The sequence below is a fragment of the Pelophylax lessonae genome (genome assembly GCF_965119305.1).
Source record: "Pelophylax lessonae genome assembly, chromosome: 4".
In the NCBI taxonomy this organism is placed as follows: domain Eukaryota; kingdom Metazoa; phylum Chordata; class Amphibia; order Anura; family Ranidae; genus Pelophylax; species Pelophylax lessonae.
Window position 1 is genome coordinate 586,768,574 of NC_138771.1, and position 72,089 is coordinate 586,840,662.

The 72,089-nt window shown below is 45.5% G+C and overlaps 1 protein-coding gene across 1 annotated transcript; it reads right to left on the reverse strand.

The window, feature by feature from the left end:
• Window positions 1-26,060: 26,060 nt before the first annotated feature.
• FBXL12 (F-box and leucine rich repeat protein 12) lies at window positions 26,061-59,226 on the reverse strand. The gene is made up of 3 exons (XM_082255508.1): window positions 58,998-59,226; window positions 50,167-50,239; window positions 26,061-26,974 (listed from the first exon to the last, which is right to left on the reverse strand). The coding sequence occupies exons 1-3, from the start codon at window positions 59,165-59,167 to the stop codon at window positions 26,168-26,170; spliced, it is 1,050 nt and encodes a 349-aa protein (XP_082111634.1). The 5' UTR covers window positions 59,168-59,226; the 3' UTR covers window positions 26,061-26,167.
• Between the last annotated feature and the right edge of the window lie 12,863 nt (window positions 59,227-72,089).

Here is a 72,089-nt window from a genome sequence, read left to right on the forward strand (position 1 = left end):
AACATAGCCAAGCTTGCCTCTCTCCGTACTGACCTACGTAGACTCCTAACGGAACAACACGACAGGATGCTTGCACGCCTTCGCCTATGCTATTACTCGTCCCACAATAAGGCAGGTAAATTCTTAGCCTCCAGATTGAAAGCAAGAAGGCTTAGATCAAAAATTGATTACATCTCTCATCCACAAACGGGAGTGAAATTGACCCATCCCCCAAAAATTGCAGATGCGTTTGCGGATTATTACAGCTCTCTGTACAACCAACTGACTCAGCTATTCACGACTTCCTTAGATGTCTCCGACTTCCAGCACTGCCCGCAGACTCTCTAGCACGACTTAACGAAAGGCTCACTGTCTCCGAACAAACCAAAACATTAAAAGCTTTACCCTTGCGCAAAAGTCCGGGTCCCGACGGTCTGTCGAACGAATACTACTGCTCCTTGCAAGATATCCTGACCCCACATATGCTACATCTATTCTTCACCCCTATCTCAACCGGCACCCTTCCCCCTGAAATGCTCCAGGCTAATGTTATTACCCTTCCTAAACCCGGTAAGACCCCGACGACGCCGGCAAATTTTAGGCCTATTTCTTTACTGAATAATGACGTCAAAATATTCGCCAAACTCATTGCCAACAGAATAGCGCTAGTTCTACCAACACTGATAGCCGAAGACCAGATGGGCTTCGTAAAAGGCAGACAGGCCCCGGACGCCACGAGGAGGGTGATAAATCTGATCCACCATGCAGAATGTACCAAAATGCCTTCTCTGCTTTTCTCCATAGACGCGGAGAAGGCGTTTGACCGCGTCCACTGGGGCTACATGAAAGCGGTACTGCTTCGATTTGGATTCTCTGGTCCGATCCTGTCTGCCATACTGACCCTCTACTCCTCCCCCTCGGTCAAAGTACTATCAGCGGGCGTACTCTCTAAACCCTTCCCTATTACAAATGGCACGCGCCAAGGGTGCCCATTGTCACCCCTCATATTCAACCTACTAATTGAACCCTTAGCAGCCTCTCTCAGACAGAATCCCATTATTTCTGGCTTTAAGTTCCCTCGGTCTCACCATGTTATCACGTTGTTCGCGGACGACGTGATTCTTAGCCTCACCAAACCAGTCTCCTTCAAACCTTCAGTGCTATATCGTACTACAAAGTGAATTTTAGCAAGTCCGTCATCCTGAACACGGTCTCATCTGCAGTCAGCCCTACCATACACATGGTCCAATTCTCCCCTACGGTACTTAGGTATCAACCTCACCTTTCCCACCAAAGGTTTAGTGACTTCCAATATCTCTCCTCTCATTTCTGACATATCCGGGGACATTGCCAAATTCTACCGAGTTATCTTGGACTGGTAGAATTGCCGCTTTCAAAATGGTTTGTCTCCCCAAGATATTGTATTTGTTTCGAACCCTTCCAGTACCCATACCCCGCAAATGCATCACGTCCCTAGAGAAACTTTTGCGTACGTGTGTTTGGCAAAAGAGGAGAGCGAGATGCGCTTATACCCATATGGTGAGACAAAAATCAGTGGGTGGCCATGGTTTCCCTGATCTCAACGACTACTACCTTGCTTCTCGATTAACACCACTACAACACTGGTTCTCCGAACCACTTGGTATCCCATGGATTCCCATAGAAACTTCACTATCTAAAGTGGAGGCATTAGGCACACTATTATTCGCGGACAATTGGAGGCAGCTCCCGCTACACTCTCTCCCCCTACTTACTCAGGCTTCACTGATATCGTGGAGGTACCTCCTCACCAAGCTCCCCAGATCGCAGCTCTCCATCACAGCGAAACTACCGTTTACTGTCCTTCATGTGCTTCTTCCCTGCATCAACCTTTCCAAATTCACATTAGCAGGCATAAAAGACGTGGCTCAGCTTTACCAGGGGGACATGATCAAACCATTTTCAGTCCTACAACAGGAATTCCAACTGCCTATACAGGCTACCCTACCGTACAATAGCATCTCCAGTTTCCTACGTAAATATCCCCCTCCCAAGCTACAACTGCCTCCAATGATTTGGCAGTTCCTCTCTAGCCCTTTCACTCATGTGAAAGGTATAACTCCCTTGCCCAGAAAACTACCTTCTGTAAAACACCACATATGATCAAGTGGGAAACCGACCTCAAAATAACTCCCACGGAAAACACAGTGGAAATTGGCTCTTCGTGCATCCTATAAGTCGACCCAGTGTGTTTCCCATTGGGAACAGGTGCAAAAACTCCTTACGCGCTGGTACCTGACACCCTACTGTTTATCTAGAATATACGAATCTCAAAGCCCCTTATGTTGGAGAAATTGTGACCAAGTTGGGACGATTTTTCATGTTTTTTGGTTATGCAAGGGCTTGACCAGTTTTTGGGGTAAGGTGTTTGAAATTATTTCTACTGTTACTGGTATTTTGACACAACCTGATCCCGCTTTGGCTCTTCTCAACCTGGGACTCAACCTAATTCCGCCCCATATGAGAACGGTCGTGGTCCATATACTGATAGCGGCTAGAACCGTTGTTGCTTGTTATTGGAAACAATCTATTACTCCCTCCCATCTGGAGGTCATTAAACAAGTTAATTCTCAATACTCCCTGGAAAAGGCTTACGCATTTTCACTTCTTCGTGGTCCAAAATTCCACAAAGACTGGTCAACGTGGTCACAAAGTCATTACTATGTTCCATCCTGTTAAAAACTCTAATATTGTTTTATGCTCTTGGTTCCGTTTACGTTATGGCATTTGTTGTTGTGTTATACCCTACTACTTTGTAACATGGCATTTTCGACAATACTGTCTTTGTATGTTTGTTCCTTGTTGTATGCAAAATTATTCAATAAAAACTATTGAAAGAAAAAAAAAAAGTAATAATCTATACATTTGGCTACTATCAAGGCTACGGTAACCGCTTCGTCTCCTTCTAAATTTTCTAAAGCAAGAGAGAAAAGATATAGAGCTAAGAAAGAAATAAAAAAAAAAAAAAAAAAGGAAAGGGGAGAAGAGGCTTCATTGGACACATGTAGTAAAACTATTTATGCTGAGGGTCCGGTTCCCTGACATCGGGAATCAGTAGGGGCTACTGACCTCGCAGGACACAATAATTTCCGCCCTCGTTCTGATAGTACAAAAAGGTTCCATGAACCCCACGTTTTATTATAAAGATCCTTTTTAAATTGTGCAGAGAGACGTAGGTCTTCCATTTTATTAATGTCTTCGATTTTACGAATACAGTCGCTAATCATTGGAGAGGAGTGTGTCTTCCAGAATAAAGGTATACATGACTTAGCTGCATTCAAGATATGAAACAGGATCGATTTCTTGTAACTCTTAAAGGGCAAAGTGGAGATGTGTAATAAGAAAAACGCGGGGTTATTCGGGAATTCCCCATCAGTAAATTCTTGAGCTAGAGCGTACACCTCTCCCCAGAAGTGGGATAACCAGCAATGGTCTGAAATATTTGAAGAAAACGTATGCAGCAAAGAGGGGACCCGATACCATCTCGTAAGAAGTTTGTAATTCATTTCCTGCGTCTTGGTGCAGACAGGAGTTTTCAGAGCTAATGTGATTATATTGCGTTCCTGCATCATTGTAAATCTACAATTCAAGTCCCTCTCCCATTTTTCCAGGCAGGGCAAGCGTTTGCCCTCTGATGGTAGAGACAATAAGTGGTAGACCTTGGATAATAGGTTCGGCATTGCGCCGTTGCCTACGCAATACTGTTCAAATAACGTTAGATCTCTACTTAATAATCCTGGAGCTGGTAAAGAACGTAGAAAATGGTGCAGCTGAATAGCATTCCAAAAAGGTAGTCGGTAGGGACCCAGTATATCAGTTAACCGTGCGATGGTGGGCCAATGCCCGTCGCACACAAAATTTGAGGCCTGTAGATATCCCATTTTTTTCAAGTCTCGTAGGGAACGGTCTGATATCCCAGGAGGGAAAGCTGGGTTGCCCAAAACCGGGATCAGGGGCGAGTCAACTGATGTTAACGATGAACGTTTTATTAATGAGGACAGAACCCTCAGTGTTGGACCGATTGTGGGGTGTCGCACAAGGTCTTGGGGTAAATAGTTGTAGCAGCACGGTGCACCTCCCAGATCTACCTCTGACTGTGATTGTTCAATGTATGCCCATAACTTGAAACTAGAGTGAAGTCTCCAATCAATAATTCTGCCCAAGTGAGTTGCCTGGTAGTATTTAAGAACGTCCAGGAGGGCTAAGCCTCCTTTTGATTTGGGCCAGGACAACTGAGCACGGGAGATACGGGATTTTTATTGGCCCAGATAAATCGCATAAATAAGGAGTGTACTCTTTTAAAGAAAGAGGAAGGGATGGCAATGGGTAATGTCTGGAATAGGTAAAGCAACTTCGGGAGTATGCACATCTTTAACAGATTGCATCTCCCAAACCATGAGTATATCCCCTGTTGCCACCCTTTCAACAGCAGACTGATGCGAGCCAGTAAGGGAGGGAAATTAACCATATAGGTTGCAGATAAATCCGGGGGTATATGAATGCCCAGGTATTGGAGGGCTATGTCGGTCCATCGAAACGGTAAGGTGGACTTAAGGTGGGAAAGCAAGCTTGATGTTATGCCGATCCCCATAGCTTCAGATTTGTTGTAATTTCTTTTCAGATTAGATAGTCTACCATAAATATCGAATTCACGTAGAAGATTTGGGGTGGAGATCGTTGGTTTGGTCAGCGAGAATAATAGGTCATCAGCATATGCTGAGACCTTATACTCAGCATTCTCCACAAGTATCCCCAAAATGTCTGGGTTGAGACGTACTTTACGTAGGAAGGGCTCCAGGGATAGCACGAAAAGCAAAGGAGACAACGGGCAACTCTGACGCGTTCCATTAGAAATCTGGAAAGAGTCAGAAAGGAGCCTGTTGGCCTTCACTTGTGCAGAGGGGTCAGAGTAAACCTGGGAGATCCACGAGATCATGTTTGCCCCTAATCCGATATGGCGTAGGACCGAGAACATGAACCGCCAGTCGACCCGGTCGAATGCCTTTTCAGCATCGGTGCTAAGGCAGATGCTAGGCGTGGCGGTTTTCGACGCAATGTGAACCAGGTTTAGCACTTTGATGGTGTTATCTCTTGCCTCCCTCTTTGGGATAAATCCCACTTGGTCTAGATGGATCAGTGATTCCAGATGGGGTGAGAGTCGTGATGCCAACAGTTTAGTGAAAATTTTCAAGTCGGTGTTTAAAAGTGATATGGGACGGTAGCTGCCGCAAGCTGCCAAGTCCTTACCGTCTTTTGGAATGAGGGAAATGTGCGCCTTCAGGGTGTCACGGTGTAGAGAAGTACTAGATCCCAGGCCATTACGAAGACTGACCCTATGAGGGCCTAATACAGGAAAAAATTTCCGGTAATAATGTGCCGTAAAGCCATCAGGGCCAGGAGCTGTGTCTACCTTGAGAGTATTTAATGCAGCACTAAGTTCCTCTAGAGATATTTGTGTCTCGAGCTCTTGCTGAACTTCAACCGGAAGTACCGGTAGCTCAGCTGTCATAATGTATTCATCCATTTGTGATGTTGGTGCATTACTGTCTGGCAGGTCGTATAAAGATGCAAAAAAATCACGGAAAGTCCGTGTGATATGTTGTGGAAGAGACATCTTCTGTCCTGATGGCGAGAGTATATGGGGGATATAGGCTGCCCTCCTCTGCTACCGCACTGCCCGTGCTAGTAGCTTTCCGCATTTATTTCCCGAGATATACGAGTGCTGGCGGCACCTCTGCAGGTTTGCCCACGCTTTAGAATATAAAAGATTGGTAACTTGTTTACGTAACAAGAATAGCTCCTGTTCTGTGCCCGTGCTTTGACGTCTTTTATGAGCTAGTTCTAAGTCATGGATTTTAGTTAGAAGGGAGTTCAGGGTCTCACATCTCATTTTCTTAATCCGGGCTCCATTTTTAATTAGAATCCCCCTGATTACCGCCTTATGCGCTTCCCACACGACGCCCCTATCGCATTCCGGCATCTCATTAATGGCGAAATAGGCAGTCAATTCTTTGAGGACCTCCTCTGTGACCGTCGGAGACTGTAGCAGATTCTCATTGAGTCGCCACAGGGCCGGCCTTAGGGGTGTGCGAGCCGTGCGGCCGCACAGGGCGCCATGGGCAACAAGGGCGCCGTGCGGCCATCACAGCTCGCAGAAGATCAGGCACAGCGGCGGCCGCGCCCGCCGCTTACCTCCCACTGTGCCTCAGTCACCTCACCTACTGCTGCTGACAGTCTGAGGCGAGCTGTGGGGGTCTCTGATGTGAGGGGGGATTTGTGTGGGGGGGTCTCTGATGGGAGGGGGCTCTGTGTGGGGAGGTCTCTGATGTAAGGGGGGCTTTGTGTGGGGGGGTCTCTGATGAAAGGGGGCTCTGTGTGTGGGGTCTCTGATGTGAGGGGGGTTTTGTGTGGGGGGTCTCTGATGTGAGGGGGGCTTTGTGTGGGGGTCTCTGATGTGAGGGGGGATTTGTGTGGGAGGTCTCTGATGTGAGGGGGGCTTTGTGTGGGGGTCTCTGATGTAAGGGGGCTCTGTGTGTGGGGTCACAGATGTGAGGGGGGCTTTGTGTGGGGGGTCTCTGATGTGAGGGGGGCTCTGTGTGGGGGGTCTCTGATGTGAGGGGGGCTTTGTGTGGGGGTCTCTGATGTGAGGTGGGTCTCTGATGTGAGGGGGTCTCTGATGTGAGCGGGGCTCTGTGTGGGGGTCTCTGATGTGAGGGGGGCTCTGTGTGGGGGCTCTCTGATGTAGGGGGGCTTTAAATTAAGGGGGACTTTGTGTGGGGGGTCTCTGATGTGTGGGGGGTCTCTGATGTAAGGGGGGCTAAGTTATTAGTGATCATAAAAAAGAAAAGTCAAATAAAGTGCAAAAAAGGTGCAAGAAAATGCGTGCGGGGGGGCGCCACAGGATTAGCTCGCACAGGGCGCCTGAACACCTAAGGCCGGCCCTGAGTCACCAGAACCTGGTGCCCAAAGAGGTGGCCTCAGAGAGGGCATAGCTTAGGGTAGTAGCTGCGTGATCCGAATACATGATGGAGTCTATACCAGTCATCTTAACTGCGTGCAGGTGGCGGTGTGGGATCAGGAAAAAATCAATTCTTGAATAGGATCTATGAGGGTGAGAATAAAACGTGTAGTCCCTTTCTCCCAAATGCTGCAGGCGCCATATGTCCACCAATTGGGAGTTATGTATAGCCTGTATACATACAGGGGGGGGGCCGAGGAACGCCCTGCCGACGTATCTGCTGCAGGAATCAAGGATATGTTGAAGTCACCTCCAGCAATCAATATCCCTTCTGAAAAAGCTGATAGTGCGTGTGATAAAATGGTCCTGTTTATCATTGGGTGCATACAGTGTAGCGAGGGTAACCACGACATCTCCCACCTTGCCCTTGAGGAACAGAAAGCGACCCTGTTTATCCCTGCAAGTCTGGATTAATATCCACGGCACCCCTGCAGAGACCAATATAGACACACCCCTGGATCTTGCTGTCCTACTAGTAGAGTGATATGTCAATGGAAAGTAACGGTTTCTCAGAACCGGTAGTCGGTCATCCCTAAAGTGAGTCTCCTGAATAAAGGCTATGTCCACCCTGCGATGTCTAAGATCGTTAAGCAATAGCCTACGTTTTTCAGGGGCATTGAGCCCCTTTGTATTTAGGGACAGAATCTTCAGTGTGTCCATGAAGCCGCTGCGAGAAAAAGAGAAAAAAAAAAAAAAAAAGCAAACCCAGAAACCAACACAAAAAAAAAAGAAAAAAAAAAAAAGAAGAAAAAACTACCCCTGTCAATGGGGAAAAAACTATATACACAGGAACCCTGCGAAATGCGCACTGAGGTTAATCCTCCAAAAAAAGTGCGCTGGTCTAAGGGGGGAGGTGGATGGATTGGGAACGGTCCCCACCCACCCAGTCCAGCTGATTGCTTAAATACGCCCATGTACAGTAAATGGTATATACATGACAACATAAATCCATATTTATATATAGCGCTTTTAAGAAATGCACCAGAGTGAAAAGAGGAAAAATATCAAAAATGAAAGTGCAAATGTGGTAGAACCCCACATAACTTCTTAACAATTATACCCTTAATGCTGGCCTAATTAACCCTAACCATAAAGTGGGAGCTAAAGGGAGTGGGCCCAGTTGCCTCGCTACTATTGCCCCCAATATCGTCAGGGGCACATAAGAGAGCTTAATCAAGGAGGGACCTCAAGTAGCCTGAGTACGCGTGGTCTCCCTCGCTGCTATGTAGGTCATGCGGCTGCTCCATTCCCATCCCGAATAGCCCAAGTAACCCTACCCTCTCGCCCTCTGACCCCCAAGGGATCCCACTGATGTGGCGGGTCGGCCATATCCCTGCTCAAATGAGCAAGAGTCCGCGCCCCGAGCCGCCCTTAACTTAAGTGGGGGTTACCAATGTGCTGAATACGGGCTGCGGCTCGTTAAAGCCATAGCCCGTTTGAGCCATTTTCCCCTCTAGAAAGGCTGCCTAGCTAGGCACCAGGGGCTGCTTGTTCTCTCCCCCTAGGTTTACATATGGGAATTACCTGTACTATAAGAAATAATTTAATAGGCATAGACATGGAAAAATAAAAAAACCCCTATGGAAACCTATGGTATAGCTGCCCCTTCCCGCTTGTCGCCCCCTCTACCCACCCTCATCCATCCACCCCCTGCTGTCTTAGGGTTCCTTAATAGCAAGTAGTAGAAACATGAGATAATTCAACTGTAAGGTATGTGGTAATACATGCCAACATTTACGGAGCAGACACACTATCCCATAAATATGAGAATCTCAAAATGACCCTCTTCTCCAGCATGGAAGCAACATAACTTTGTGTCAGCAAAATGGTGGGGGGGGGGGGGGGTAGAGAGGAGGGGGATGGAAGCAGAGATACGATCAAAGCAGCAAAGTTAGTGACCTCCTATCCTTCACATACACTTCTCTGTGTTTATTACTCCAGAGGGCATACCATAGCAAGGGTGGGGGGCAGTCAACTTGCACCCCCAGAGGGTACAAAGAGCCAGACGGGAGATACTTCCTCATTGGAAAAGTCACAGCGATAGCAAGGGGGCAGAAACAAAAAGATAGCCTTATCCCATACTTGCAGGTGTACACCTATTATACTCGTCTCGGGCCGCAGGATCGCAGAGTCACGGCAAGGGAGGACCACAACAGGAGGGAGTTAAGTGAGGTGTGTAGCAAGACTGCATTAGTTACTCACTTGCGGTGGCCGTTCTGTTCTCCTGTGGGTCATTAATGGGATGTACTCTGGGTTGCATGTTGTGCAGCTTGGGTCTCCCTGTCGTTGGCAGCTGTCGGCGGGCTGCTAGGTGTGGGAGAAGTTGGAGCCAGTCTGGGACGTCAATCGGGGAGGCATCCAGGAAAGTAAAGCAAGCCTTCAAGTCGTCCCTGGAGCGAAGGGTAAAGGAGGCAGCCGCCTTGCGGAATGAGACATAAAGCGGGAAACCCCACCGGTAGGTGAACCCCAGTTGCTTCGCTAGGTCCAGCAGGGGTCGCAGTAGGGCTTGATGGAAAAGAGTGGCTCTAGAGATGTCCGGGAGTATTTTAATTTGGGCTCCATCAATGTCCATCGGGCCCATGTCCCATGCTTTCCGGATGACCATCTCTCTATGCTGAAATCTAAGAAGCCAAATGAGCACATCCCTGGGTCTGCTTGGGTCCTCCGATCTGCGGCCCAGGACACGGTTGATCCTGTCGAATTCCAAGTTAGGTGGTAGTGTGTTTCCCAGAAGTTTAGTCAAGATGTTAGTCACTGTAGCAATTAAATCCTCTGTGGTCGTTGCTTCTGGGAGACCTCGCAGGCGGACGTTGTTTCGCCTCCCTCTGTCCTCCATATCTTCCACCCGCAATTGAAGGGCAATGGAGTTTGCCTGTTGGGATGCCTGTTGCAATTCCAGGGCACTTAGTCTCTGTTCCATTGCCTGTGTGGCCGATTCTTCAGCAGAGACCCTCTCATTTATGGCCCCGATCTCTGCTCTAACCGACAGTATGTCCTTCCTATACGGTGCACCATCTCCTCAAGGTCTGCCTCTGCATCTGCTCTGAGGGTCAGTGGGCTGCTGTGTTGTTCCATCTGTTGTGTGGAAAGTGGAGGGATGTGAGGGGGTACGGCTGTGGTAGCCTCGGACACCATAGACTCTTTAGGTGGAGTGGAGTTGGACCGCACCTCAGGTAAATCTGTGTTTTGAAGTGTATCTGTCTTGTCAGCTGTGTCGATCCTACGTGATTCCTCTGCTGCAGGATTCTGCATTGGAGCCAGGGACTGGGTAAAAAAGTGCTTGATTTCTACTCTGGTTACCGGTCTGCTGGCGGCTCCTGCGGTCTTGTGAGCGCTCTTGTTTCCCCGCTTCTTGGCCGCTCGCATCCCTCTGTATTGGCGCTAATTTCGTAGCTGGGCCGGGTGAGTTAGGAGACGGAGCTCAGGGAGCGTGTAGCTTCACCCGTCCATTTTCGGGCCACGCCCCCTTTCAATGCAGAGAGACCAGCGTGCCACCTTTCAATGCAGAGAGACCAGCGTGCCCCCTTTCAAATCAGAGAGACCAGCGTGCCCCCTTTCAATGCAGAGAGACCAGCGTGCCCCCTTTCAATGCAGAGAGACCAGCGTGCCCCCTTTCAATGCAGAGAGACCAGCGTGCCCCCTTTCAATGCACAGTGACCAGCGTGCCCCCTTTCAATGCAGTGACCAGCGTACATGCCCCCTTCAATGCAGTGACCAGCGTACATACCCCCTTGAATGCAGTGACCAGCGTACATGCCCCCTTCAATGCAGTGACCAGCGTACATGCCCCCTTCAATGCAGAGATCAGAGTGCGTCAGAGAGGAGGCGTTACCGTCACGAACGACCGCTCAGGACCCACGCTGCAGCCGGACCTGAGCCTACCTTTAGAAATTCTGGAACAACACTATATGCTCGATTGAACTACTTAACTGTAAGTGTATTACTGCGTAAATAAATTGGTTTTAGAAGTTATCACACTATTGCGGCTTATTTCCTACACCCCACGCCTGGAGGCTGTTGGCCCATTGGTCATACACCTGCCTAGCTATAGGTTCAGAGCGGAGGAGCAAGCAGTGGGTACTTTTGGAACTACAACGCTTTCCATCAGCTGATTGTAAAGGCACTCCCGTGTAGAGATACATACGGAGGAAGTGGAAGGGGATTCTGAGTATATCTACAGGCGTATTCTGTTCATTTATCCGGTAAGGGACCATTTTGGGTGGTTCACGTGGATTTTGGCAGCATGCACGGTTGCAGTGATCTACACATATGCTAAGTTGTGCACATCTTACTTTTCTGTCTGGTAAGGAGAAATTTCACCTGGTGGTGGGTGTTCACTACACTGAAGTTGAAGATTTTTTCTTTATTCCAATTTGTTTGAGCACTTGATTGATTCATCATTTATGGACACTTTAAAGAATTATGCTTTGGACATATTGCTTTGTTGTTGAGCACCATTCAAATGCTTTTAATTTTGTTACAATTAAGTTGTTTAAATACTGAACACCTTCCACATATATCCAAGTGCAATTGTATCATTTTTGGATATTGTTTTAGCGCACCTACCCATCACACCACTATTATATTTATTTTATTCAGGCACTGAATACAGGTTGTGGCTTTAACTCACCACTATCAGCGCACCCTCACTCACACATTTAATCAGGAATCAGGTATTAGACCCACTCCCTGATTGGCCAGGAGGAGGATCCGTGTGACAATAGAAAATTTTCATTCGCTATTGTCACACAATGGGTGGGCTCGGGGCGCACTGCTCTGCGCCCCGGGTCCACCCTTTGCTGCAGCCTATTAGAGCCTCTGGCTCTAATCAGGTGATGCCAAAAAAAAAAAAAGCCCATTGAACTCCATGCGTCCGGCGCCCCTGCATGCAGATTAGGGGGCCAGACGCATGGATAAGGGGGGCAGCGCCCCTGCGCCCCAACACACCGGCCGCCACTGGTGTTGAATTGTCTTGTATGTATTCTTTCGTTTCTGAGCATGCGCAGTCTTGTTCTTACGATTTTTTGCAAATCTCAGCAAATACAAACAACATGCTTTTCTGCAGCTTCTCCATTGAAGTCTATTGAACCAAAAACACACTTTTTTTTTTCTTTTCTTTGTTTAAAGCAGGCATGTCCAACCTGCGCTGTAAATACAAAACAAAGAAAGGGCGCACCAGCCTAGCGCATTATCCTCAGCGAGTTTATTGAATAAAAAATTATTAAAATCAGCTACTCACAAACATTCGTGAAATTCAGGCACATCAATTCCATAAAGCCGCCTCATAGCAGAGGTCCAACATCTTTACTGGAAGCAGAGGGCTGACGCGTTTCGAGGGGGCCGCATGTGGCCCAGAACCGCAGGCAATGCGGCCCACTGCCCCCTGACAATTTTTTATTTTTATTTTTTGCTGGGGAGGAAGGAAGTCGAGTCGGGGGCAGAGGCAGCCTCGGAGGGGATCATCCACTAGTTGTGTTTAAATTAGTGCTGGGGGGGCAGCAGCACGAGAAAGGCTCGGCGGTGTTTTATTACTTGAATACCTTAACTAATAGTATATATTTTATATGCGGCCCGAGAGAATTTCTGTACACTCAATGTGGCCCAGAGAAGCCAGAAGGTTGGACACCCATGGTTTAAAGCAAAAGTCCCTGGCCCTTTCCAAAAACGAAGCAACAGAAAGAAGTATAGATGTGAATTTGTTCCATAGGAAACCATGGTAAATGGACTTTAGTGCGTTTCAACAAAACACATAGGTGTTAACCTGAGCCTAAACGCCCCTCGACATTAGCCTATTAGTCTTTGCACACATACGTGTTTACAGGCATTTAGAGGCAGGGGGGAAAAAACAAAACAAAATATTGCTTGTGGATTTAGGGGCAGAATGTTTTTTTGATGAAAAAACACTGGATGCTCCAAAACGGGCCCAATTGAAATGCACGTTTAGCACTATTATTTCAATATTATTAATAGAATATTATTATTGTTTAGTATTATTTCAATGGCCAGAATAAATTAATATTCTGGCCAATGGAATGAACGCTTGACTAAATACATTGGCAAAACACGACTTTAGGCACTTTTTTCCTCCCCTGGAGCACAGGCATCTAGGGGAGGAAAAAAAAAAAAAGGTGTGTGTGCATGAGGCCTCACAGCCTCTCTCAGACTTTCTATAGCAATGTGGGTAAAGAAGAATAGTCAAAATAAATATTGGTGAACAGTGAATGCAGCAGCAGCATTTCTAGCCGTGACCATCTTGAGTAAGAGCAGATGATGATTCATGTAGCATTTACTTACTGGAATCCACCTGCCCTTAGCTCAGGTATGCAAACAGGAGAGGGTGTGCTTTGCTGAGAAAGCCATTCCTCCTCTCTCGAAGACTCCTGGGGAGTATGACATCATTTGCCTAGTCTTGGAAACTAGGAAGTGCCAACCCAAAAATAAAAAATTATTTCCCCAAAGCCAGGGATGGCGCTAGGCTATCAGTACTCAACCACTCATGGGAAATATAAATGATGAAGATAAAAGATGACCCAATGAATAAGCAAAGACAATAATACAGACCAAAAATAATACAGACCGATGCAGCTAGCTGGATGAATGGATGATAAGCTGCTGCAGGCAAAAAGTCTAGATCTCTGTGCCGCTAACTGTTGGTAGGGAAATTGCTCTGTCTGCCCAGCAAAGAAAAACGACCCACTGAATAAGCAAAGACAATGAAAATAATAGAGACCAATGCAGCTGGATGGATGGCTGAAAGGCTGCTGCAGGCACAAAGTTCGGATATACTGTATGTGTTGCAGACTGTTGGTAGGGAAATGGCTTGGACAGCCCAGCAAGCATATGTAATGCCACGGTTTCCTCGTTCCCAGTGCCAATGGATGGTAATGTCCACCTGGAGACCATAGTCATAGACCATGTTTCAAGAAACCTTCCTCTTCTGCCACTGAGGAAGGTCCCTCGAAATGTGTCCTGTGACCCTGGACTCCAGGTGGAGATTACCATCCATTGGTACTGGGAACGAGAAAGCAACGGCATTACACATGCATGCTGGGCTGTCAGAGCCATTACCCTACCAACAGTCTGCGACACAGATATCCAGACTTAGTGCCTGCAGCAGCCTTTCATCCATCCATCCAGCTGCATTGGTCTCTATTATTGTCTTTGCTTATTCAATGGATTATTTTTCATTGCTGGTATTGGTAAAAAAAAAAAATCCCAATAGGTGTATATTGATTGGTTTGCGCAAAAAAGTTATCAAATCTACAAACTAGGGGATAGATTTATGGCATTTTTTTTTTTTTACTAGTAATGGCTGCGATCAGCAATTTTTAGCGGAACTGCGACATTGCGGCGGAGCGATCAGACACCTGACACTTTTGAGGGAACCAGTGACATTACTACAGTAATCAGTGCTAAAAAATATGCAGTCACTGTTCTAATGACACTGTCAGGTAAGGGGTAACACCAGGGGTGATCCAAGGGTTTAGTGTGTCCCTAGGGGGTGCTTACTGTGTGGGGGATTGACTCATGCAGAGATCCATGTTCCTAAATAGCAGGAACACAAGATCCCTGTGTCCATCTCTAACAGAACGGCGGTCTGCCTTGTTTACATTGGCAGACCACCATTCTGTCTCTCTGGGGAGCGATCGAACAGGGTCGGCGGACATGACGTACGCCGAACTCACTGATTGGCTCCCCCTGTAGCCAATCGGCACGCGTGCCTCTGCTGGCTATTGCGCTAAATGACGTACAGGTATGTTGTTTTGCGCTATAGAGCTGACCTGCCGCAGTATATGTACTACAGCCGGTGGGCAAGTGGTTAAACCTTGTTGGAACTTACTACACCAGAGAGGTCTCGCTGCCTCCCTCCCTTCCCCTCTCTTATGGAAACAAGGAAGTAACTAAAGAAAGGTTAAAAATAAGTTTAAAACAAGTAAACATGATATATTTTCCTATCCATTTACAAATGCTAGCAGCATAAGGATTAAAAATAGTCAAAGCTGATTGAGAGAGTGAAGTTCCTCTTGAACTTGCCACATCTGAGTTTCCAACAGCATAATCTTCCAGTATAGTGTTATCAAATGTCATATTGGCGCTTTTCCACTGCATGGAATCGAACGGTTCTGCTCTCTTTTGCGCTTTTCCACTGCATGGTACCGCATGGTACGGTGTTGGAACGGTTCGGTACGGCGCTTTTCCACTACATGGAACCGAACGGTATGGCTCGCTTAAACAGTACCACCTCGGTTGTGGTTCCCAGAGGGCCTTACCGGTACCATATCCCACAATCCTTTGCATGCAGCCTTGACTGTTTGTCACTACTAGCCACCGATTGGTCAGAGAATCGTTGTTATCCCACCCACTTATTAGTGGAAAAGCAAACCGTACCAAACCGCACCGAACCGTTCCACCACCGTACCATGCAGTGGAAAACCAAACCGAGCCAAGCAGGGCCGAGTGGAGCCGAGCCGGTACTTGCAGTAAAAAAGTGCCTATATATCACCCTAGACTGGTATGCCCACATTTCTTGCCCTCCTACATAGTACTACTGTATAATATATGTGTAGAATAAAACAGAAGAACTTTGATCGACCACAAGACAAAAAAAAAAGACCAAAAGTAATACAAAACCCACATTTATTATAACAAACTGCATTATTCTGCTTCGGGGGGAAAAAAAAGCAAAAACAAACATTTACATAGATAGTAACAACTTAAATGATTTTGCAAATACAAGATCATACTACTTCGACCGTACCCATCACTTGCACGCTATGGTTCGTCTGAGGGCCACGAGTAGATCATAAAAACCTGAGACAACGAATGGCTACACTCAGGTGTGCGCGTGATTTGTACAGTTTCATAGAAAGGTGCGTAATGGATATTACAAACTCGGCAGTTATGCGGTTTACAAGATGAACTTGGGTAATAACAGAATAATATGTAGACTATACACTTGACATTTATGAAGAAAATAAACTTCTGCTTTATTGGGATTAAAAAAAAAAAAAGCATTTAAAATAAAATACAATAAAAAGGACACTGTGCAGTATTCATGTAGGAAGGAAATGGCAAAATATTAACACAAAATATATCCAAATATAAAAATATATTCATACTACTGATGGAATCATAAGCAAATTCTATGTACACAGTTATGTATATCTTACATAGGAAATGTTAGCTTCTAAAACAGTGGAGTCTAATATGGCTCTATTACCTTACGGGTGGTTTGGCCCGCACAGATTTTTTTTGTGTGGCAATTTTGGGTGCCCAGGAGGCACAGTATACAACCCACTGCAAGCAGTCTGTCAAACTCAATGACAGATTGAAGTATGCAGCAGCTGTACATTGCTGGACGCTGTTCCAAGTGGTACTCATATTTAGGCTTTATGAATTTGGGGACGTATGCTCTTTATACAGCAATTCTGTGAATACTGGTCAGAACCAGGGGGGAGAGGGAAAAAAAAAAATTATATATATATCTCAGATTTTGTTATTTAAATCAAATTTATTTTAATCAAATGCTTTTGGAGTAAAAATCTATCTAAAGATAGTTTTCTATTTAAGATACATGAATAATTTAGTTTATTCAGCATGAAATGGAGCTTAGTTATGTAGCATGAGGCTGTATATTCTGCCATATTTACATTTTTGGTAAACTCATTCAAAGAATCCAATCTCTGCAAGCTGAGATAACATGCACTGCATTGATGCATTCTAACGATTTCACACTAACTACCAGCAAGAATGAGTCCTCACATTTAAAGAGCACCTGTCATTTTAGATCCATCATGGCAGCGCCTGTTAGTGGGCATCCCCTCACGTGCTGCTGCCACGTCCCTCACCATGTTGTGTCACTGCCGCATCACCGGCCGTCACAATAAAGTGAATGGGACTGTCGGTGCGTCAACAGCGGGTCAAAGGAGAAGCCGCTGTGGGACAGAGATGAAAGTTGCTCTTTAAAAATTAGGATTTAAAAGTAAACGCAAAGCCTTTTCACTAGTGATTAAATCAAATCCACCCTGCTCGGAACATTGTTCAGGCACCGCATATTTCAGCCTGTCATCGATTTGTTATTGATGCATCATACACTTGTGCCTCCCTTAAACCAATGCCCAGTTTTTATGCAATATGAGCCAAACCACCCATGTGCATGGACCCTAAAGCAAATCCTGGCCGTCATTAAAAGAAAAAATTCCAGCAAAGATCTCCTCAGAAGAAAATGGATTATACTCACTTTCCTGGCAGCCTGGTCTCGTACGCTCCCTCCAATGGTGCTCTAGCTTTTGTCGGGAGTGTCAGGTGCCTGTGTCCCCACCACATGTTGTGGCTCCAGTCTCTGACCCCCTATGTCACTCCTATGTTCTGTAGTCATGTAGGGGTCAGAGGATGAAACCACAGCACACAGCAAAGGAAGCAGGCGTCTAACATTCCCAGAAGTGTCAAAAGCTAAAGATCCTGACGAAGGCTACAGAGCTAGAATGGAGGGGAGGTTCAGACTAGGGCTGAAAAGGTTTGTATGATACCTCTTCTGATACAGTGAAACTTAATCTGGAATCATTTTTCGACTGACATGGTCCCTCATGATTTCTATGCTAGTTTCTCCACAATTTGTAAGTACATGCCTGGTTAATCCAGGTGTAGGCAATCTTGGCCCTCCAGATGTTGTGGAACTACATGTCCCATGAGGCACTGAAAGACTGACAGCCTCAGACATGACTCCTAGAGGCATAATGGGATATGTAGCTGGAGTGGTGAAGTTAAAGCTCTACCCCTGACCTAATCAATTATGCAGCCATAAGCCTAAAGCGAAGCAGAGGTTGTGACATTTTTACCAATTTAATAAAATAATTATAATTAAAATAATAATTAAAAAAAAAAAGTGGAACTAGTAAACAAATAAATAAAGTCTTGTAATACATTAATATGTACATATTTTATCTGCCAATATATTATTTATTCTGTTCCAAGATTGGTGTTTTTCTTCTGTAATTTGTCTAAAATGTGCATTGCATTTATGATAATCTCCAAATCTGTTCAACAAGTACAATCAAATAATTATGCTAGAAATCTACTCATTTTCTAACTTTCTGGGCTGCATTCCAGTCAGTCTGGAGACTAGAGAACCACATCCCTCTATATTATAGGTAAGAGGAAATGAGGAGGTTTCTGTTGTCCTGATAAAGCGGGTAAGCATTGTCACTCTTGGACAGGATGTAAGTTACAGGAAGAATCGCCAACTAAAAATACAAAAAAAAGCCTTAGAAAAAATGCAGCTAGTACATATAAGTACTGGTGAGCTGTAAAATATTACTTTTTCGTTTTTGAGTTTAGATATACGTTATTCTGTTGTGCATGATTAGTGGAAAGATAATATAAATACAGTTTTCAGGCAGTTATACTAGCAATAGACTCAAATTAACTAAAACTAAAGAATGCTGTCTGACAGTCTAAACGAGTACCAAATCCAGATACTATACAATGCACAAGCCTCGAATAAACAAAAAACTCCCTTTCCTTGACTGAGCTGAATCCGCCTTCATTTGTGTCCCACTTACTCCCTATCCCAGGCACTGCAGGTCACAGTGGGAGGGTTTCAGCAATAAAGGCAGCGCTGCCAATCCAGAAAGCAGTGGGAAGGACTGGGTATGGTTAGGTGCTGATTGACAAGCTGGAGACTTGTGAAATCAGCAGTGACAAAGTTTATAATTTTTTCATCCCACTGTAGTACAAGCAGGCACAGCCTACATGAGAGTGACAACTCTGATCTGAATTCAGGAGCACTGCAGCATTGTTGCCACTCCATCACAGGAAGCTGCATTAGGTGGACTTCACTAGCAGGATCAACAGGTATTTGTGGGACTTTGCGAAGGGACTAAGAGAAAACAAAGTGCAGGTGCGCCTATAATTAAGAGCTGCAGCCCAGATTTCAATGGGAGACCATAATTCTACCTTTATTACACGATTGAAGAAAAGTTTAAATATATATCTGCATGGACCTCAGCTTTAATGGGTCCAGCCAAAACGTAGTTTTGCACAAAGTAAGGAGGTATGGGACCCCTATTGGTTTTTTACTGGTATCTAAAGCTCCATTAGCGAGATTTCCTCTTAAGCCGCGTACACACTATGAGTTTTTTCCCATTCACACCAAGCAGGTTGAACAAATAAAAAAAAAAAACCTCAGTTCCGTTTAGAGCGATCTCCCCTGCTGAGCTGTTGTGTTCTGACAGGGGATGCCCCCCCCCCCCGCCAAAACACTCCGATCAGTGCTCTCAGTCATTGGCTGAGAGTGCCGATTGGAAAATGGTCGGCTGCTGGTTTTCCAGCGTGCTCATCCAAACCTGCCGCTGTCGCCTGGCATTTGGCTCACGTGTTCGGGGCTTTACTATCCAAGTGACAGAAGTTTCACCAGACAGAAAGTGAGATAACTCTCCAACATCTAAAAGTAATGATGTTTTTGGTAGCGTCTAGGAAGATCCTGCAGGAAGAACATTTGGTGCGCTTTCAAAAAACGCACCAAAACTGCCCGATGCAATAGAAGCCTATAGCAAATCACAGGTAACCCACACAAAACCAGTGGGTACACTGCAGGAAAACTGCAGCACATCAATGCAGAAATAAGTTTTGGCTGAACATACACTTTAATACAGTGGGGAAAATATTTATTTGATCCCTTACAGATTTTGTAAGTTTACCCACTTAAGAAATGAAGGGTCTATAATTTTTTATCATAGGTGTATTTTAACTTATGGCGACAGAATATCAACCAAAAATCCAGAAAAAGCACATGATTCAAATGTTATAAATTGAGTTGCAGTTCAGTGAGTAAAAGTAGTATTTGATCCCCAAGCAAAACATCACTTAGTACTTGGTGGAGAAACCCTTGTGGGCAAGCACAGAGGTAAGACGTTTCTTGTAGTTTGTTACCAGGATTACACACATCTCAGGAGAGATTTTGGTCCTCTCTTCTTTACAGATCTTCTATAAATCCTTAAGGTTTCTTGGCTGGCGCTTGGCAACTCGAAGTTTCAGCTCCCTCCATAAATTTTCTATAGGATTAAGGTCTGGAGACTGGCTAGGCCACTCCATGACCTTTATGCGCTTCCACTTGAGCCACTCCTTTGCTGCCTTAGCGGTACCGTTTTGGGTCATTGTCATGCTGGAAGACCTATCCACGACCCATTTTCAAGATTTTACAATACATGGCCGCTCAATGCCTCAAAGTCAGCCTGTACCTTTAGCATAGAAACAGCCCCAAAGCATGTTTCCATCGCCTTGTTTGACTGTAAGGATGGTGTTCTTAGGGTCATAGTCAGCATTTTTCTATCTCCAAACATGGCAAGTCCTCCTTCTCAAGAAGGCACATATACAGGCCCATCTGAAACTTGCCAATGAACATCTAAATGATTCAGAGTAGCATTAGGAGAAATTAGTGTGATCAGATGAGACCAAAATTTAGCTCTTTGACATTAACTTGGAGCACCGTGTTTGTAAAAAGAAAAATGCAGACTATGACCCTAAGAACACCATTCCTACAGTCAAGCACGGAGGTGGAAACATAATGCTTTGGGGCTGTTTCTCTGCTAAAGATACAAGCTGACTTTGCCGCAATGAGGGGCCCCGTATTGTAATATCCTGGATGAGAACCTTCTTCCTTCAGCCAGAATACTGAAGATAGGTCATGGATGAGTCTTCTAGCATGACAATGACCTAAAACATACTGGAAAGGCAACAAATGTGTGGCTCGAGAAGAATCACATTAAGATCGTGGAGTGGACTAGCCTCCAGACCATAATCTTATAGAGAAGATGTGGAGGGGGCTTAAACTTCGAGTTGCCAAGTGACAGTCAAGAGACCTTAAAGATTTAGAGAAGATCTGTAAAAGAGTGGACCAACCTCCTGAGAGGTGTGCAAACCTGGTTACTAACTACAAGAAACGTCTTACCTCTGTGCTCGCTAACAAGGGTTTCTCCACCGAGTACTAAGTCATGTTTGCTTGGGGACCAAATACTTCTTTTACTCACTGAACTGCAACTCAATTTATAACATTTATATCGTGTATTTTTTCAGTTTTTTTGGTGGACATTCTGTCTCTATCATATAAAATATACCTATGATAAAAATTAGACACCCTTCATTTCTTTGTAAGTGGGCAAACTTACAAAATCTGCAGGGGATCAAATTATTATTTTCTCCACTGTATCATGACCACATGTTTTATGCATCTTTTCTATAAAATTGTTTACTCAAAACCACCTAAGAAGTGAGCATGGCTCAGAGAGGACAATTTTAATGATCTTCTGAAATCAAATGTGCTGTAGAAAACGCTAATAAGAGTTCAGAAAAAAGGGGGCGGAGAGCTGAAGTTACGATCTGCAGGGCTCAGTGAAGAGAGCTCTGAGAACTGATTGGAAGGAAGGGACACAACCCCAGTCACACAGCACACAGGGACAGAGCTGAGGCTGCCAATCAGCTGGAGATCCCTCCCCTGCCACCAGTTTTTCTCATGGTGACAGGAAAACTTGTCACAAGTGATTGATGCTGATGGTAGAGGAACAAAGCAGCAGAGAGAAACAACACTTAGTGCTATTGAGACAAGTACACACTATAGAGGGATATGCCTTGTTCATATTTCATGTGTGAGATTTGAAACCACTTTAACTGTCTGATAAGAACCAGTAACACCTACATTTAAACATTTCTTTAAAAAAAAGCAGTTTTCTCAACCAAAACTGGGTCACCTACGTGTCTACATGTGTGTCTTTTACAGCATTAGCTCAGTAACTGGTGCTACCAAAGTGATGATGTGTGGTTTATAAGCCTTGCTATTACTTTTCTGTAGAGCATGTTTGCATAAATGAAGAGTGGACTTCAGCCACAAAGGATCGCATAGTGCACACTCAACACAGATTTCCTGCCCAGCACCACTAAACAGTGTGTGTGCAGAGACCTTGCTATTTCCTCTCAAGGAGAGCACTGTAATGTAAATGAAGTGGGTTTTAGCCACAAAGCATCTCTTTGTGCACACTCTACACCAGCCATTCTCAACCAGGGTTACCTGGAACTTTAGGGGTTTTCAGTTTTAGATTTTGCTAAGGTTTTCTTGAACTGTGGCTGATTGAACGTCCATGCCTGCAAAGCTACAAGGCCAATACCACCTGGCAGAGCCATCAATCTTATTAGCTGTCTGTAATGGTGACATTTTGACGACCATTGTAAGGGGAATTCCTTCCACTTACCACCAATGATTTGGTTTTAGCAAAGGTTACCCGAGACCTTAAGATTATCTTAAGGGTTATTCTTGGCAAAAAAGATTAAGAAAGGCTGTTATACCTAAACCTCCTATCCAGTGCAGTGATGCTGTGTCTTCTGAGACCTTGTTATTACCCAGGAGACCATTGTATTGTAAAATGGAAAAGGAGCTTCAGCCGCAAAAAAATCTCATCATGCACATGTTATACCACCAGACAAAAGCTAAAAGGCATTATAATGAATTGCACTCACAAAAAGGAGGAGAAACTGGAGCATACCAGATCATGAAGTTCAGTCTCGGCAGACATGGCTGGAGGAAGGAATCCCATCGCTGAGACCAAGGAGACGCTGCCTGTGCTGGGCATCTGAGCAGCGCCCGTCACTGAATCACTGTTCTCTTCTTGTGCCAAAGCAAAGGATCATGGAATATGCGTTTCAGGATACTACCAGGTCACCTTCATCCGGAGACTAATGGGGGGGTGATCCCATGGTCCTTTGCATCAGCACAAGTGGAGAATCACAGAGCGGTGATCCAGCGACAGCCACTGCTCAGGAGCTGGCATGGACAGCGTCTCCTTGGTCTCAGTGGTGGGAATCCTTTCTACTGAGGTTCTGCTCCATCCACCTCTGCTGAGACCGATCTTCGTGATCTGATATGCTCCATTTTCTCCTCCTTTTGTGAGTGCAATAAATCATGCCTTTTTATCCCTAATAAAAAGTTATTTACACTATGATCCTGTGGCGCCATTCTCCTTTTTATTTTTTAATCTCTCCAGATGGTTCCTCAAGCACACAAGAAAGGTTGTCTAAGGATCTATCATTTTTAGAAACTGCTATACCACTGGATATTTGTTTTTGCCTCTATCTGTATCCATTTGTGGTTGGTTCCTTTACCTGCGTGAACATATTGTATCTCTCATTTCCTTTGTTTACCCCGGGCAGGATTTATTTTGTGAACAATAACATTTGTTACTTTCCATCTTCTCACTGTTGGCTGTAATAGCTATCTGGTCACTGCCCAGGCTTCTAAAGCCTGTAGTTTAGAAAGTGCACCCAGGGCTATTTCTTTTTACTGCATATCACAGTGTGTATATGTATTATACATATTTATTAAACAGGTTGGTTAGCATAGGTGTTAGGAGGTGGGAGGAGACAATTTTAAGTTTAGTTAGATGTAAACTGGAATTCAAGTAGCTTGTAATGAGCCTTTGAACTAGCTGGAATATTTTACTTCTTCTGCAGGTACAGTCAGTTCTCCAGCACAGCCTACTCTTTCCTTGCACATCATAGTCCTTTTCTCTTCTGGGAGTATCCAATTACTGTCTGTGCTGGCACAGCTCCAACCACCTATCTCTTTTCTACATAACCATTAATGTAGCTGCCAGGGAAGGAGCAATAGGCAGTACTTAGACACCAATGAGTCAGGCACTATTCTTCCAACCGACACCAACAATGGGGCAATATTTCTCCCACTGAGAGGTAACTATTCATCCCACCAACACCAACAATGTGGAACTATTCCTCATCCTACTGACCAAAGCATTATTTAACTGTTTTTACCCCTACTACTGACTACCAAGCCTGACAAATTGTATACTCCCACTGACACTGGGGCACTTTCTTCTCCCACTGGCCGCAGTCCAGCCCCTCTAAAAGTTTAAAGGACGGTATACTGGCCCTTTGTTTAGAAAGTTTGGAGATAACTGCTTTAGGCCTCTTCCACATGGGGTGTGCTCTTTTGGAGTCCACCTGCTTAGCAGGGAACCTGTCAGCTGATTCCCACTGAGCAGGCAGATGACAGGTTTGTGTCCGCTATGTTTATGCAGAGTGGACACAGACTGCTCTCCTCTGTAGGGTGGTCGGACGTAAATGGACCGCCTGTTTACACTAAACTGCCATACGAACCGCCAGACGGATGGGGAACGGATCCCCAACCATCTCTTTTTAGTGGATAGGATTGGATCTCGGTGGATGTAAACGGACACATCTGTTTACATCCGCAGTTTCATAGAGGAGACTGGAGAGTATGATCAGGTCTGCCTGATAAACTGACAAGCGGGCAAGATCGGTCTGCTTGTATGAAAGGGGCCTTAGAATGTCAAAGTGCTACTAAACCCACAACAGTAAAATCAGTCTGTATATGCTGTAAAGCATGCTTGTTATACTCACGGTGGAACCTAAGGGGTTAATCCTCCGCATTGTGTAAAAAGGCTGTTTTATCCTGTCTTCTCTGATCCTCTCCTCCTTCCACTGTCCCCTAATCATTTCCTGATAACATGGAGTCTATGGAGTCAGGCAGCACATGCTCAGTTTGGTGTGTATTGCTAGAGAGTTTTTATTTTTTTCTTGGGAGAATGCATGTGATCAGCACAGGGCCAATCAGCACTGTCCAGACAGAGTCAGGGGGGTCTTGGAGTCTCATAGGACAGTCAGAAAACTCCTCCTACAAGCTTTAACCAGTGCTTGGTTTGACACTGATACAGTCACAAGACTGGTCAAACTGCTGATGAGAAAAGGTATTTAGCAGTTTAGATTTACTAAAATAATTACATTTCCATGTGCTGTGTACTGTGGGAGACCAGATATAGTGAATGCAGAGTCCTGGGTTTAGCAACACTAAGTCCGCTGGGGCTCCTGCCATCACATCCACCCAGCAGCAATCTCAGGGCTTTTATATGTCTATACAAGGAAAGATTTTATAGGTAACATACCTAATATACATTAAATGATCATATAATCTTATTGGAATATTGTCATCGAAATTAATAATCTGGAGACAGACTCTAAAGAAAACATCAGTTTTAGCGAGCGGATAGTTAAACCTAGATCATAATGGGAATGTCGACTATCGCTTTAAGCAAACAACCATCATGCTTCAGCATACTTTCAACAAGCTACATGTAGTTATGATATCTGTTAGAAGTTTGTTTAAAGTGATGAAAGTCAGCACTCCCCTTTAACCTCCGCAAAGTACAACTGAACCATACTTAAATAGGAAGTTTGACCTTGTTTTAAAGAACTAAAATTTCCTGTTGAAAATAAAGCTGCTCTCATGTACACATCTAAATACACCATTTACATGCCAACAAGGTAACTGACTGGTAAGTAAGGCAATTCTATGGCATGGAGGTATGTGAATTACAAGAGTGGATGAACAAAACTCCAAAATGTTTGGGAACAAAGTCATTCACATATGTATCAATCCTGCATATTTCTAGAATTTGTCTGAAGTTCCACTTTAACACATGCCTCCAGGTTTGAAATATGTCCAAAAAGATATCAAAGTTGTAAACTGTAAACTGATAAAGCTGTTACAAATGTAGACAGAAAGGCGGTAGGCAGGTGTGCAAAAAGGTCTAGTTTTTAAAGTTCTGAATTGTTAAATTTGAATTCATTTTTAATTTACTTTGTTATTAAATCAATTAAATTGATTTTTCTTCAACTTTTAAGTCATTTTTAATTTTCATTTTTGAAACAGGTTTGCAAATCTCCAATCACATAAGGGTGCAACCTGCCTTAGCGTGCATGATTTTTAATGTGCCTAAATTTTCCCCGCAAACATTAAGGAACTTTAAAGCGATAAGACACATTTACACTATAAAATGCAACTAGAAATAATCAATATTCTACACTGCACAGCTCAAATTCTTACCATGATGTGCAAGTGGCATCAAGCACAACATATGCATGTATATAATTATATATACACACACACACACACATTATAATTAAGCAATAATAGTTAGAAAAAAAAAAAAAGAAAGTGCCTATAAGCATCGACCCGACACAATTCCAGGTACAAGCTTTTAATAAAAGGGTGTACTGGACTTAAAAGCAGTACAGATAGTGCCATCTCCTATTACCGAGCCTCCTTCTCTAATCCTTTGGGACAGAGCCCAGAGATGGAATGGAGTTAGTGACTGTGCAATGTGGGAGGCTTTTCCGAATCTCATCAATACCTTGGCCCTCAAAAAAGATCCCATTGAGGTTAAGGTAGTTTAAGGCTGGTAAGTTTACACACACCGCTACGATGCATTTCGAGGTGAACCGGAGGCAATACTCCAACCACAGCTTCTCCAGAGTCTTAATACTGGTCAGGCAAGCCAAACCAGCATCTGATAGAGAGCAGAAATGTGTGAGCGCCAAAGTCCGTAAGTGCTTCAAATGACACCCGATCAAGTGCAACGTAATATCGGTTACTTTGCAAGCATTCAGTTTTAAGTGCTCCAGTCCTTTAAGATAGGGAACTGCTTTCTGAATACCAATGTCAGTGACTCTGTAGGTGCCAGCAAGGTAAAGGGTCTTTAGGACTGACTGACTGCATATGGCTTCCAAATGATGGCTTGAAAAAGAAGACACATTGTTCAGAATAAGGGTCTCCAGTTTTGGCAGAGTTTTGCTTTTGTTGGGGGACGATTTGAACCAGGTCATTGGGATCTCGCAATGGGATAGCTCCAACGTTTTCAAGGTGGAAGGCAGACAGTCATAGCTCAGAGAACGAAGGTTTGTCTCCTCCAAGTGGAGGCTTTCCAGGCTGGGGTAACGCTTATCCAACACTTGGAGGATGGCTGGAGTTAGGAACTCTTGTTTCTTAATGGATAACAGAAGCCCCTTGATTTTCAGAGTCTGCAGGCTGGTGCCAAGCCAATGCCTCACTAGGTGCCAGAGGATTTTTGAATCCAGCTGTTGGAACACAAAATAATCATTGAAGTCAGAATACAATATAGCGTACATGCTGGTTTGGGGAAACAAATCATTTTTGACAAGAGGACACAGATGATTAAAAAATAAATAAATCACCTCCCAAAGACAGCTTTTACAAGGAACTAAAGTTAAAAAATTAAAAAATAGCGATTAGGCAGGGTCTTTGTTGCAGAAGAGACCTGCAATGTCTCTTCTGCAATAAAATACACTTATAAATAAGCAGGGGAAGGGAAATGGCGCTGCCCAATTGGGGTGGATATAATAAAGATGCACTCTAGGCTATTGATGAGTTCCATGTATGATTTATGATGTACATTTTCTAATTTATTGATGTGATATACATATATCAATTTTCTTACCTGTAACACCCACTAGAGTGCATCTTTATTATATCCACCCCAATTGGGCAGCGCCATTTCCCTACCCCTGTTTATTTATATCCTTGATAAAGCCTTGGCTATATTTTAGGAAGGCTGCAGCCCCATTTTTTCCCTTTTATTTCCATACGCGGGACTTTATATATAATAAAATACACTTGCCTGCTTGTTCGCAATCCTCTGTAGAATGTGAACAGAGCCACACATGCGCAGCTCAATTTACATTCACAACGACTATCTGGGAGGATACCTCTGTAACCATTTGGCCTAGCACTGAGTATACAGGACCAAACCCCTGTGGAAGCTGCAAATCATTGTAGTAGTCACCGCTACTACAGAGATAGCTGCAGTCTTCTGGGTCCGATTGCTCAGCAACTGCCCTGGGCACAGTAACCACAGAGGGTGCGCTCTCTACGCTGCTGCCTTTTGGAGAATGTCTTGTATTTTTTTTTCCAGTGAATACAAGGCATTCTCTGATTTGACATGGTGGAGAGGCGGGGTAAGAATCTAAAAACCTGGTCCAATCAGAGAACACCTTGTATTCATTAAAAAAAACATTTAAGGCGTTCTCTGAATGGCGGCAATGCCAACAAAAATCAATGACCTTACCACTGGCCCCCTCTGACATTTCTCACATACATGTGAAAATCAGCATTTTGAAAAGGACTTAATTCCCAAACATTATTTTATATTTTTTTGGAAGCAGAAGAATAAAATGGTGGGTGTTGCAATTTTCTTTTGTCACATAATATTTGCACAGGGAAAAAAAATACACTTTAAGGAATTTTAGTGAACACAAACACATTATAACAACCAACTTTTTTGTAAAATATAAAAGATGATGTGACTCAGAGTAAATAGATACCAAACAGGCCTTACTTTAAAATTGCACATGCCCGTTTACCAGCGACAAATTATGATGCCTAAAAATCTCCATAGGCGATACTTTAAAAGCGTTTACAGGTTACCAGTTTAGAGTTACACAGGAGGTCTGGCCCTAGACCTATTGCTCTTGCTCCAATGTTTGCGGCGATACCTCACATTTGTGGTGCGGTCTTACTTGATACAAGTATTTTGCTAGCTTTAGAAACCGCAGCTTGGCATTGAATGCGATTATCAAGTTTATGATCTCAGAACACCCAGATGCTTCTCCACCATGGACTACCCCAGTGATTTGCAGCTTCCACTGAGATTGGTCTGTATGAGATATGCATACTTCTCTTGGTCCAAGCTGGATCAATGGAACTATGCAAAAAAAAAAAAAATTATACACACTAAATCTTCAGCTTTAAAAATGTATTGTCCAAACAGCAGGCAGGAAGGTGACGTAGAAAGCTGCATTGCAGACCCAGTGAATACATGTGTCACCTGGTATAGCAGAGACGTTTAAAGTCACTATACTGGCTGAACAGAATACCAAATGATTTGGCAGGTACAATACTTCATGTTTTTTTAAAGCCCTGTGCACATGCACAGATTGTTGGCCAACTGATCGGCCAACTTTTGTCCAGTGTTTGTTGGTTGAAATGTGCTCTAGACTTGCACTGGACTTTTGTTGGCCAACAAAAACCAACTTCAGAAGTGATGTCATGTTCTGGTTGACTTTCAGTGTGTTTTTTCTTCTCTGAGCATGCCCAGTCTTGCTCATCTGTTCGTCAGTCAGTACAGATTTCGGCAGACAAAAATCAATCGGCCGTTCTTTGTTGGCCAACAAAAATTTTATAGCATGCACACCAGATTTATTTCGGCCGAAAATTCACAGTTGGTTGTTGGAAGCATCATACTAACAAGCCTACAATCGGCAGATCGGACGTTGGCCAACAATTTACGGCCAACAATCTGTGCGTGTGTACGAGGCTTAACTGTGCATTTAGATCTCTGTATAGAGTTTTACTTTAATTTCCACAATAACTAGAAGAAAGCAGAGCCTGTATAAGAGAAAATATGTCTCTCCCATGCACATGAATATTTACAACTTATACAAAAATAAATTTCAAATCTGAACTCCAGGCAATCAACTAAATACAGATATGAGCTGCTTTACCTGTATTTATGCCCATCCAGTACTGAAATTTACACAGAACAACCTTGTATCACAGCCCTGTTTAATCTTTCACTGCTGTAGTTACACTTTTCACTTCCAGGTCCCCCCACTATCCCCAGCCTGTGCATGGATCCAGGTCTCCTCCCTATCCCCAACCTGTGCATGGATCCAGGTCTCCTCCCTATCCCCAGCCTGTGCATGGATCCAGGTCTCCTCCCTATCCCCAGCCTGTGCATGGATCCAGGTCTCCTCCCTATCCCCAGCCTGTGCATGGATCCAGGTCTCCTCCCTATCCCCAGCCTGTGCATGGATCCAGGTCTCCTCCCTATCCCCAGCCTGTGCATGGATCCAGGTCTCCTCCCTATCCCCAGCCTGTGCATGGATCCAGGTCTCCTCCCTATCCCCAGCCTGTGCATGGATCCAGGTCTCCTCCCTATCCCCAGCCTGTGCATGGATCCAGGTCTCCTCCCTATCCCCAGCCTGTGTATGGATCCAGGTCTCCTCCCTATCCCCAGCCTGTGTATGGATCCAGGTCTCCTCCCTATCCCCAGCCTGTGCATGGATCCAGGACTCCTCCCCAGTGGCGTAGCGTGGGGGGTGCAGGGGGGGCGGGCCGCACCGGGCGCAACATCTGGGGGGGGGGGCGCATCAACAGTGTCACTCTGTCTGTCTGACTATGACATACACAGTTCACACTAGGGCTGTGCATCTTCAATTACCTCACGATTCGATGCGATGCGATTACGATTATTAGGGTCGCGATTTGATACGATTCGATTCCGCGATGCATCACGATGCATCACGATTACTGCCCAATGCCCATGCCCAGCCCATAGTGCACTGAAAACATATAGGAGGTCTCCTAAGGGATGTGATAAATACATGGTGGTGTATAGAGGTGTCCTCGGGGTTGTGATAAATACATGGCGGTGTATGGAGGTCTCCTCAGAGATATCCAGGATGTGATATATACATGGCGGTGTATGGGGGTCTCCTCAGGGATATTCAGGATGTGATATATACATGGCGGTGTATGGGGGTCTCCTCAGGGATGTGATATATACATGGTGGTGTTACACCACCATGTATATATCGCATCCCTGAGGAGACCTTCATACACCACCATGTATATATCACATCCCTGTTGAGACCCCCATACACCACCATGTATATATCACATCCCTGATATCCCTGAGGAGACCTCCATACACTGCCATGTATATATCACATCCCTGAGGAGACCCCCATACGCCACTATGTATATATCACATCCCTGATATCCCTGAGGAGACCTCCATACACTGCCATGTATATATCACATCCCTGAGGAGACCCCCATACACTGCCATGTATATATCACATCCCTGAGGAGACCCCCATACACTGCCATGTATATATCACATCCCTGAGGAGACCCCTATACACTGCCATGTATATATCACATCCCTGATATCCCTGAGGAGACTCCAATACATACATGGCATTGGATAGGGGTCTCCTCAGGGATATCCGGGTTGGAGAATCTGCGGTGCTGTGACCTAAACGGATAGTCCGGCTCCCCCTCTCCCTCAGTGTGCTCCCCTCACCTGGCTCTGCCACTCCCCCTGGCAGTGTCCTGTTAACAACATTTGTAATAGTATGAAGACTTAGATTAGTACCTGATCACTGATGATGAGAGACACTGCAGACGCCTGAGCCAAGGAGGACCGGGAGTTGGGGTCCAGGACGCTGACTCGGGGTCTCCCTCTGCCCACAGAGGCCTGTGTGAGGAGGATGGACACATGGACACTTGCTGGAGGACGGTCAGGAGTCAGGACAGACACTCGCTGGAGGAGGAGGACGACCAGCACGCATGTGGGAGCGGGGGATGTTTGCTCTGACAGACACTCAAGTCTCCCGCAGCAGACTGAGTGTCTGAGAGTAGAGATGACAGTCCTCACGTGCCCGATCCCGCCAGGAAGCCGGCACTGCACTCCGGTAATCACAGGCAGTGAGACATTTCCCAATCTGTGCAGCTGCTGATCGGGAAGTGTCTCACTGCATGTGATAAGCGAAGTGCAGTGTCAGCTTACTGGAGGGATCAGGCATGTGTAAAGTGTAAACGTGAACACTGCACACCGTAGTCCATCTCATTCTCTCCTCTCCAACAGTCAGGGACACTCGCTCCTCGTGTCTCCTCTTGCAGCGACGCCGGGCGACTGGGGATGACGTCAGCGGGAGGCGGGAAAAGAGGGTGCGGCTACGAATTTTAAAGAGCCATCGCTGTGCGGAGAGGGAGGGGGCGGCGCTTCATGACGTCATTAGAACATAGATTACAGCCGGTCGCAGCATGGATGCAGAATCGTGAAGGGTCGAATCGCGATGCATCGATCTTTCGATTAAATGTAGCAGCCCTAGTTCACACACTGTCTGTGGCTACCTCCATCTTTAGGCTGGGAGATGTCCAGCGCGGCCGCCCTACGGCTGAAAATGGTGGGTCGGGGCGGGGAGGGGCTGGACTGTGCCTCACCTGTCCATTGGTGTAGGGTATGGTGGCTTTGCAAACCAAGCCCTGCCTATGCCGCCTCTCCTCACTGCTCAGTCAGTTTAGCAGCGAGTGAGTCAGCAGCCTGGCGTTGTCACAAAGTGGGTTTTTTTTTTTAAATCACCTGATTAGAGCCAGAGGCTCTAATAGGCTTCAAAAAAGGGTGGACCCAGGGCGCAGAGCAGTGAAAATTTGCTATTGTCACACAGATTCTCCTCCTGGCCAAAAGGAGGAGGCGGGAGGACTCGAGGAAACGCGGGGAACTGAGGAGAAGCCGCCACTGCAGGTAAGTCTCTTTGCATTGAAGGGGGCACCCTGGTCTGTCTGCATTGAAAGTGGGCACGCTGTGGTCCGTCTGCATTGAAATGGGGCACGCTGGTCATTCTGCATTGAAAGGGGGCACGCTGGTCACTCTGCATTGAAAGGGGGCACGCTGGTCTCTCTGCATTGAAAGGGGGCACGCTGGTCTCTCTGCATTGAAAGGGGGCACGCTGGTCTCTCTGCATTGAATGGGGGCACACTGGTCATTCTGCATTGAAAGGGGGCACGCTGGTCTCTCTGCATTGAAAGGGGGCACGCTGGTCTCTCTGCATTGAAAGGGGGCACGCTGGTCACTCTGCATTGAAAGGGGGCACGCTGGTCACTCTGCATTGAAAGGGGGCACGCTGGTCACTCTGCATTGAAAGGGGACACGCTGGTCATTCTGCATTGAAAGGGGGCACACTGGTCTCTCTGCATTGAATGGGGGCACGCTGGTCATTCTGCATTGAAAGGGGGCACGCTGTTCTCTCTGCATTGAATGGGGGCTCGCTGTTCTCTCTGCATTGAATGGGGGCACGCTGGTCTCTCTGCATTGAATGGGGGCACGCTGGTCATTCTGCATTGAAAGGGGGCACGCTGGTCTCTCTGCATTGAAAGGGGGCACGCTGGTCATTCTGCATTGAAAGGGGGCACGCTGGTCATTCTGCATTGAAAGGGGGCACGCTGGTCATTCTGCATTGAAAGGGGGCACGCTGGTCATTCTGCATTGAAAGGGGGCACGCTGTTCTCTCTGCATTGAATGGGGGCAAGCTGGTCTCTCTGCATCGAAAGGGGGTACACGCTGGTCATTCTGCATTGAAAGGGGGCACGCTGGTCATTCTGCATTGAAAGGGGGCATGCTGGTCTCTCTGCATTGAAAGGGGGCACGCTGGTCATTCTGCATTGAAAGGGGACACGCTGGTCTCTCTGCATTGAAAGGGGGCACGCTGGTCATTCAAACTTGTATTTAGATGCATTTTACTTTGAAAGGGGGCACGCTGGTCATTCAAACTTGTATTTAGATGCATTTTACTTTAATTACATCATTCAATTACATGTGCTTAGGGGGTAAGGGTTTCTTTAACTTATCTAGTGGAAGAGACTCGAGTGCTAAAATCCCGCGGGTTAGGGGGCGCAAATTACTTGCCTTGCCCCGGGTGCTGACAACCCACGCTACGCCACTGCTCCTCCCTATCCCCAGCCTGTGCATGGATCCAGGTCTCCTCCCTATCCCCAGCCTGTGTATGGATCCAGGTCTCCTCCCTATCCCCAACCTGTGTATGGATCCAGGTCTCCTCCCTATCCCCAGCCTGTGCATGGATCCAGGTCTCCTCCCTATCCCCAGCCTGTGCATGGATCCAGGACTCCTCCCTATCCCCAGCCTGTGTATGGATCCAGGTCTCCTCCCTATCCCCAGCCTGTGTATGGATCCAGGTCTCCTCCCTATCCCCAACCTGTGTATGGATCCAGGACTCCTCCCTATCCCCAGCCTGTGCATGGATCCAGGACTCCTCCCTATCCCCAGCCTGTGCATGGATCCAGGTCTCCTCCCTATCCCCAGCCTGTGCATGGATCCAGGTCTCCTCCCTATCCCCAGCCTGTGCATGGATCCAGGTCTCCTCCCTATCCCCAGCCTGTGCATGGATCCAGGTCTCCTCCCTATCCCCAGCCTGTGCATGGATCCAGGTCTCCTCCCTATCCCCAGCCTGTGCATGGATCCAGGTCTCCTCCCTATCCCCAGCCTGTGCATGGATAGTGCGAGAAGCAACATGTCCATGGGCTGTCACTCTGCTCTCGCCTCCCATCAGCATTTTCCTTGCAATGAAGCATACCAGACTGCTGCCTCTCCCCCAACCTCTAAAGCTGTGCTGTACAAGGATTGCAAGAGGCAGATACAGTACCAAGTCAAATTGAGGTACTTACTCTGCTTGCTTAAAATACATTTAAAGTGTTACTTAACCCACAACCGTAAAATCAGTCTTAATAGGCAGTAAAGTATGCTTGTTATTCTCCTGAGGAACCTAAGTGGTTAATCGTCTGCATTGTGTAAAAAGGCTGATTGGTCCTGTCTGCTCTAATCCTCCACTTTTACCATTGTCCCCTAACCATCTCCTTGTAAGACAGAGTCTTTGGAGTCACTCTGCACATGCTCAGTTCGGTGTGTATTGCTAGAGTTTTTTATTTTTTTATTGGGAGGCTGCATGCGTTTGGCCCAGAGCCAATCAGCACTGTCCAGACAGAGGAAGGTCATGCAGCCTCATAGGACAGTCAGATTAGAATAAAACTAATACTAATTGTTAGGATTACGTACATTAATATTTTAGTATACATCTCTCAACCTATGTTTTAAATTCAAGGGAAATGATTGACATCAGAGTGCATTGATATATCAGGTCAAAAGTCACATCTGCTAAGAGTGTTTTTTAGTGGCTATATACAGCATTGCGTGCTTTAGGAGAACATCTAACCACCTGTTTCCTGTCACCTCCCTACAGTTGTGAAAACCGTTACAAGTTCTGCACTAAACTGACTAGTAGAAGCAAACCTGCAGTTTGAACCAGTTAATTACTTGGTTACGACCAACAAATCAGTGGAAAAGCTATGATGATCTACTGCAAGCCAAAGACTGTCACAAACATATGCATGCAAATTGTATTTTCCACCTGCCTTACTCTGAAGCTTTCATATGTACGACAGAAGTCTCCACAAAGGGCCTGATATATATATATATATATATATATATATATATATATATATATATATAAAAAATGCTGTAAATTAGGAATGCTTTCATAAATAGAAGTGTTAATAATTTATTTTTATAAATTAACAAAATGGAGAGTAAATTACCAGAAGAAAAATCAAAATCAAAATTTGGTGACTACCCTTTGCCTTCAAATCAGCATCAATTCTTCTAGGTACCCTTGCTCAGATTTTGTGAAGTAACGTGGCAGGTAGGTCGTTCCAAACATTTTGGAAAACTAACCACAGATCTTCTGTGGATGTAGGCTGCCTCAAATCCTTCTGTCTCTTCGTGTAATCCCAGGAAGATTCAATGCTGTGATCAGGGCTCTGTGGGGAGCAAAACAATCACTTCCAGGACTCCTTGCTCTTCCTTTAGCCAACGCTCACATTGGTCTGATTTGTCAAATTGGAGGCAATTGAAGGCAATGGCATGGTCCGAATCGGTGCGATAATGGCTGTGTTTCAACCTACATATGAAATTGATGATCATTGGCGCCTGTTTGATATAACTGGTTAATCATACACCTTAACCTAGTCCTACAAAATCCCTGACTTCATGCAAGTGTACAAAGTGTGCAAGTGTAATAACTGATGGTTAGAAGCCAAAGGGTAGCCACACCAAATTTTGGTTTAATGTAGATTTTTCCATCCGTTCGCTCACTTTGCATTCTGTAAATTAATAAAAATAAATTGAAAACATTTTGGAAAACATTCTTACTTTACAGAATTTCTTCACAACTGGGTAAAACTTTTGCATACGACTGTGTGTATATATATATCTATCTATCACACATATATAAATACATACACACACACACTATATATTTCCAAAAGTATTGGGACACCTCTGCCTTTACATGCACTTGAACTTTAATGACATCCCAGTCTTAGTCCGTAGAGTTCAGTATTGAGTTGGCCTACCCTTTTCAGCTAGTGTATAACAGCTTCAACTCTTCTGGGAAGGCTGTCCACAAGGTTTAGGAATGCGTTTATGGAAATGTTTGACCATGCTTTCAGAAGCGCATTTGTGAGGTCAGGAATTGATGTGGACAAGAAGGTCAGGCTTGCAGTCTCAGCTCAAATTCATCCCAAAGGTGTTCTACCGGATTGAGGTCAGGACTCCGTGCAGGTCAGTCAAGTTCCTCCACCCCAAACTTGCTCATCCATGTCTTTATGGACCTTACTTTGTGCACTGGTGCTCAGTCATGTTGGAACATGAAGGGGCCATCCCCAAACTGTTCCCACAAAGTTGGGAGCATGAAATTGTCCAAAATGTCTAGGAATGCTGAAGCCTTAAGAGTTCCCTTCACTGGAAGTAAGGGGCCAACCCAACCCCTGCAAAGCAACCCCATGCCATAATCCCCCCTCCACCAAATGATTTGGACCAGTGCACAAAGCAAGGTCCATAAATACATGGATGAATGAGTTTGGGGTGGAATGGCAGGCGTCCTAATACAAACCCAATTCCAAAAAAGTTTAGACACTGTACAAATTGTAAAAAAAGGAATGGACTAATTTACAAATCCCATAAACTTATATTTTATTCACACTATAATATAGATAACATATCAAATGTTGAAAGTGAGACATTTTGAAATGTCATGCCAAATATTGGCTCATTTTGGATTTCATGAGAGCTACACATTCCAAAAAAGTTGGGACAGGTAGCAATAATAGGCCAGAAAAGTTAAACGTACATATAAGGAATAGCTGGAGGACCAATTTGCAACTTATTCAGTCAATTGGCAACATGATTGGGTATAAAAAGAGCCTCTCAGAGTGGCAGTGTCCCTCAGAATTCAAGATGTGCAGAGGATCGCCAATTTCCCCAATGCTGCGGCAAAAAATAGTGGAGCAATTTCAGAAAGGAGTTTCTCAGAGAAAAATTGCAAAGTTTGAAGTTATCATCATCTACAGTGCATAATATCATCCAAAGATTCAGAGAATCTGGAACAATCTCTGTGCGTAAGGGTCAAGGCCAGAAACCATACTGGATGCCCGTGATCTTTGGGCCCTTAGACGGAACTGCATCACATACAGGAATGCTACTGTAATGGAAATCACAACATGGGCTCAGGAATACTTCCAGAAAACACTGTCGGTGAACACAATCCACCGTGCCATTCGCCGTTGCCAGCTAAAACTCTATAGGCCAAAAAAGAAGCCAAATCTAAACATGATCCAGAAGCGCAGGCGTTTTCTCTGGGCCAAGGCTCATTTAAAATGGACTGTGGCAAAGTGGAAAACTGTTCTGTGGTCAGATAAATCAAAATTTGAAGTTCTTTTTGGAAAACTGGGACGCCATGTCATCCGGACTAAAGATGACAAGGACAACCCAAGTTGTTATCAGCGCTCCGTTCAGAAGCCTGCATCTCTGATGGTATGGGGTTGCATGAGTGCGTGTGGCATGGGCAGCTTACACATCTGGAAAGGCACCATCAATGCTGAAAGGTACATCCAAGTTCTAGAACAACATATGCTCCGATCCAGACGTCGTCTCTTGCAGGGAAGACCTTGCATTTTCCAACATGACAATGCCAGACCACATACTGCATCAATTACAACATCATGGCTGCGTAGAAGAAGGATCCGGGTACTTAAATGGCCAGCCTGCAGTCCAGATCTTTCACCCATAGAAAAATTTGGGCAATCATAAAGAGGAAGATGCAACAAAGGAGACCTAAGACAGTTGAGCAACTAGAAGCCTGTATTAGACAAGAATGGGACAAAATTCCTATTCCTAAACTTGGGCAACTTGTCTCCTCAGTCCCCAGATGTTTGCAGACTGTTATAAAAAGAAGAGGGGAGGCCACACAGTGGTAAACATGGCCTTGTCCCAACTTTTTTGAGATGTGTTGATGCCATAAAATTTAAAATCAATTTATTTTTCCCTTAAAATGATACATTTTCTCAGTTTAAACATTTGATATGTCATCTATGTTGTATTCTGAATAAAATATTGAAATTTGAAACTTCCAACATCATTGCATTTTGTTTTTATTCACAATTTGTACAATGTCCCATCTTTTTTGGAATCGGGTTTGTACTTTTGGTAATATAGCGTATTATATATATATATATATATATAAATATATATAATTAAATAGTGGCAAGTTGAGTGTACAAATTGGTAGTGAGGTTTTCAGTGACCTAGCAGACTGTTTGCCATTAACTATTCTTTTACTTTGTAACGTCATCTCCTGCATGACATTTCTGCCATTTTCTCCCAAGTAAAAAATAACAGTTTTTGTAGCTGTTGACTTTTAATAAACAGCCACTTAACTATCTCACGATCCAGCGCTGGGCTCACTGGACACCTAGCCATTTTCATCCTGGGTGTCTCTTCCTGGCGCCAGCATCTTCACTATGGGCACCCGGCTGTGACAGCTTGTGGCTTCACACCTCGGTACCCACTGCGCATGTGTGAATGGCACTGCGCATGGTGAAAGGTCAGGCAGTTTTCTGGGACCTGTCATCTGCCCCAGAAGACTGCAGGAGGGAGGAGGGGGGAAGAACTTCTGCTTCTGATCGCCTACACCAGGGCTTCCCAAACTTTTTGGGCCGAGACCCACTTCTGAATACAGTTATTTTTCAGGACCCACTTGCTTGTAATTGAATATTGTAAAGCACTACAGAATTTGTTGGCGCTATATAAATGCAAAAAATAATAATAATGCATATTTTAAAGGGAGGGGGATGTTAAAAATATCAATTTACTGCTTTTCAATTTATTATTGAATACACTTGCCAGATGTTCTAAGTGAGGGGTCATAAACCTGTGGCATATAAGCGGAGTTGTACGTAATCAGCACCCTCATAGACAGTATAAGGCAGGCAGAGGACAGAAATCAACCACCCCAGGACAGTGATCAGCAGGCTATATGGCACCCACCCACCTTCTTCTCCCAGCGGTCCACAGTGAAGGTGAAGCCCCTGTTTGCCCTCTCCAGGGCCCAGCACACCTCACCCAGAGTCTCCATGATGAGGAGCTCTATGCTGGTCTTGGTGTCCTGGCTCTTCTCCTTCAGATCCTCTACTGGGGTCACAGAAGCTGCCATGAACTCCTGACACCGTTAGGCTACCTGGTCCTCCTATGACACCGAGGCTGCCATCTCTGCCCGCTATAGCTGAGAGAATCCCACCGCCAGTCTAGCCACCACCGCTGCCGCCAGGAGCACCGAGGAGCTGGCCTTGCACCCCATGAACATATTCTACATAACAGCCCACATACATACTCACTGATGCAAGTATCCTCCTCGTGGGAAATGCAGACCAGTCTCTGTAAACTGCGTGGGCGGGAACCTGAATCCATCGCGATTTGACTGCTATGCCTCTCTGTAATTTGCGTGGGCTCGCACAGCACAATTTAGGCAGGCCCGCTCTCAGTGATTTCCAGCTCAGCGCGACCCACTCAAACGCAGCTCGTGACCCACCAGCGGGTCCCGACCCACAGTTTGGGAACTCCTGGCCTAGACGGTTGGAGCAGAAGTGGGAGCGGGTACATGTCAAAATCTGTCACAAACAGGAGTGGGGAAGGAGGCCTTAAAACTGAACTTCCCCTTTGGCGTGGAGCTCTTCTTTTGTAGAAAGCTAGTGGGCTGAGGGTGTGTAAATGGGGTAAACAAGAGGTGTTTAAGGAACCCTTCTTGCTTAGGATTTGACTCTTTATTGCCTCTTGCTAGCCAAATGTCTCTTCAAAAGCAGAACTAAAGTCTGTATATACTGTACTCACCTCTGCTCCTGTGATTCAATGTCTGTGAGTTCCTTCGTTGGCGCTGACATTGTCTCCCTGGATTCTTCAGGGTGTGGTGTCATCCTGATTGGCCAGCATGGGAATGATGTAACTCCTGTGCAGGTACGTTTTTTTTAGCAAGTCTCTTCTGCAAAAAAGAGCCTGCTTGCTATCAAACTTTAATTTCGTCAGAACTTTAGTTCTGCTTTAAGGCAATTTTTCTCAACCAGAATTCTGAGGAAATATAGGATTCCTTCAGAGATTGCTAAAGTGTTGCTAGGCAGTGGTGGATTCATCTATTGTCTGACCATCAGAATAAGGGGAAACTGAACCACCAATATAAGGTGGTCCTTCTCTACTAACCACTCATCTAATGGGAACGCCTCTCACTGACAACCAATGCAAAGGAATTTTCCTGAAATATCCAGTTTAAAAAAAAAAAAAAAACTCCTCATTTACATACAAACCTAAACAGATAGTTATGTGGTTGCAAATCAATGCATATATCAAGTAGGTATGGTCAACTGCTGTTCAACCAATCTTCAGAAGGGGGATGATGTGTGAACAAAGCAACTTTGCAATGACTGTTCAAACCAGATGTGGTGGTTGATGCATCTCAAAAACTGCTGACTTCTTAGGACTATCTCCTATTACAATCACTAGAATTTGTAGAGAATGGTACTGAAAACAAATCATTCAATGAACAAAACACTTTGGTAATAGGAGAGGTCAGGCGGACAAGAAAGCCAACAGCTGATGCACAAGCGGTACACAAAAGGGCATCTATGAATGCAAAACTTAAATCAGGAGCAGCTGTTCAAGGAAACCAATCAGCTTCCATCTTTCATTTTCAAAGCTTAACTGAATAAGCTAAAGATAGGACCCGATTGGTTGCCACAAACAGCTGCTCTAGATTCGGTCTGCACCAGTATGAATAAATTCCTCTGTTATACCTTGAAGATGATGAGCTACAGGGGCATAAGGCTCCATGTACACGGGACGTTAGAAAAAACGTGCTGCAAAGCTAGTTCTGACGCTGGGAAAAAGCAGCTGTTAAACGTGCTTTCAGTAGCTTTTTCCATTGGAGTTATTGCACGTTTGGCCACGTTGCTTTTAGCAGCGTTTTTTCTGCCTCCATTCAAAATCAATGGTAACCTATTGATTTGAATGGAAGTCGTACCGCAAGTCGGATCAGGATGATCTGACTTGCGGCGCGACTTGCGCTGTGAGAATCTTGAGGGGGAACTCCACGCCAAAAATGGGAAAAAAACTGCGTGGGGTCCCCCCCAGGTTCCCAACCAGCCCCTTCGGGTCTGGTATGGAATTTGAGGGTAGCCCCACGCCGAAAAAACGGCGTGGGGTCCCCTCCAAAATCCATACCAGACCCTTATCCGAGCACGCAGCCCGGTAGGGCAGGAAAGGGGAGGGGAAGAGCGAGCGGCCCCACCCCCCGGACCATACCAGGCCACATGCCCTCAACATGGGGGGGTGTTGGTGCTTTGGGGAAGGGGGAGCTCTGCACCCCCCACCTCAAAGCACCTTGCCCCCATGTTGTTGATGGGGACAAGGGCCTCATCCCCACAACCCTGGCCGGTGGTTGTGGGGGTCTGCGGGCAGGGGGCTCATCGGAATCTGGAAGCCCCCTTTAACAAGGGGGCCCCCCAGATCCCGGACCCCCTCCCTATGTGAATGGGTATGGGGTACACTGTACCCCTACCCATTCACCCCATAAAAGGCAGTGTATGTAAATAACAGGAGACGTTGCTGCACAAATACAGCGCAACATAAAATATTGCAACGATCATTGTGGGGTCTAAGTAATTTTCTAGCAAAAATACTGATTTATACTTGTAAAGTGGGGTACACACTAGTAGAAAATCTGCCAAAAATTCCCACCCGATGTGAAATCGTCCGATTTTCACCTAGTGTGTACACAACTTTCAGCAGCCGATGCCGAAATTCAACGGAAAAAAACGGAGGGACAAACACCAAAAAAATTTTTCGTCCGTCCCCAGCTGACCGTTTTCGTTTAATGTGTATGCAGTACGTCCGTGAAAAATCGGATAGGAAAGACCGCGCATGATGTGAAGTTGCTGACAACCCGGAAGTCTAGACAAATGTGCCAAAAAACAGAAAAATCGGACGAGAAATTTAGTGAACATTTATGCACTGTCGACTAAAAACGGTAATGAACGCTGAGAAGACAGAGAAAAATCGGAGGATATTTCGTCCGATTTTCGTCAAGTGTGTACGGCCCTTAAGCAACAAGTGTCAGAAAAAGGCTTATGCTTGAAAGGGTTAACAGTTTTCATACCTACTTATAGCATCAGTAAACCTGTTATGCTTTCTTTAATAAGGTGACCCCCACCAGTGCAATACGGTTTCTTTCAACTCCCTTTTCTAAACAGTTTGGTCTGTTACAGGAAATGGAAAAATAACTCATCTCCTGGCAGGATCAACATAGCTTGTGATCAATTAACCGTTTCTGGACACACAAAAAAATAAAATAAAAATAGTGGTTCCCTGAATCAGTCAGGGACCTTGCACTCTAGAAACACCGAATCCAAACCAGGGATCCAACATTTCTCTTTTCCATCTAACAATCACAGGCTGGGGGCAGAGCGGTTACCAAGCTATGTTACTTAACCGCAGCCGAGAAAGGTTCGGTCACTAGCCTAGCTATCATGTCTGACCAGGCTGTGTACATCTTAGGAATGAATGGACAGAAATATAATTTTTTTTTTTTTTTTGCAGTTAAAGCAGATTCCACATAAGTATCTCAGTGATGTATTTAGCTATTGGTCTGACATGCAGCTTAATGCATTCCCACCTGTCTCTCAAGGGAGGACAAGGGTGTTTTAGAGATAGCATTTGTCAGACTAAATATCATGGCTCAAGCATACATTAACCTGGTTGGTGCTTTAAGTTTGTCAATCCATTTATTTCTAGTACTGCAATGGTGGTATTTTGACCCTGTCCCAATTAGGAAAGCACCTGCAATGATTGGGACATAATGGCGTCCGAAATCCTCTGAGATTTCCCCTGATATAGTGGCATCTGGGGGTCAGGATTACGAAAAATGTACCACAAATGTCAGAAAGATGGGCTTTCCCATCTCTCCGAGCCATGCCCCTTTGATTAAAACAATAACACAGCAATAAATTATCTGGGCACTTATTGATTATACAGGGAGTGCAGAATTATTAGGCAAATGAATATTTTGACCACATCATCCTCTTTATGCATGTTGTCTTACTCCAAGCAGTATAGGCTCGAAAGCCTACTACCAATTAAGCATATTAGGTGATGTGCATCTCTGTAATGAGAAGGGGTGTGGTCTAATGACATCAATACCCTATATCAGGTGTGCATAATTATTAGGCAACTTCCTTTCCTTGGGCAAAATGGGTAAAAGAAGGACTTGACAGGCTCAGAAAAGTCAAAAATAGTGAGATATCTTGCAGAGGGATGCAGCACTCTTACAAATTGCAAAGCTTCTGAAGCGTGATCATCGAACAATCAAGCATTTCATTCAAAATAGTCAACAGGGTCGCAAGAAGCGTGTGGAAAAACCAAGGCGCAAAATAACAGCCCATGAACTGAGAAAAGTCAAGCGTGCAGCTGCCAAGATGCCACTTGCCACCAGTTTGGCCATATTTGAGAGCTGCAACATCACTGGAGTGCCCAAAAGCACAAGGTGTGCAATACTCAGAGACATGGCCAAGGTAAGAAAGGCTGAAAGACGACCACCACTGAACAAGACACACAAGCTGAAACGTCAAGACTGGGCCAAGAAATATCTCAAGACTGATTTTTCAAAGGTTTTCTGGACTGATGAAATGAGAGTGAGTCTTGATGGGCCAGATGGATGGGCCCGTGGCTGGATTGGTAAAGGGCAGAGAGCTCCAGTCCGACTCAGACGCCAGCAAGGTGGAGGTGGAGTACTGGTTTGGGCTGGTATCATCAAAGATGAGCTTGTGGGGCCTTTTCGGGTTGAGGATGGAGTCAAGCTCAACTCCCAGTCCTACTGCCAGTTTCTGGAAGACACCTTCTTCAAGCAGTGGTACAGGAAGAAGTCTGCATCCTTCAAGAAAAACATGATTTTCATGCAGGACAATGCTCCATCACACGCGTCCAAGTACTCCACAGCGTGGCTGGCAAGAAAGGGTATAAAAGAAGAAAAGCTAATGACATGGCCTCCTTGTTCACCTGATCTGAACCCAATTGAGTATCTGTGGTCCAACATCAAATGTGAGATTTACAAGGAGGGAAACCAGTACACCTCTCTGAACAGGTTCTGGGAGGCTGTGGTTGCTGCTGCACGCAATGTTGATGGTGAACAGATCAAAACACTGACAGAATCCATGGATGGCAGGCTTTTGAGTGTCCTTGCAAAGAAAGGTGGCTATATTGGTCACTGACTTGTTTTTGAATGTCAGAAATGTATATTTGTGAATGTTGAGATGTTATATTGGTTTCACTGGTAAAAATAAATAATTGAAATGGGTATACTGTATATTTGATTTTTGTTAAGTTGCCTAATAATTATGCACAGTAATAGTCACCTGCACACACAGATATCCCCCTAAAATAGCTAAAACTAAAAACTACTTCCAAAAATAGTCAGCTTTGATATTAATGAGTTTTTTGGGTTCATTGAGAACATGGTTGTTGTTCAATAATAAAATTAATCATCAAAAATACTCATTTGCCTAATAATTCTGCACTCCCTGTACATTTGCTTATAGCAAAGCCTTGTTAGTGGACCAGAAAGCCGGTAGGAACCAGTGTTTTTGGTAAGCACCTTGCTCCAACATACATTATTGCTTGTGGTCAAGGGATGTTACGGCTTGTACACAGAATAAGAAGGGTAGTGGGTAATCTATATGGGCCTTCACACACTTTCCTATAACCCCCTTTATTAGAGCTGTGCAATAATGGTATCCTCCTCATTCTGCTGCTGGCTCAGCCCAAGCTTTGTAGTCCCTGTGTGAGTTCTTTCAGGAACAGGCATGTGACTGTGTCCTACGTGTGCAGAAGACTGGGGAGCCCCGGGGGCAGTGGCATCTTAAGAGCATTGTAGGCCCCCGGGCAATGCAGTGCACTGGGGCCCCCCGCCTACACAATCACCCACAAGAATAAAAATGCATATCATTGATAAGGCGATATTTATGGGTACAGCAGTGCCAGGCTAGTGACAGCTTCCAAGTTGGGGGGCTGGGTCCGGTGAACACACACACAGACGGGAGTCAGACTCGATTGTCCTGTGTGTGCCTGTTCCCGTTGAGGCGGACAGGCATTCCTGCAGTTGTGGGCTTCCCCTTCATGGCCCAAGTGGCCTGACAGCAGCGCAGGGCCGATGGGCACTTGCCACCTGCTAAGTTCAGCAGTGGAATGCATACAGGAATCAGGACTAATGCTTGACTGGGGCTGGGTCGCTGGGCATGGGGGGCCCCCCGGGCAAGTGGGGCCCCCGGGCAACTGCCCAGCGTGCCCATTTGGTAAGATGGCCCTGCTGTGCAAGTGTCATTCTGCTGCTGGGACTGATTGGAGACTGGATCGTAGACAAAGCAACCAAACTTTAAATACTGCTCTTCATATAGGAGGGGCGTGTCTTCCTGTGCATGGCTCTCCCCAAGCAGGACTCTTCCCCCATCCGCTCTAGTTTCTAACTCCCATGCTGCCTGTATCCTGTGAGCTCTACTGACCCTGTACACTGTCTGTATCCTATGAGCTCTACTGGCCCTGTATACTGTCTGTATCCTGTGAGCTCTACTGACCCTGTATACTGTCTGTATCCTGTGAGCCCTACTGACCCTGTATACTGTCTGTATCCTGTAAGCTCTACTGACCCTGTACACTGTCTGTATCCTGTGAGCTAGTTCCCTGTGAGCTCTACTGACACTGTACACTGCCTGTATCCTGTGAGCTCTACTGACCCTGTATACTGTCTGTATCCTGTGAGCCCTACTGACCCTGTATACTGTCTGTATCCTGTGAGCCCTACTGACCCTGTATACTGTCTGTATCCTGTAAGCTCTACTGACCCTGTACACTGTCTGTATCCTGTGAGCTAGTTCCCTGTGAGCTCTACTGACACTGTACACTGCCTGTATCCTGTGAGCTCTACTGACCCTGTATACTGTCTGTATCCTGTGAGCCCTACTGACCCTGTATACTGTCTGTATCCTGTGAGCTCTACTGACCCTGTACACTGTCTGTATCCTGTAAGCTCTACTGACCCTGTACACTGTCTGTATCCTGTGAGCTCTACTGACCCTGTACACTGCCTGTATCCTGTGAGCTCTACTGACCCTGTACACTGTCTGTATCCTGTGAACTCTACTGACCCTGTACACTGCCTGTATCCTGTGAGCTCTACTGACCCTGTACACTGTCTGTATCCTGTGAGTCCTACTGACCCTGTACACTGTCTGTATCCTGTAAGCTCTACTGACCCTGTACACTGTCTGTATCCTGTAAGCTCTACTGACCCTGTATACTGTCTGTATCCTGTGAGTCCTACTGACCCTGTATACTGTCTGTCTCCTGTAAGCTCTACTGACCCTGTACACTCTCTCTATCCTGTGAGCTAGTTCCCTGTGAGCTCTACTGACCCTGTACACTGCCTGTATCCTGTGAGCCCTACTGGCCCTGTATACTGTCTGTATCCTGTGAGTCCTACTGACCCTGTACACTGTCTGTATCCTGTAAGCTCTACTGACCCTGTACACTGTCTGTATCCTGTAAGCTCTACTGACCCTGTATACTGTCTGTATCCTGTGAGTCCTACTGACCCTGTATACTGTCTGTATCCTGTAAGCTCTACTGACCCTGTACACTCTCTGTATCCTGTGAGCTAGTTCCCTGTGAGCTCTACTGACCCTGTACACTGTCTGTATCCTGTGAGCCCTACTGACCTTGTACACTGTCTGTATCCTGTGAGCCCTACTGACCCTATACACTGTCTGTATCCTGTAAGCTCTACTGACCCTATACACTGTCTGTATCCTGTAAGCTCTACTGACCCTGTACACTGCCTGTATCCTGTGAGCTCTACTGACCCTGTATACTGTCTGTATCCTGTGAGCCCTACTGACCCTGTATACTGTCTGTATTCTGTGAGCTCTACTGACCCTGTACACTGTCTGTATCCTGTAAGCTCTACTGACCCTGTACACTGTCTGTATCCTGTGAGCTCTACTGACCCTGTACACTGCCTGTATCCTGTGAGCTCTACTGACCCTGTACACTGTCTGTATCCTGTGAACTCTACTGACCCTGTACACTGCCTGTATCCTGTGAGCTCTACTGACCCTGTACACTGTCTGTATCCTGTGAGTCCTACTGACCCTGTACACTGTCTGTATCCTGTAAGCTCTACTGACCCTGTACACTGTCTGTATCCTGTAAGCTCTACTGACCCTGTATACTGTCTGTATCCTGTGAGTCCTACTGACCCTGTATACTGTCTGTCTCCTGTAAGCTCTACTGACCCTGTACACTCTCTCTATCCTGTGAGCTAGTTCCCTGTGAGCTCTACTGACCCTGTACACTGCCTGTATCCTGTGAGCCCTACTGGCCCTGTATACTGTCTGTATCCTGTGAGTCCTACTGACCCTGTACACTGTCTGTATCCTGTAAGCTCTACTGACCCTGTACACTGTCTGTATCCTGTAAGCTCTACTGACCCTGTATACTGTCTGTATCCTGTGAGTCCTACTGACCCTGTATACTGTCTGTATCCTGTAAGCTCTACTGACCCTGTACACTCTCTGTATCCTGTGAGCTAGTTCCCTGTGAGCTCTACTGACCCTGTACACTGTCTGTATCCTGTGAGCCCTACTGACCTTGTACACTGTCTGTATCCTGTGAGCCCTACTGACCCTATACACTGTCTGTATCCTGTAAGCTCTACTGACCCTATACACTGTCTGTATCCTGTAAGCTCTACTGACCCTGTACACTGTCTGTATCCTGTAAGCTCTACTGACCCTGTATACTGTCTGTATCCTGTGAGCCCTACTGACCCTGTATACTGTCTGTATCCTGTAAGCTCTACTGACCCTGTACACTGTCTGTATCCTGTGAGCTCTCCTGACCCTGTACACTGTCTGTATCCTGTGAGCTCTCCTGACCCTGTACACTGTCTGTATCCTGTGAGCTCTCCTGACCCTGTACACTGTTTGTATCCTGTGAGCTCTACTGACCCTGTACACTATCTGTATCCTGTGAGCCAATTCCCTGTGTGAGCTCTACTGACCCTGTACACTGTCTGTATCCTGTGAGCCCTACTGACCCTGTATACTGTCTGTATCCTGTGAGCCCTACTGACCCTGTATACTGTCTGTATCCTGTAAGCTCTACTGACCCTGTACACTGTCTGTATCCTGTGAGCTAGTTCCCTGTGTGTGCCCTACTAACCCTGTACACTGTCTGTATCCTGTGACCAAATTCCCTGTGTGTGCCCTACTGACTCTGTCTGTATCCTGTGAGCTAGTTCCCTGTGTGTACTCTACTGACCCTGTACACTATCTGTATCCTGTGAGCTCTACTGACCCTGTACACTGTCTTTATCCTGTGAGCTAGTTCAATGTGTGTGCCCTACTGCCCCTGTACACTGTCTGTATCCTGTGAGCTCTACTGACCCTGTACACTGTCTGTATCCTGTGAGCTCTACTGACCCTGTACACTGTCTTTATCCTGTGAGCTAGTTCCCTGTGTGTGCCCTACTGCCCCTGTACACTGTCTGTATCCTGTGAGCTAGTTCCATGTGTGTGATCTACTGACCCTGTACACTGACTGTATCCTGTGAGCTAGTACCCTGTACACTGACTGTATCATGTGAGCTAGTTCCATGTGTGTGCCCTACTGACCCTGTACACTGTCAGCCTGTGCTAGGTCTCTTACCAGTATTGCACTGTGAGTTTTTCAGTACAGGCTGGGTAGTGGTAAGAGTCAGGCAGGGAAAGGGTTAAATATCCACAACTGTTTTCTATCAGGAAGCAAAACTGTGTGAGCGATCCATCTCTACCAATCTATCTTTCCTCTGTCTGTTTTATCCATCTGTCCTCTCTGTCTTCCAGTCTTCTCTTCTGCCTGCCCTCTTTTCTCTGTCCTATTTCTCAATCTTTCTTGTTTATGTGCCTGTCCTCTGTCCTGAATCTCCATGTTCCCTCTGTATGTGCCTCTTTTGTCAGTCTGCCTGCCCTTCCTTTCTGTCTCTCCACATCCCCTATACATGTGTCCCCTCTGTATGAGCTTGCCCCGGTTGGTCTGCCTGTCTGTCCCTCCTCTCTCTGTCTATTCTCATTCTCTCCATCTGTCTATCCTCCCTCTCTTTCGGTCCATAATCTCCCACTCTATCTTTGTCTATCCTCTCTCTCTCTCTCCTTTGGCCTCTCCTGCCCCCCACTCTCTCTTCCCCATGTCTTTTTCTCCCCTGCTCCCCCACTCTCTCCTCCATCCCCTTCCACTCTCTCTCTCTCCTCCCCTCTCCCTTGCTTCTTACCCCCCCTCTCTTTATCCCTTGCTTCTTTTCTCCCCCCCCCTTCTCCCTTCCCTCTCTTGCTACCCCCTTACCTCTCTCTTCACCCCCCCCTTCTTCTTCCACCCTCCTCTTTCCTCCCCTCTCCTTCCCCCCCACCCTTTCATCTCGCTTTCCTCCCCTCTCTCTCCCCCCCGCCTCTCCAACTCTTTTCTCCTCCACCCCTCTCTCTTTTCTCCCTTCCCTTCCCACCTCTCTCTCTCTCCTTGTCCCCCCTCTCCCCCACCCTCTCTCTTTCCTCCCTTGCTCCTTTTCTTCCCCCCCCTCTTTCACCCCCCCTTCTCCCTTCTGCTCCCTCTATTTCACCCCCCCTTCTTTCACCTCCCTCTCCCCCCCACCCCCTTCATCTCTCTTCCCCCCTCTCTCCCCCACCCCCTCCTCTTCTTCTCCCCCAACTTTCTTCCCTCCCCTGCCCCTCTCTCTTTTCTCCCCTCCCTTCCCACCTCTCTCTCCTCGTTCCCCCTCTCCCCCCACCCTCTCTCTTTCCTCCCTTGCTCCTTTTCTCTCTCCCCCCCCTTTCTGTCTTCCTACCCCCCCTTCCCACCTCTCTCTCCACCCCACCCCACCACGGCCTTCTGTCTATTCTCTTAGTTCAAACGATAAAGAAAGTTCCTTAAATCACAATTCAAAGTTAGGTTTCCGTCATGCTTTCCTGGCACTGCAGGTGTCAGATAATGTACCGAAGAGAGCTGGATTTCAGTTCACATTACAGGACTGTGATAAGGTCTTATATACTGTGGACACCGCACCAATCCCAAAAGTCCATGTTCCAGCACTTGTAGCACTGGTGGAAGATCAGGGTGGGTCTCGTGGTGATGATGGGAGATCCTACCATTTGTCAGCACTTGATGTCAATGTGCAACACAGAGCAAATATTCATCTGTTAGATAATAGAAACCAACCTTATAAGGTGTTAAATCAACATGTCTCCACAGCGATTTGTCCAACACCAGCCTCCTCCACCGCTTGCAGACACTTAAAAACAAAAAAAAAAATAATTACATTAATTTATAATGTGAAGGTGTAAAAACCTAAAATAAAAGCCTAAGGGGAGGTCAAGCTAGTTAATATGAAGAGAGGAGTGACTATTGCATACAATCTTATATAGTAATCTTCAATTTTAATAGAACTTATTACGAAGTATTCATAGAGATTTTATAAGCTGCCATTTACTCTTCACTGATAACCTGTCTGGGCATCATCATTTTCCAGCCGATGCAATTCACGGCTCATAGTCTACCTTTACCAGCCTTCTGTACCCTCCGGATTGGTATTTTATTATGACATTGCTGCTTTAAAGAGACCCACTTACTTACCCTCCTTCAGGTATTTGAAGTCCAAACCCCGTGTGGAAGTTGGATGGCATCCAAGCATACTCATTATGTCTGCAAACCCTAATAATGAACCTCTCCATTCTTTACATTGAGGTAAAAAACACCCCTACCTCTCCTGGTGCCTCCTGTCCTTAAAGCCGTGTTCCAGCTGGGGAAAAAAAACGAAAAGTCAGCAGCTACAAATACTGTAGCTGCTGACTTTTAATTTATAGGCACTTACCTGTCCAGGGAGCCCGCAATGTCAGCACCCTAGCCAGTTTTTGGATCAGCTGCTGGGTGCTGCCGCCATTTGTTCTAAGGGAAACCGGCAGTAAAGCATTTCGGCTTCACAGCCGGTTCCCTACTGTACATGTTAATTCGCGAAGCACATTGCGATTTCTAATTGGCCCGGCAGCGGAGGAAGGGGGCAGAACTTCTGAGGGACGGTGCCACGGCGCTGTCTCCCGGAAGAGGGGAAGGGTAACTGTCAAAAACAGGTACCCGTTACCCCCTCCCCCCCTGAAAGGTGCCAAATGTGGCACCGGAGGGGGGAGTAAGGAAATGAGCGGAAGTTCCACTTTTGGTTGGAACTCCGCTTTAAACACTTTCCTAAGTCCACCCACGATCCAGCGATGTGTCTGAATGCATCTCTTCCCCCTTCACTTCCACATCTCACAGGAGGCTCATGCAATAACAGGAGCCATTGTCAGCCAAATCCTGTGAAGAGGGAGTGGGTGGGGGGGGGGGGCAAGCCATGCTGTGTGTGTCTATAGACACTCACAGCCAGCTCTGGCACATGCCTCAAGCGTGCCCCCATAGCACCCAGCTAGCTATGGGGGAACTTGGAGAGGAGGAGTGGGCAGTATGAAAATGCCAAAGAGGAGGCAAGGGACTGCTCTGTACAATATTGTTGCACGCAGCAGGTAAGTATAACATATTTTAAATTTTAACTAAATGCAAAACTTTTTTTTTCATTTTGGATACAGTAAGGGAGGGTTACAACCCCTGTCAGTTTTTTTTTTTTTTTATATGCCATCTGTGTCCCATTGAGGGACTTCCTTCACTTCCTGTCCCATAGTCTAAACAGGAAGTGAGGGGAAAACCCTCCAAAGTGAAAATCATGACGTGTCACCAGAGCTAGTGTCCTTATTGGAAGATTTACTCTCTATGATGTCAACCCAAAATTTGGGAATTTCTTTTACTTTCACTTTTAATGATAATGGTAAACAAGACAAATAGAGAGGGTGAATCTCCCCAATGTGGGCACAGACAGCAATAAAAACTGACTAATCCCTTTCCACTCAGTTAAAAAAAAGAAAAAGGTTTTGATTTTAGTTATAATTTAAAGCCCAACTCCAGGGAAAAAAAAAAAAAGTTTTCCCATGAAGTGGGGCTGTACCGGTGTTCTAAAATTTTGTCGGACCCATGAAAATTCCGGACCTCGTCACTTCCGGTGACACTATGTCATAACCCAGCTGGTGCGAGCCCTGATGCGCATGCGCACAAGACATTTTCAAGGTCCGATGAAATTCTAAGACTTAGCGAACAGCTGATTGAGAGGAGGAGGGGCTGAGGTGGGACGCACACACCGCCGCGGGAAAATTGCTGTCACGAGCGAACCAAAGGTGCTGGAGACCCCAAAATTTTATCGTAGGTGGTCAAGACCCTTCCCTACGGAAGAGTCTCTGGGATGAAAGGGCGCGGAGCAGTGACCCCGAGAACCCGGGCCTCCCCCCACCATAGACTCCAATGTAAAACCTGGTCGCCTCGCAGTTAGGTCACGGTCCCTTTGGGGAGCTGTCACGGCCGAGCCATAGGTCGCGTCAGACATAAAAAAAATACCGTAGGTAGCCAAGACCCTCAGGTACATCTGGAAAAAATTTGGGGTCTCGGGGACCTTTGGGCTCGGAGCAGCAACGTGCCAAAGTCTCGGGGACTCTGGGTCACTGCTCCGCACCCTTTCATCCCCGAGTCCCTAAATTTTTATCAGCTGTAGGGGAGCGTCTTGGCTACCTGCGATACAATTTTGGGGTCTCCAACACCTTTGGTTCGCCCATGACAGCTCCCCAAAGGGACCATGACCTAACCACGAGGTGACCAGGTTTAACATTGGAGTCTATGGTGGGGGGAGGCCCAGTTCTCGGGGTCACTTCTACGCCCCCTTTCATCCCCGAGACTTCAAATCTTTAAAAGCCGTAGGGAAGGGTCTTGGCCACCTACGATAAAATGTTGGGGTCTTCAGCACCTTTGGTTCGCCCGTGACAGCAATTTTCCCGCGGCGGTGTGTGCATCCCACCTCAGCCCTTCCTCCTCTCAATCAGCTGTTTGCTAAGTCTAAGAATTTAATCGGACCTTGAAAATGTCTTGTGCGCATGCGCACCGGGGCTCGCACCAGCTGGGTTATGACATAGCGTCACCGGAAGTGACGAGGTACGGAATTTTCATGGGTCCGCCAAAATTTTAGAACACCGGCACTACACGGATCAACCGCTTATTTTGTCTACAGCAGTGGTCTCCAAGGTAAGTGCTTACCTTTATCTAGCCCTTGAGGCATTGTTTCTGCCACTGACTCCAACAATGAGCTAGAATTCCTTTCACTGCCAACAAAAATGGGGGACTGTTCCTCCCAATGACCGCTAATACCAATGATAGGGCATTGTTTACTCCCACTGGGCACAGTCCGACCCCCCTAAAGTCCGACGGACAGTAAACTGACCTTTTCTTTGGAAAGTTAAGAGACCCCCTGGTCTAGGGGATTGAGGAAAGCTTATACTCACCCGATCCTTCCTTCCACCAGAAAAAAGTGCTCCTCCAAGGTCCAGCACTGGACTGTTCCTGGTCTATGGAGCCTCCTCTGGGCTTGATGATGTCAGGAACAGTCCATTATTCAAGACTGATGGAGCGCAGCGGTGCTGGACCGGTCTTGTGCTGGGAGAATCAGAGGATCAGGTAAGTAGATCTCTCCTCTCCCTTAGACAAAAATGAGCAGTTAAAGTGGAATTTAGATCAGAAAATTTAGCCCAGCTAGATCACTTTAGGCTGGCCCGTTTAGTAAAACATTAAAAATAAGTACCTATATGGTTTAAAATCCATTAATACACGGTCTCACCCTGGTCTGCACATGCTCAGTTGCTCTCCATTTTATGCTCTTTTGGGCACTGTCGAGTTTATAGAGACCAAACTGCTGACAGCATTAGGGCCAGTTTACACCATAGAAACGCAGTTCGGATGCGTTCTGGATGCTTTTCTGCATACATGTTTTTAGCGCATTTTTGATGTGTTCCAGTTAGAGCTGCACGATTAATCATAACAGAATCGAGATCGCGATTCACTCCCCCTGACGATCTTAACATGACACTTGCTCGATTCTTTACATGCTGTGAGGGAGCAGCTGTCAAAAAAAAAAAAAAAAAAACCTCCCGCAAAAGCCTATCAGCAGTCTCCCACTGAACTGTAAACACAAATGATTACATTGTATCTTTTCTTTCCCTCTGCCGGAGGAAGGAAGTTTAACCTCTTAAAGACTAAACCTTTTTCCTACACTTGTTGATTGCAAGTTAAATCAGTTTATTTTTCCTAGAAAAGTAGTTAGAACCCCCAAACATTTATATATATATTTTTTTTAGCAGAGACCCTGCAGAATAAAATGGTGATTGTTGTAAATTTTTATGTCACACTGTATTTGCGCAGCAGTCTTTCAAACGCAAGTAATACACTTTAATGAATAAAAAATAAAAAAAATAAAACAAAACCGTAAAGTTAATCCAATTTTTTTTATAATGTAAAAGATGTTACACAGAGAATCGTGAGAGAATCGTGATATTTATTCCAAGCAAAAAAAAATTGTGATTCTCATTTTGGCCAGAATCGTGCAGCTCTAGTTCCAGTGCATTTTCCCCCTCTTTTTTCTGCACCTTAAATAAGGACATGTGTGTTCCAGTACATTTTTTATGCGTTTTACCCCGTTCCAGTACAGTTCAGTGCAGAAAAACTTTTTTTTTCTGGAACTGGAACTGACTGCAATAGTGTGAACTGTGCCATTGAAAGCCATAGAACATACTATTCACACATTTTTGATGCACAAAAAAAATGCACTGGACGGAATATGGTGTGAACTGGCCCTTTGGAATTAAACCCTCCTATCCTTTACAGCCAAGGAAGCTGCTTCTGTTTGATCTGCAACTGCACATCACACCAGCCATTCTATGGTTCGACAGTTTTGTTGACAAAGAGAAAGGGTATCCCCCTAAAGGGTTGGGACTTGTCAGGCACGCACAATGTCACCCTTTTTTATTATTTTTTTCCTTTCATACTTGTGTGTGCCTGAAAAGTCCCAACCCTTTAGGGGATACCCTTTCTCTTTGTATGCATATATGGGATTTGGCACCTCCTTTTTGGACTTTGTTGAGGACTAACCCCCCCTTATCGACAGTTTTGTTGAGGACACAACCAAATGTGACAGTTAGCAATCCCGGCATTCCAGGAATGTAACTTTTTTTTTAAACCGTTAAATCAATGGGTTTAGTTCTGCTTTCTGATTTACTGCTGTTCAGGGGGTCTGGGTTTCACCAAAATGGCAGCATCCAGAAAGAAGAAATAGGAGCAATGCTGGAGGCAATTTACAGCACACACTAATGTTGGCAGCATAATTATAAATAGGAAATGTATGTTTCTTGCTAAAGAACATTATTTTCTTTTTTAATTTGTTATGGGTAAAGTTCCGCTTTAACCGTTGCAGTGCGGGCACAGTGCCACTGCATGAGAAATGTATTTATTTATTTTTTTACTCGGGGGTTGGGTTTTTGTTGAAGTTGAAGACAGCAGATAATAAAACTTATGTAGGGAGATTTGTTTCATCTCTGTGTATCATCTGAGGCTGTTCCCTTCACTGCTATATGTGAGGGCTTACATCCACTTTAAAGAGTTCCACCCATTTTTGTGTTTATTAAAAGAGAGCAGCTCCAAAAATTGTAGCTGCTGACTTTTAATAAATACACACTCACCTGTCCCATGGTCCAGTGATGCGGCTGCCTGAAGCCTCTCTTCTATCCCTCTGCTCTCCGCGGCACTGGTGTTCTATCAGAATACCGCTACCCATCAGAAAGTACAACAGAAGTGACGTTGCGAACAAAATTGCTTATTGCGCATGCTCTACGTGTTCCAATAGGTTTCCTAATCTGACAGAACACGACGGCGGCGGCAGCGGACATCCTCTTACACCCAAGCAAGTCTTCAATCGCACACTTTTTGTAGCAGTTAACTCCCCTTATATACTAAAATAGTCTATTTCACTATATAATCAGCTTGGCGCTGAGCAGTGCGGGGTGTGCCAGGATGGCCGTCGCCACCTTCTGCTTGCAGGCTTGTTGCTATATTTTAGGCAGGGCCGATATTGACTTTTGCTGATATGTCTGTATCGGCCCCGGATCTGGTCGATATTCCAAATATTGAGTGAGAAGGCTGGAAGTTAGGGATCGCTTCTGGTAATAATTGTATTAATGAAATCAGTCACAAACACCTGATGGTAAACAGCATAGGGGTGTGAAAAACTACAGTTTATGGATAAAATCAATAGAAGTTAAAAACACACACTGGTCGGATGTCGGGCTGAGCCCGTGTACTTGCCCCCACCGCCGATGTATGGCTAGCTGGGTTTCTGGCCAGTGTCAACGTCGCCAGCAGGCATCCGCGCCATCACAAGGATGGATTGATGCTTGATGTGACAGGGCTCCAGGTGGACCAACAGTACACAGACCGATACAGGAAACACTTGCGCTGGACAGCTGAAGCGGTGGCGGCACGGGAGATTACGTCACTCCCCCGCGCCGGCAAGAGTCATGGTGATGGGACCGTTGGCTCTTCCACTGTAGGAGTCGTAGGCTCTTCCTACCTATTTCTTGAAGAGACAAGAACTCACTGCTCAAGGTGGTGTAATTGCCTGATGACTCACACCGGTGCATGCCCCGACTCGCCTCCGTGGAAACTTGATAAAGGAAAAGGAATTGGCAGCACTCCAGGTTGAGTCAAAATCCAGATTTATTGACTGGACATCCAAATATGACAATCGTGACAAGGTAGACGTGTTTCACGCACTGACTCTGTGCTAAATCATTACTAATTAATTAATTACTAATTAATGATTAAGCACACAGTCAGTGTGTGAAACGCGTCTACCTTGTCACAATTGTCAAATTTGGATGTCCAGTCAATAAATCTGGATTTTGACTCAACCTGGAGTGCTGCCAATTCCTTTTCCTCTACCTATTTCTTGCCGGCGCGGTGGAGTGACATTATCTCCTGCGCCGGCCATCGCTTCAGCTGCCCGGCGAAAGCGTTTCCTGTATCGGTCTGTGTACCATTGGTCCACCTGGAGCCCTGTCACATCAAGCATGCATTCATCCTTGTGGCGGCACAGACGGCTGCTGGCAATGTTGACACTGGCCAGAAACCCAGCTAGCAGTACATCAGCGGTGGGGGCAAATACACGGACTCAGCCCGACATCCGACCAGTGTGTGTTTATAACTTTTATGCAATAAACTGTGTGTTGTTGGACCTTTCCCTGGCGTGGAACCTTTTTTATTTTTTTTTTTCACCACTATGCCTTTTACCATTAGGTGTTTGTGACTGATTTCATTAATACAATTATTACCAGAAGTGCTCCCTAACTTCCAACCTTCTCACTGTACTGACTCTGCACCCAGGAGTCCCCATTGGAACTGCTGAGGTTATACACAGGCTTTTCATCCACTGGTCGTTTGGGCGCCCTGTCTCTCTTTGGCTCCATGTACACGGGACGCTGGAAATGGCCGTTTAGGAGCAGTTGGGAGTTTTTTTCAGAAGCCCCTGAACCCACCTACATGTTATCTTATCTGTCCATGTACACCAGGTCGTTTACAGTCATTTGCAGGCAGTGGAGTTCAGGGACGTTTTTCGGAAAGCAATTATTTGCGTTCGAACATGTGTTTCCCGGAGTTTCAAACGCAAAAAACGCGACCGAACGCGATGACCCGCATTTAGTGTTCGCGTTTTTCTATTTTAAAGGGGAATCATTTCTTTCACCTCTAGGAACGCTTCTAAACGCAAACGCCCGCTAAACGCGGGTGCAAACGCGACCTAACGGATGTTTCAAATGTCCTAAAAATTCCAGCATTCAAAGGGACTTTTAACAACGTCCCGTGTACATGGAGCCTTTGTCTGCAAGAGTACCTGTCAAGTAATAAAAATAAAACATTTTTTTTTTTTTTTAAATGCACGAAAATAATCGGCCGATACCAATATGCAATGACAAAAATATCAGTATCGGCAATAAAAAAACGATAACGGTCGATCATACTTTATTTACTATAATACTATCATAATAAAAATGTAATACTGTATTATATTTAATTATATAAGGAGAGTTTACTGGTAAAATAAGTGTGAAATTGAAGACTTTCCTGGGTGTAAGAAGATGTCCGCTGCAGCCGGTGTGTTTAGTCACATTAGGAAACCTATTGGAACGCATAGCGGCCATGTTGGAACGCATAGCGGCCATGTTGGAACGCATAGCGGCCATGTTGGAACGCATGCGCAGTAAGCATTTTTTCCTCAGAACGTCACTTCCATTACATTTTCTGATGGGTAGCGGTATTCTGACAGGGCACCGGCATTGCAAGTGTGGGCACCCGGCTGTGACAGCTTGCGGCTTCACAGCCGGGTGCGCATTGTTCAGGCAATCTTATGGGACCTGTGATGTGTCCCAGAAGATTGTAAGGGGGGAGAGGAGAATGGCGGCTCAAGCGGAAGTGGGTACCTGTCAAAACAAGATACCCGCTGCCCCCCCCCCCCCAAAAAAAATGACATGTGGCATAATTGGGGGAGAGGAGTGCTTAAAGTGGAACTTCCCCATTTGGGAGGAGCTCCGCTTTAAGTGGCTTGCTAATGTGCGCCTATCTGCAGTACCATGCGATTTGGTGTCATGTACTGTGTGCATGTCCGGCAGCCCATTGAAATGAAGGCTCTATCGGGAATGTGCGCCTTCTGTTGTGGACCGGTACTTAGGGTGAAGATCCGCTTTAACTGAACAAGCTAAAGGTAGAATCTGATTGGCTGCCATGTCATTCGCAGGTTTTGATGATTCCCCTCCATAGGCTCACTGGTCATCATCCAGCCAGGACTGTCACAGAGGAAAGTGATAGAGCGCCCCCTATGGTCCAGGAAGGTCCCCAGTGATCTATGGAGAGGACAGGAGGCTGAGGTGCCCCATGTCCTCCATTGTCACAGTCACACACTCAGGGAGACATCTTCCTGTCTATGGCCAGCCTCGGACGACTTTCCTGTCATGACAATCATCCTGACTCCTAGTAAACACTGCCAGCCATGACAGCTGATGACAGGGGGCCCCCATGGCAATGTTTCGGTGTCCCCAAGACCTTCTCACCGTCCGCTCCGGATGAGATCCCGCACGGACAGGAAGCTCAGCACCTCCAGCAGCACGCTATCTGGCAGCCACGACAGGGTCGGTGTCACCGAGATAACTCCGCTGCCCATAAACGGGATCCCCGAGCTCTCTCCGACGTACGCCGTGGCCGACATCTTCATCATCTCCATGGACACCGCGCACTTCCGCCTCACCAATGCGCGGCTGTCAACGATCTACCATAGAGACCGCGGAGGTAGAGCGGTGTGTGCGTTCCAAACGACCATAGAGATTGCTACATAGCTTTCGGCTAAAGCGTACAGGTTCCCCCTAGCTTGGGTCTTAATGCGACAGCGCCACCCTCGGTTGTCATGTGAATGACACCTCCGAGCGTTACATAGGAAACCATAGAGAGGGACGACAGCCCTATATGACAGCGGCTAGGAGCACAAGGCTGACTCATAGCGTGTGGATGGCAGTATATTTAGTGGGGGAAGCCATTTTGTAATGCAGCTTATGTAAGCTCAATAAAGGCGTGGTGAAAATTCTGTCGATTTACGTCACAAATGTTCCAACTTAGAAAATACTTTGCCCACCCCCTAATAGAAAGTATTGTTGACACTATCTTTGCTAGCCTGTGCACGTGTGCCAGCTCTGTCCATGTCTATGGTGTGCAAGTTTCCGTAGTGTAGTGGTTATCACGTTCGCCTAACACGCGAAAGGTCCCCGGTTCGAAACCGGGCGGAAACAGATTTTTTTTTCTTTTATTTTCCCTAATATAAAATACAATGTTAATACAATTAAAATATGTACACGGAATTTCACATATATATTATGAATAAACTGTATGATTTTGCAGAAGTGTGTAAAGTATTCTGAGATCAGGTGAAATAAAATTCATGCTCCAGGTGAGGCTCGAACTCACAACCTCGGCATCGCTCACCAGTTACTGTCTTATAAGTACCGCGCGCTAACCGATTGCGCCACTGGAGCAACTGAAAAAACTTATTACATGCAGTTGTGAGGTGGTAAGGTGTGTGGAACAGCTGCTGTACAGCTAGGAAGTGTCTTCTGTTTGTTACTTGGGCACCACTGGAATTATTATTTAATACATACAGTGGTTGAATATTTTATCCATTCAGTTTTGGGTGGAGACCTGAGCACACGGTACCCGCAAAGAGTTTCCAACACTTTTCTGGCTGTAGGGTGCCTTCAACCACTTGACCTCCGGAAGATTTACCCCCCAAAATCTTAAACACAAGATCCGCCCGCTTGTGTAAACAAAGCGGTCGGATCTCCTAAGAGACAGACAGTGACAGATTGCAGGGTTCAGCATAGCTGAACCTGCGATCTGTCCCTGTGTCACTCAGTCACCTCCCCCCACACACGTTAGTAAGCACCAGGCATACATTAACCCCTCCCTCTCCAATAAAATTAACCCCTTCCCTGCCAGTGTCATTTTTACAGTAACAGTGCATATGTATAGCACTGATTACTGCAGTAATGTCACTGGTACCCCCAAAAGTGTCAAAAATATCAGTAAGGGGTCCGATCTGTCCGCCGCAATGTCGCAGTCCCGCAAAAAAAAAATAATTGCCGATCGCCGCCATTACTCGTTAAAAAAAAACACCAAAAATTACAGAAATCTTTCCCTTAGTTAGTAAACGCAATAACTTTTGCGCAAACCAATCAAAATACGCTTATTGTGATTTTTTTTTTTACCAAACATAGGTAGCAGAAAACAAATTGGCCAAAAATTAAAAAAAAATTTGATTTTTACATTTTTTTTGGGGGAATTTCATATAAAAAATGTGAAAAATATTGTTATTTTTTCAAAATTTACGCTGTTTTTTTGTTTATAGCGCAAAAAGTAAAAATCGCACAGGTGATCAAATACCACCAAAAGAAAGCTCTGTTTGTGGAAAAAAAAAAGGACGTAAATTTCGTTTGGGTACGGCATCGCACGACCGTGCAATTGTCAGTTAAATTCGCACAGCGCCGAATCGCAAAAAGTGGCCTGGACGTAAGACAGCAAAATCCTCCGGTGGTAAAGTCGTTAACCACATAACGACCGCCCGCCGCAGTTTTACTGTGGCAGGCAGCCGCTCCTGGGCAAAGCGACATTATGTTACGTCGGTCGCTCAGGAGACTCTAGGGGGCGAGCACGCACCGCCGCCAGCGCGCTCCCACCCCCCGCTCGTTAGCTGGGGAGCCAGTGCGTGTGACCGGTGGCTCCGATGGCCGCCGGCCAATCGCGATCTCCCGCAGCAGAGAGAGAAGGACAGACGGCTGATGTAAACACAATCTCCCTGAAGTGATCACAGAGGCTATGTGATCCTGCTATATAGGATCGCATGTCTCTGTGATTACTTCACAAGCCACGCCCCCTGACAGTTAGAATCACGCCCCCAGGGGGAAACATTTAACCCACTGATCACCAGTAATGTTAACCCCTTCCCTGCCAGTGTCCTTTTTACAGTAACAGTGCACATTTTTAGCATTGATTACTGCAGAAATGTCACTGGTACTCCCAAAAGTGTCAAAAATGTCAGTTAGGGGTCCAATCTGTCCGCCGCAATGTCGTAGTCCCGTAAAAAAAAAAAAAAAAAAACGCAGATCGCCGCCATTACTAGTAAAAAAAAAAAAACAATAAAAATGACATAAATCTTTCCCGTAGTTAGTAAACGCAATAACTTTTGTGCAAACCAATCAAAATATGCTTATTGCGTTTTTTCTTTACCAAAAATATGTAGCCGAAGACAAATTGGCCTAAAATGTTAAAAAAAGGTTAATTGCGACTTTGAGGTATCTTGCAACAGGGAGAAGCCTGCAGGATCTGAAGTTCACCACAGGCATCTCCCCCCAAGCACTTGGTATCATCATCCCTGAGACCTGCTCTGCTATCATCAAGGTCTTGCAGAAGGACTATATCAAGGTATGTTTAATTTTTTACATTACATTACATGTATTAGTCATCTCACCCGAATTATGATGTTTTTGGATGTACATCAATTTGCAGATGTCATTATTTTGTAGCTACCCTCTGTCCGCATGCACATAGTAGTAAAGATTTATATTATCTTAACCATTTGTGAAATTACCCACTAACCACCCCACCATTCTCTCCTATGTGTCCCTAAACGCATTGCCTGTTAACAGTATATTGAATCTGTGTCATTTTATTACTTTCCCTGAAACAATTATTCCTTGGCCAATGTTTTAGTACCTAGTTTATGATTTATTTTAAACACATCAGTCCATCCATTCCCACTTATGATTGTGTATGTTTATGTAATGATGTAAAAACGTTCATTGACCACAAGCCCTTATTGATGTATAAATGCATAGTTTTACTTACCCATCCCCCCACCCACCCATGCTAAATCTAAAAGTCAGCATATACCAAAGCTCTAGCTGGTGAGTTAAAATATAATAAAATTAGGAGGTGTAAACTAAATGTATGTAGATGTTAGATTCCCAAATCCAAACGATTGGCTTCCTGTTGTTTATATCTTATTAAAGTTGCCTAAGCATTTAACAGACAACTGTGTGTGTAATAATGTGATGTGCTCAAGCACTAACTTTTTTTTTTTTCCCCCACAGTTTCCTTCAAACGCAGAGCAATGGCTGGAGATTTCTGCTCAGTTTCTGGAAAAGTGGAATTTTCCCAATTGTGGGGGTGCTATAGATGGGAAGCACGTCCGCATTGTCCCCCCTCTGAATTCCGGCGCATTTTATTATAATTATAAAGGTTTTTTTAGTATTGTCATGCTAGCCATAGTTAATGCTAACTATGAGTTTATTTTTTTGGATATTGGCAAAAATGGCCGCAATTCGGATGGGGGAGTTATTGAGCAGACGGAGTTCGCTCGTCACCTTTGTAACGGCACTCTGAACTTGCCATCCAGGGATCAAACCATTGAGGGGATGAGCTTTGTTTTTATTGCAGATGATGCTTTTGCGCTTGGGGAGCATCTCATAAAGCCCTACCCTCAGAGGAACTTCACCCCCGGGCAAAGGATCTACAACTACTGGTTGTCCAGAGCTCGCAGAGTTGTGGAGAATGCCTTCAGGATAATGGCCAACCGGTTCCGGATATTCCTGACGTCCATACACCTGGCACTCTACAAAGTAGATCACGTGGTCCTCTGTTGCTGCATTTTACACAACTTTCTACGCAGGAATGCTGACAACTATCTAATACAGCAACTGGATACTGACCCTGCTATGCCAGGGACAAGTGAAGAGGCACAACCCCGTGAGCAAGTGGAGTCCATGACCTCAATGGAAGTTGGACGTTCCGGATTGGCATCACAAAGAGCCCGTCAGATCCGCCAGGAATATCTGGATTATTCTGTGGGGAGAGGAGCTGTGTCCTGGCAGGAATCACTGCCAGACACCCATTAATGTTCTAATATCTGCCAGACACAAGATAAATGTCAGAGATATAATATTTTTCTAAAAATTAAAACAAAATTGGAATGATTCTGTATTGTGTATTCTAATCATTTGGGCACATATCCCAAACATAATTTTTTGGGTTAATCATGTGTTATATATATGTGACTTTAGAAGGGTAAATACATTCATCAGTGTGTTTCTGTAGTCTCTCCCCAGCTGATCCAAAGTGATGATGGCCATGTGTTATTTTTTACCCAGTGGTGTAAATACAAGGGCCTTCTGCACCCCATTAAATTTCCACAAACCCTCTCACATTGAGAACTAGGTCACACCCAAGGTTCATCTAATGTCACCTTACATTGGTGGTCATTGTCCAGAAGGTGCCCATACTATATATTTCATATAATACATTAGGGTATTAACAACGTACCTACACCTGTTATGTTGTGTTCATTTAGGACATCCTTCTCACTGCCCACCAATGTTAGGATATGTCAGTGTTATGTGAAACTTGCTCTTTGTTGAGCTCAAAGTGTTATATATATAGGTAATGTAAAGTGAACTAGACCAAAGAACCAGCAATACACTATAGATTACACTGATCTCCCTACATTGATTGCTACTGGCAATATCAATGCCATATTGAATCCTAGGACTGCTAGTACCTTGAGTGTTGAGTCACACTTATGCGATGCGGGAAGGCTGCGACTTTGCAGCCTTCCTGCATCACATAAGGGTGACCCGCCACTTACATTTTGCACAGGATTGTATTCCACAAGTGGGAAGCACTGTGTGATCCAATCCAGATACAGCAGAAATAAAGGGTCATGTGCGACTTGTGTGCGGGTTCAGTGCGAATGTAGCCATACAAAGTGTATGGCTCAATTCACACTGCACATCTGATCGCATGTAATATCAGAGCGCACTGCTCCTTTATTACATGCGATTGGATGTTCAGGGCTAAATCAGCCATACAGTTTGTATGGCTAAATTCGCACTGCACCCGCACAAAAGTCGCACATGATGCATTTATTCAGCCGCATCAGGATTGGATCGCACAGTCGTTCACATTTGTGTGATCCGATCCTGTGCGAAATGCCAGATCGCACTGCGATATGCGATAAAACTGGGGGGGTCTTTAACATTTCATTGACACCCCCAGCATCTCGCATATGGCAGTGTGAACTGCCAGATGTCCGTTTGTCATGCGGGAACAGGCTGTGAATTTTCAGCCTTCCCGCATTGCACAAGTGTGACCCGGCACTGAAGCTCCAATATTACATGCAATTGCCGCAGAAGCAAAAGTGTAAACCAACACATATATATTCATCATTCGTTTGATGGTTATCGGGCGACATTATAAATTTAAAAGCGATGTCCCGCACATACACGCATATATGCATTTATATACATGTCTTTATTCATATATCTATACAGCTGCGTGAATAACCTCTTTTATTATTATTATTTTTTCAATATATTTCTTTCATTATTTTTTCAATACATTGTTTTTTTCACATGTGGACAGTATATTCCATATTTATGCATCTGTTTTACTGAGAATTCTATACATGTACACTCTTTTATGTCGGACTAAATATGTGGGGCTCTTCTCAGATCAACTCTTGCCTACACATACAGCTGTGGTCATGTCTCTCAATGTATGGGGCTATACGACATAGATATATTCTTTTACACATATGTATATATATTCTTGATATATATGTGGGTATAATTCATTATATTCTTTTAGGCTTCACCCACTGCTTGCTTCTTTTATTATCTTTATTTCATCCTCATATTTTCAGTCTACTCTATTTCCTCTGTTTTGGGTCTCATCCCTACACCAGATATGTATACATATTTTTCCCTTTTTTTTTATATATTCATTTCAGTCAATACATATGTCATTATTCTAATATTTTATTTATATATATTTTTTATGTATGCATTCGGTGCAGTTTTTCTCTTTTTTCTTTTTTTCTTCTTCCTTTTTCCTTTTTTCATCTTTTTTTTCTTTTTCCTTTTTCTTTTTGTGTTCAAAACATACAAACAATTTCTGCTGCTCTGTGAGCCCTCAATTGGGGATTACTATCTACAGCTGTGTGTGCCTAATCAAGTGAGATCTGGGAGGTGCACATGAGATGATTTTTTCCTATTTAAAGCATTGTTTTGTATTGTTTAAGCATGGTTACGACTAAGCGGTAGATTCCGTGAAACGCGTCAACCGCCGTGCTTTTTTCCATGTCTCCGACTGCTGTGGTCACACATTGAATGTGTTTTTAATTTTGGAATTCAATAAAACTTGGACTTTTATAATTTGCATCTCCTCCCAGTTGTGCGGCTCCTTGCTTCCTCCCATTGCAACACTAAATCTAACCTGTATTTTAGTAGACTGATTGCCACTCAGGTCACAAATATTATAGTGCATTCAGTGTACTAGTGAATATAACTTGTTAGATGTCCACTGGTCCTGAAGGCACAAACATTTTTTACCCATAATAATTCCACACACAATCAAAACAGCTTTCATTAATATGCAAATATGTGAATAGGACAGCCATAATACATTTTGTGTTTCTTTACACAGCTTTAGACCTGGGCCCCCCAACGAAAGTCAAATAAAGAATCTAACACACATTGTTGAATGTAAACATTTTTTAGTACAAAACATTCACAGGGTTAGGGTTAGGATTAGGGTGTTGTAAAGTGCTTGATATGCATAACAGCCCTGTGTCAAACTTTACAAAACTTGGGTACACCCTTAACAGCTGACGATGCATGTATTGTGCAATAAATATGCCATAAAATACAATACGAAATGGGTAAAAACAGGAACATCCCAATAAAAACACATAAAACGTTAAAAAATTTGTTTTTAAAATTTGGAAACCATGTCCACGAAGTCTCGCATTTTATTCTGTAATGCTGTTGCAGTCTCCTTAATTTTTTCAAGCTCTGAGCAGCATTGTAGAGCCTCTGTTGTCAATTTTGCAAGAGTGCAACTATGTAAAACATGATCTGTATTAAAAAAAAAAAACAAAAACATAGTAAATGTGAAGCACCTAGATGAGGTCATAATATAGAAACATTTGGTGTCCATTTTATCTTAAATTACTCTAGAGTTAATACCTACCCTGTTCTTATGCTCTTTTGCCCTAGGCTCTTCTTCTTCCTCCTGTCCTCCTCCGATGCTGTTTCCGGTCTCTGGAGCTTACTATATATCCATTAGGGGTGTGAATGCATGATGACGTCATTGAGAGGTCATGGCCCTAATGTATATATATTAAGCTGCAGAGACCAGAGATGGGCAGAATCAACGGCAACAGCATCGGAGGAGGACAGGAGGAAGAAGAAGAGCCTAGGGCAAAAGAGCAGACAACATAAGAGCAGAAGATTGGACAGCAGAAGAGTGGAGAGGAGAAGATCCAATGAGCAGAGTGGAGAAGACCAGATGAAGATATTTAAGAACATTTCTGAAACGTCTGCTGTCGTTATTCACATACACTTCCTTTTATGGGGTGAATGTGTAGGGGTACTATGTACCCCATACCCATTCACATAGGGAGTGGGGTCTGGGATCTGGGGGCCACCCCTTGTTAAAGGGTGCTTCCAAATTCCTATGAACCCCCTGGCCGCTTGACCCCCCAGAACCACCAGACAGGGTTGTGGGGATGAGGCACTTGTCCTCATCAACATGGGATCAAGGTGCTTTTGGGTGTGGGGTGCAGAGCCCCCCCTGGCCCAAAGCAACAAGACTCCCCCATGTTGAGGGCATGTGGCCTGGTGTGGTCCAGGGGGGGTTTGGTCCACTTGCTCGTCCCCTCCCCTTTCCTGGCCTGCCAAGCTGCATGCTTGGATAAGGGTCTTGTATGGATTTTGGGGGTAACCCACGCTGTCTTTTTGGTGTGGGCCTACCTTCAAACTCCATACCACACACAAAGGGCCTGCTTGGGAACTTGGGGGGGGGGGACACCCACGGCGGTTTATCCAATTTTTGAGTGTAGTTCCCCCTCAATAATCTCACAGCGCAAGTGGCCCTGCAAGTCAGATCATCCTGATCCGACTTACGGTGCGACTTCCATTCAAATAAAGAGGCTCCCATAGGGAACTATTGTTTAGAAATGGAGGCTGAAAATAACGCTGATAAAAGCAACATGGTCAAACGTGCGATTACGCTAATTCTACAAACTACTGAAAGCACGTATTTACAGCTGCTTTTTCTGGCGTCCAAACAATCTTTGACACATGTTTTAGCTCATGCCCCGTGTGCAAGGGGCCTAGAAACCTGCAAACGCCAAAAACATATGTTTTATGTAAAATGTGAATCAGGTGCGCAAAACTATTTAATCATGTGTGTAATATATAATCATATAATCACAAATCTACACAAATGAAGCTAAATTATGACGAATTTCCACTATATGATTATATAATGGACAAAGATTTTAAAAGCTTGGCACACCTGATTCACATTATTGAACAAACAGGTCGTTCCTTTGAAGCATTACATCAAATACAGCAAATGACAAATACACTTTAAAAAACATTAGTAAAAAACATATGTGGGCACACAACTGGCTCCCCGACACTTGCTCCATGATCCTGAACAGTTGCAGATGTGCTGGCAAGGCTGGTTGTCAAGCTGGCATGAGATTTGTCTTCTTATCTTTGAACATCCGATCTGGCTGGAGATGACACATCCCATAACTCGCATGAGGGAACATCTGCAATGTACATTTTTAAGGAAATACAACAATATAAGGTTAAACAATCATTGCAAATAAACATATTTCTATTATCCCACTACCCAAAAATCTGTGCCTACCAACCTTCATGTTGCTGTGGTGGCTGCACACTTGTTGGCTCCACCATTATGCACTCGGGAAGAATGTCTTGATCTACATAATCCAAAAAATGTGGCATATAATAAAAGTCACAAGAGGTAAATTTGATAGGACATGGTGCCCCGCTTGACAGCTATTTTATTAACAAATATTAAGACATGTACATGGTTATCTCAGAAAAATATGGTACATTAATGTTTGACTGTGCATAGGAACCAATTACCTTTTGGAGAATGTGTGCCAGCATCTGGGCCCATGTCCTCTGCTTCTTCCTCCACTGTAGATGGAGCTGCCAAACCTCTCCTCCACCTTTCCCATCCTTTGGCTTTTAATTTTCTTTTTTCTCCTATTTAAAGGTTAGAATAATAATATGGGAATAATAGGAATGTTTGCAGAGAAAATTCGTGACAAGAAAGAACATTCGTTGCAATACAATGCATCAGGGCCGGAGTGGGACTCATTTTCAACCCTGGAGTTTCATGACTTAGACTGGCCCACTTTAGTTCATGACCGACTATATTAAAATAATGTAATTAAAACCTCAGAATATAAGTTTGCAAAGGTGCACTGTTCTATATTCTCTACAGCCTTGTAATTCATTGTATTTTTCAAAAAATATTTACAATTCAGTGCAAATTCAGTAGCCTAAGGCCTCTTTCACACTGCCGCTCCGTTTTTTTTGTCCGCTGTGGCACTTTTTTTTTTTTTTACGGACACGGATGACACTTGTGTCATCCGGTCCGTATGTCCGCATATCATCCCATCCGTTTGCGAATGATATACGGACATAATGCATGTCTATGGGGTACAGGGGGAGATGGTTAGAGGCTGCGGGCATGGTACAGGGAGAGATGGTTAGAGGCTGCGGGCATGGTACAGGGAGAGATGGTTAGAGGCTGTGGGCATGGTACAGGGAGAGATGGTTAGAGGCTGTGGGCATGGTACAGGGAGAGATGGTTAGAGGCTGCGGGCATGGTACAGGGAGAGATGGTTAGAGGCTGTGGGCATGGTACAGGGGGAGATGGTTAGAGGCTGCGGGCATGGTACAGGGAGAGATGGTTAGAGGCTGTGGGCATGGTACAGGGAGAGATGGTTAGAGGCTGTGGGCATGGTACAAGGGGAGATGGTTAGAGACTGTGGGCATGGTACAGGGGGAGATGGTTAGAGGCTGCGGGCATGGTACAGGGAGAGATGGTTAGAGGCTGTGGGCATGGTACAGGGAGAGATGGTTAGAGGCTGTGGGCATGGTACAGGGGCAGATGGTTAGAGGCTGTGGACATGGTACAGGGGCAGATGGTTAGAGGCTGCGGGCATGGTACAGGGGGAGATGGTTAGAGGCTGCGGGCATGGTACAGGGGCAGATGGTTAGAGGCTGCGGGCATAGTACAGGGGCAGATGGTTAGAGGCTGTGGACATGGTACAGGGGCAGATGGTTAGAGGCTGCGGGCATGGTACAGGGGGAGATGGTTAGAGGCTGTGGGCATGGTACAGGGGGAGATGGTTAGAGGCTGTGGGCATGGTACAGGGGCAGATGGTTAGAGGCTGTGGGCATGGTACAGGGGCAGATGGTTAGAGGCTGTGGACATGGTACAGGGGGAGATGGTTAGAGGCTGTGGGCAATGGACAGGGGCAGATGGTTAGAGGCTGTGGACATGGTACAGGGAGAGATGGTTAGAGGCTGTGGGCATGGTACAGGGGGAGATGGTTAGAGGCTGCGGGCATGGTACAGGGAGAGATGGTTAGAGGCTGTGGGCATGGTACAGGGGCAGATGGTTAGAGGCTGCGGGCATGGTACAGGGGCAGATGGTTAGAGGCTGCAGCATGGTACAGGGGCAGATGGTTAGAGGCTGCAGCATGGTACAGGGGAAGATGGTTAGAGGCTGCGGGCATGGTACAGGGGCAGATGGTTAGAGGCTGCGGGCATGGTACAGGGGGAGATTGTTAGAGGCTGCGGGCATGGTACAGGGGGAGATGGTTAGAGGCTGCGGGCATGGTACAGGGGCAGATGGTTAGAGGCTGTGGACATGGTACAGGGGCAGATGGTTAGAGGCTGCGGGCATGGTACAGGGGGAGATGGTTAGAGGCTGCGGGCATGGTACGGGGGAGATGGTTAGAGGCTGCGGGCATGGTACAAGGGCAGATGGTTAGAGGCTGCGGGCATGGTACAGGGAGAGATGGTTAGAGGCTGTGGAGGGGTCTTACCTGGCCGTGATGAGAGGCGAGCGCCACTGCTGGGCCACTGCAGTTTTTTTCTTTCGATTTAAAAATGGCACCCCCCGGCGCCATTAGGTCACTGCTGACAGAGGAGGCGGGACAGATTACTTAGCTGAGACAGGAGGCAGGGCGGAGGCGGGATGAAGTGCTTAGCTGGGAGGAGGTGGGAGGGAGAGAAGACATCCTCGGGTCTGAGAGGAGGCGGGGCGGAGGCGGGACAAACTGCTTAGCTGGGAGGAGGCGGGACGGAGGTCGAGCATAATTGTAATAATGCAGAGCTGGCTGATTACTTTTTTTCTCTACCTCGGTCCCGTCTCCTCCCAGCTAAGCAGTTTGACCCGCCTCAACCCCGCCTCCTCTCAGACCCGAGGATGTATTCTATCCGTGCTGCCTCCTCTCTGCTAAGCAACCAGTTCTGCCTCCTCTCTGTCAGCTGTGTTCTAAATTTTAGTTTAAAATATTTAATTCTAAAATTTGATGCAACATATAGAATAGACAAAGCATTATCTTCATCATAACAGAACACATGCCTTTTTATTTGTAAAGTATTGAATTATGAGCAGCATCTTCCTTCTTCTCACATTTATTAAGATGAGCATGTGCTCCGCATTTCACATATTTTTTGGACTGCCGCGAGACGAAAGTTCTTTCTGGATAAAATGTTTAGTTTACTTGAGAATAATCTTCCGGGACGTTATTTGGTTCCTATCATGCGTGTTCCGATTTGTAGATGTGTGTCGGCCGAAATCTGTACTGACTGGCGAACAATCGGCCGTTCTGGTGACGGCCAATAAAAATTTTAAAGTCTGCACAACAGATTTTGTTCGGCCGAAAATGCGCTGTCGGCTGTCGGAAGCATCATACTAACAAGCCTACAATCGGCCGATCGGTCGGCGGCCGAATATTTGCGGCCGAAAATCGGTACGTGTGTACGGGGCTTTAGTCGCTAGCTAATAGGTCCACAAAAGTCTTTTGTCAGTGTAGGGAGAGGTTGTTGTGTGGAGCTGGGACAGACTGTAGCAATTAGGCATTCAACGGACATAAAAGGCCTTTCATGCCGCTGTATTTACCTAAGACAGGGACCATGAATTGTTATGGTTGGTGGCGGATATTTGTGGCCTGTCATGAGGAATTTGAATCAAACATGGTCTACTGGTCACATGTGTTGAATTTCTCCGAGATCCATGCCTCATTCATTTTAACAAATGTGAGGTAGTCAACACTGTCGTGAGCTAGGCAAGTGAGCTTATCGGTCATGATCCCCCCTGCTGTGCTGAACGTCCTTTCAGACAGGACACTGGACGAGGGGCAAGCCAACAGTTCTATTGCAAATTGTGCAAGTTCTGGCCAGAGGTCAAGCCTGCCCACCCAGTAGTACAGGGGTTCATCACTTCTCAGAGCGTCCACATCGGCCGTTAACACGATGTAGTCGGACACCTGTTGGTCTATGCGTTCCCTGATGCTGGAGCCTTTGCAGTCAACGCATAAGTCGCGGTAAGCCCAACACTCACTTAGAAACGATCCACTGGACGGATGGAAAATAGGGTTTCCATCCGTCCAGATTTGACGGATCGGATCAGAATGTTAGCAAACATTTCTCAGCTGACATCCAATGCCCCATAGACATGCATGGGGGGACCGTTCAGATCCA

Bases quoted from the DNA above. Each gene is read 5' to 3' on its own strand.
- FBXL12 (XM_082255508.1), bottom strand. From the start codon at position 59,167: ATGGAGATGATGAAGATGTCGGCCACGGCGTACGTCGGAGAGAGCTCG. The intron at 50,240-58,997 runs GTGAGAAGGTCT...TTTGTTTTTAAG, and splicing joins GATCTCATCCGGAGCGGACG to TGTCTGCAAGCGGTGGAGGA. The intron at 26,975-50,166 runs GTTGGTTTCTAT...GTGTTCCAACAG, and splicing joins TTGATTTAACACCTTATAAG to CTGGATTCAAAAATCCTCTG.